We start from the raw sequence: 72089 nt of genomic DNA, 5'->3' as shown, positions 1-72089 counted from the left end.
AGGAAAATGACCCTTAAACAAACCCCATTGTGTGTGTGTGCTGAAAACAAGGCAGGGTGTTCATGTAGTTACACACAGGACCTTGAGTGGTTTCAGCAGTTCAGCACATATTCTTAATTTTAACACAAGTACTCACCAACCAGAACATGTTTATTGTATTTACCTTGAACTGTCAGATTGACAGCCCTGAACGTGACACATATCCCATTGATCTCCACTATACACGTGTAATCCCGAGTGTCCTCCAGTCTGAGCGCAGAGATTAGCAGAGAGGCGTTTCCAGAGGAGACTTCATCAGACAGCTTCACTCGGCCGCTCCACTGCACAGGGATGGGTGCTGAGGGGGTCTTTGACTTGTAGATTAATAGACTAGATTCTCCCTTATCTGGATATGTATGCCATGTGACTGCTACATCCTGCCCAGGGGTGGGGGTGTAAGAACAGGGCAGCACTGCTCTCCCCCCAGCTGAGGCAGAGACAGCAACACGGTCTAGTGGAGGGCAAGCTACAGGAATGAGAGAGAAGAGACAATAAACTCAATGGAATAAACACCTACATTCTTCTGTTGGTGATATTTCGATTGTTTCCTCGTATTTTTGACGTTGCAGATCTTTCAAAGACAACGCTATCGCTGAAAAGTTTCTGCTGCTTCCAGGTTCCCAATTATTTTGTGTTTGTTTGTTTATTTAACCAGGAGATTTACCCATTGAGACCGAGGCCTCATTTACAAGCGGGTCCTGGAAAACAATAAAGGACAAATACAACACAAGCAACCCAATAAAAACATGTGGTTCAGACTCAGTCAGCAGCATTGTGACAGGGCAGCGGGAGCGGCTGGGGGACCCAGAAATTGGGGAGGCATAAAATATTAGCAGCGGGTCCGACTGTTTCACTCCTGTTTTTACATTTGAAACGATGCTATTCAATACAAATGCTGCCATTTACATAAACACTTGTGTTTGTTTACTATACGATACAGCAACAAAGCAAAGCGCTAATAAGTGAATATGCAATCGTGAAACCAGACGATAATACCAACACCGTGTAATAATAATAAATAATAAATCAGACACTACTGTGCCTATTATAAAAAATCAAAGGGAACGATTATGATAAAAACATCAGTCTAATTCACTGTCAACCAACAAGCTTACTTCAATAACACCGCGGCATTATCAGACTTTAAATTATGACGGAAACCCAAGTGTTGCACATTTGAAATAAAGCACTTTACACACATGTATGTTTGATCCCCCAGAATACCCGAAATGTTTACATTTAGTGCAGCAATTGTTTCCACAGAGAGGAAGATACTAAATGTCAGCCTTCAGGTGTAATCCGGGGGGTGAAGTCGAGGGCTCTCTCCTGCTTTGCGATGCTTTTTTCTCTTCATAAATCCTTTTCTTTAGTCTTTCCTTCCCTCCGTGGCGTCCTGCCCGGTAGCGTCCGCGATCTCTTCCGGGTGGAAGCTGATCCCAGGTCAGCCTCATTTAGTATTTCCAGCCAATCACACAACGCAGCGCTCGGCACGTCAGTTATTAGGGCAGGGCCAGCGCTGCTCCACGTATGTTATTGGCTGCCCCTCCTGTCTATCTCTCTCTCTTTTTCTATTTTAACCCAGCACTATCTCCGCTTCCTTGTCTGTGTTTGTTTTTTGTTGTTCGTTTCTTTCACTGCAAGCCGTTTCTCTGCTCAGCGCTCTCAAGATGGTATCTGCTATTTTCCTTCCTGCTCAGTCTGCGCCGTTCAAAGCGCAGCGTCATTCTCAGCTTGCTCTGCGTTTCCATCAGAAAGACTGTTCCGTCATCACCGCTGCACTGCAACTCTGTCCCGCCGGCGCCTCACAGACCGTGGTTACCACGGCAACGCCTCAGCGAGTCACTCCTGGGAGTGCTAAGTTGCCATGGCGACCAGGCAGCTTTAACAGGCAATGCGAGTCTGTGCTTCACGACTGCAATCTTCTGGCTCCTGCTGCTGCGCTTTTGCAACATGAGAGCTTCAACTCGCCGAATTGTGACATCTATATACTGCAGGCTCCTCTTCTAGACCTACGTTAACTTACTTATATCATCACTAACTGTTCTAAAGCAAATGTTTTATACATAGACGAGGATTTTAATCGCATTAACCAAATATATGCTACCCTGCTTCACTGAAGCCAATAGTTTCAATTCCAATCGCAACCTCTAGATGGCAGCATATCACCACAGGCTCTACATAATTTAAACTGATTTGCTGATTGCTGCGAATCTTGCACACTCCAAACTTTCTATCACCTCGTCATGAAGGACCTCGTCATGAAGCCATGCTTATCAGCTTTCTGAGATGTTAAGAATCCACCGTCACATTCATTTACAGCTTCCCTGCATCAGGCTTTTCCTGCAACCTTCTTCTTCCCGGATTTGCACTTCCTCATTTGCCCCCAACTTCATTAAGACACTTAATATAACTTTCAAAGTCCATTTCATTCAATTTGAGCTTCCAGGCACATACGGAAACTATGTGCTACGATTATTAACATTTCAGTCAAGCGTCCTCCTACCCCGCAATAGACAATACACTCTTAGACTGCTCCTGATCAAATCAATAGGTTTTGCAGCAGCCTCCGAGCAACGCATTCCTATCCTCTCAGGTTCTGCAGCGGCCTCAGATCTATGCATTCATCTCTGCCCAAAGGCAGCCCCATCGCCGACATCATCCAAAAACGCCTTAACTCTCAAATACCAATTTCCACCGCATTCAGCAGCTCTCTGCTCTCTACAGCAAGCCGCTGCACACTACTCACAGCAGTCCATCGTTTACTCCCTCAGATCTCTGCCCGTTCAGCAGATCTCGCCTCTACTGTTAATATCTCCTCATTACAGCAAATCTCGGCTCCCTCTTCAGATCTGCTTCTATTGCAGCATACAAAAGTGGCTTTAGTTTACTGTTTAAATCTGCAACTGCTCTCCTCTAGAGCTTCCAACGCTTCAGATTTCCTCCAATACCTGGATCTAAAATATATATATATACACGGAGAGCTTGACTTCCTCAGTAATTTAGTCATATGTCCGCTCATCCTCTCAGATACTACAAGCCTTAATACATGGTACGAGACTGGAAATCTGTTCCGCAACCTTGTCCCAGGAGCAGACCCCAACCCTCGTCTCGTACCACCCTTCAGCAAGACAATATTCATCTGAATAACTCTCTCTCCGGCCTCCTTCAATCAGCATGTGGATTCATGGAGAACGCTCTCGCCCCATCTACCTGTTCCTCCTACTCGACTGCCTGGTCTTCATTTACTCACATTTGCGAGCAAAAACAGATCTCTCATACTTCTTTCAACCTACAGCACCTCCTTGCCTTCATCACTCACCTCAGGCTGTCTCTACGTTTAGCCCCCTCCTCTATTTAGATGCTACCTAGCGGGCATTCAGTATCAATTTCGCCTTCAATCTATCTCCTCTCGTCCGTTCTAGAGATGGCGGATCTCTAGAGAGAACGCTCAGAGGTATGGAGAAAAGCCTGCTCCCCTCCTCTCCATCAAGTTAATCAATCTCTACTGACCTTCTCCTTTGTCTCATCACTGCTCTCCCGCAAGGATGCTTCAACCTATTCAACGACATCGTCATGGAAACCCTGTGCCTGACCGCCGCCTTTGGATTTTTCCGCTGTGCAGAATTATCAACTCCATCAACTTCCTGCTTCCCAGCTCTAGGCCTCAAGCGCTCCGATCTCTCTCAAATCCCCGGAAGCCACTTTATCCTCCACATCAGATCTTCAAAAACGGTCCAATTAAACCAAGGATTCAGTATCTTCCGTCGGATCCCTTCTTCATCGACAGCTCCAGATCTATACTTACGAGACACTGGTTCTCATCCCGTTTATGCACCCTCTCGTCACGGATCGGGCTTTCTTCAAACTATTTCTCCCCCCATTCATTCTGGATCGGAGCAGCTGTCTCCGCGGCCAGGGCAGGAATCAATCAACACTTGATTAAGTCTATGGGGCGCTGGATCTCTTCAGCTGTTGAACTTTATATTAGATCATCCTCTGCAGACATCGCCACAGCTCACCAAGCAGTCGTTAGCTTGCCCGGAGTGGGGGCGCCCTCTCCGCCAGGCCCACCAGAGGTTTCCTCCCTGCAGGGGGGGTTTCCTCTCCACAGTGTGGACGGCTTATAGGCATAGGTTGTCTACTAACATCTCTTGTCTTTTCTCTTTTCTTCTAGCTTTTGTCTATGTGTGCGGCTCTGCGATCTCTTTTCTATCCCACGGTGTGGTTCTTGCGGGGAGCCGGGGGTCCTCTTTTGGGGGGAAGTGAGTCTCACTCCCCCGGCTGTCCGGGTCGGCCTCTCGTCTCAACCTCTGCCGCCCGGCTGCTCCTCGCCGGCCTGAGGGGTCCACCGGCCACATCCTATTCTTCTGCTGCTTATGCGCTAAGCCTTCCAGGCCTCAACCTTGCTGTCCCATCTCCTCTCTTCCATTTCAGGTCCAGGACCATTTCAGCCCCCTCATGCAGGAGGCCGTGCCTCCACCTGCCAAGCGGGCCCCGACCCGAGAGAGGGCGGGGTTTCTCTGTTTTCGTCTCTCCTAAACGGACCCGAAACACTTTTTCCTAAGCTTTCATCTTGTCTCATTCTTAATATCTCACTCCCAATTTCGCCTCCTCTCAAGCCCTCGTAGGAAACCAGTGAAATAGAAGCAATGACTGCAGCCCCTGTGCCTTTCCCTGTGTGTATGTAAACCCAAATATTAATAAAGAATTAGAAATAACATGAAATGCAGTTTAACTGTGTGTCAGTATCACAATATTATTGCTGGTAACTGAACAATAACAACAACAGCGTTTCCTTATCTCGATTACTTTCATAACAATCCCATTCGTCCATCTTTCATCCTCGCTAAACTGTCAATCACGCTGCCATGGAAACAGCCTTTGCTCTTGAGCTCCGGAAGTCAGGTTGATTCCATTGACATACAGGCCAATGCAGACAGTGTGTTTTGCCCCATTGTATTCCGCAGGTAGGTTTTCATTCTCTTCAAGCATGAAAATGAAGGTTCTGCTGCCACGCTAGTCACTGGAATGGTTGGCATGAACTTCAGCAGCTTCCACACTTGTGGTGCGGTTTGTGAAAGGTCGTTCTCCGTGATGAATTGCAATAGCGCTCCTGGTGGTTTATGGAAAGCTGCATCCTCGTAGATAGCGTGCAGTTCATTCTTCAACCTTTGTGTGAAACAGCATCTTTGTCTCATCAACAGGGAACCCCTTTGCTTTTGAGAAGTCTTTAGAGAGTCCAAGATCTACAATCCTGAAGTGGAGCTTTTTCATGTCAGCAAACCTCTCTGATAGCTGACAAATGATTCCATCCAGGACTTCAACATGCAGGCGCGGGTGTCTCTCCAAAGTGTTTGGGTCGGTGTCATCATTAAAGCAGCTGAGCCCTTGTTCACAATCATCCTAGCCACGGCGGAGTCTTTCTCGTTTGCGTTCCTCTCCATGGCCTCGGAGCTGTACAGTTTCTTCATAAAATCCCTCAAACTTGGCATCTTCCCCGAGTTCTTTCAGTGCATGTAGGGGACTGTCGAGTCGATCAAACGATTTCCTGAGATCCAGAGACTGGAGAGTTTGGAAGAGTATCTCTGTGTGTCCAAATATTGCACGAAAGACAAGTGTCACGCGAAAAATGGTCCCCCATTGGAAAGTGGTCGCCCCAGACTCATTTTCATAGTGTATGCTATGAAGATTGGGTCCCCCCTCCCCCCCGCACCAATTTTCATTATGAAATACTGTGCCCCCCCCCCATATGAAAAAAGGAACAACGGCAAGTCAGAAACACGCAGCTTCAAAAGATCATAAAATATCCTCCATAACCGAAACTATAATTGAACACAGTATACATTAAAAAAATAGTGTCTGTTTTCTTTGTGAACCAACGTTATCTTTCGCCAGTCAAATCGTAGAGTGTCTGAATAAAGTTTTATAGATACACGAACAGATGTTTTATCTTCTGTTGCTTCTTTAGCAGCCGCAGCTATCCCAGTGTCACAAAGACAGCCAGAGTGGGTTGCGTCAGACCAGAAAGGAATTCAAACACAGAGACGGTGGTTGTGATGAGCTGAGTGCAATGGCTGCACTCAGCGTTTATTAACAAATAAAAGGTTTGAAACGGTACACAAAACAGGACACGGCACTATACGCCAAAGTAAAAAGACAAACAAAAACGCACTAAACACAAACGGTGCACGGAGACAAACAAACACGGTGAGTACACACACTTATCTTTACTTTTACGATCTTTAACTCTCTCTCCTCTCTCTCTCTCTCTCTCTCTCTCTCTCTCTCTCTCTCTCTCTTTCTCTCTCTCTCTCTCCCGTTCTCCTCTTCCGAACACCTAACCCCGAGTGACTAAAAATGTGCCTATTTATACTGTTGTGCTGGGATTCAATTACTAATTAATTATTCACTTGAATCCCAGCACGTGAATTAATTCTGTGCAACCCCGTGCTCACATATTACATTTAACCAGCACGTGAAGTGATTTGTGCCCTCCTCGTGCCTAAATACAAATCTACACTTTTTAAATACACGTGAAACACAGACCCGTTTATATCCCGTGTACCAATCTATACACCAACATTAACACACGCAACATACAACACATAACACACAAAATACACACAGGGGCGGGCACTTTGCCACATATACCCCCCCCTGTGCAAAGCACACATGGCCTCAACGGCCACCTCCCCCCTTAAATACCCAGCAGTCCAGGCCAAAGTCTCGGGCTGGGAAGGGAGGCTTCAGTGGGCCCATGGCTGGAAATGCTGTCAGCTCCCCTGCCGGTAGTGGCACGGCTGACAGCATGCTGGTCCCGTCCTGCAGCGAAAAAGCTGCGGGGGCAGGTGGTCCCCCGACCTCCCCCTTCTTCGTAGCCGGCAGCTCCCTCCTGTGGGGCTCCGGCCACAAGAACTCCTGCAGCGAAACTGCTGCTGGGGAAAGTGGTCTCCAGACCTCGTCCCCCTTCTTCGTGGCCGGCAGCTCCCCTTTCTGGGGCTCCGGCCACCGTACTCCCTGTGGAGGTACGGGCAGCAGAGGCAGCTCCTGCTCCTCTGCTCCGGGCGGTGGTGGAGGCAGAGGCAGCTCCAGCTCCTCTGCTCCTGGTGGTGGTGGAGGCAGAGGCAGCTCCAGCTCCTCTGCTCCTGGCGGTGATGGAGGCAGAGGCAGCTCCAGCTCCTCTGCTCCTGGCGGTGGTGGAGGCAGAGGCAGCTCCAGCTCCTCTGCTCCTGGCGGTGGTGGTGGTGGAGGCAGAGGCAGCTTCAGCTCCTCTGCTCCTGGCGGTGGTGGAGGCAGAGGCAGCTCCTGCTCCTCTGCTCCTAGTGGAGGAAGCGGTGGAGGTGGCGGAGGCAGAGGCAGCTCCTGCTCCTCTGCTCCTTCCGGTGGAGGTGGCGGAGACAGAGGCAGCTTCTGCTGCTCTGTTCCTGCCGGTGGAGGTGGCGGAGGCAGAGGCAGCTCCTCTGCTCCTGGCGGCGCTGGATCCCTCCGCTGTGGCGGCTGGGCTGGTGCGCCCCATGCTGCCTTCAGCAGCATGAATAGAGGCTGCTGGGGGACACCAGCCTCCTGCCCCTCTCCCCCCCAAAAATTTTCAGGGGGTTGGGCCTGTAACTCCTCCCCTTCCGGCTCTTGGGGCTGAACCAGCAGGCATTTTCCCTCTGCTGGTGGCTTGGGTCCCAGAGCTGTGGAAGCCTCGACTTGCCTCCCTTTGGGCTGTGGACGCACCGACTCCTCCCTTTTGGGCTGTGGACGCACCGACTCCTCCCTTTTGGGCTGTGGACGCACCGACTCCTCCCTTTTGGGCTGTGGACGCACCGACTCCCCCCTCTTGGGCTGTGGACGTTCGGGCTCCCCCCACTCAGGCGTAGGACGTTCGGGCTCCTCCCACTCAGGCGTAGGACGTTCGGGCTCCCCCCACTCAGGCGTAGGACGTTCGGGCTCCTCCCACTCAGGCGTAGGACGTTCGGGCTCCCCCCACTCAGGCGTAGGACGTTCGGGCTCCTCCCACTCAGGCGTAGGATGTTCGGGCTCCTTCCACTCAGGCGTAGGACGCTCAGGCTCCTTCCGCTTGGGCTGTGGACGCTCAGGCTCCTCCCATTTGGGCTGTGGACGCTCAGGCTCCTCCCATTTGGGCTGTGGACGCTCAGGCTCCTCCCATTTGGGCTGTGGACGCTCAGGCTCCTCCCATTTGGGCTGTGGACGCTCAGGCTCCTCCCGCTCGGGCTGTGGACGCTCAGGCTCCTCCCGCTTGGGCTGTGGACGCTCAGGCTCCTCCCCATAACTGCGGAAGGGACAGTGGGCGAACAGGTGATCCTGGTCGCAGAGGAGGCACCCCGGCGATGGCTTGTTACATCGCCGTGGATGCCTGGCCCTTAGGCGGCACTCCTCCTCCCTGTCCTTCACCTCTTTATCCGTCTCTGCCTCCCGCTTGGGCTGTGAAGGCAAAACCAGCAGGCATTCACCCTCTGCTGGTGGAGATGGGGACAGCAGGTACTCACCCTCTGCTGGTGGAGATGGGGACAGCAGGTACTCCTCTGCTGGTGGTCCTGCTACCTGGGCTACTGTTCCGTTTATGGTTGCCTCCAGGTAGCTGAGGACAAACTCCACACCTTCCTGCAAGGTGTTTGGGGTGTGTTCCTGCTGATAGGCCTCCCATCTCTCACAGTCCATCATCCACAGGGCCCGGACGACTATGGGCAGAGACTGGGCCTCCAGCCCAGCATTCTCCAGGAACCAGTCCCGCCATTTTGTGGCGTCTTCTGCCATTATATATATATATATATATATATATATATATATATATATATTTTTTTTAAACAAAACCCCTCCTGGTCTGACGCTTGGAGGCGCGGCTATCCCACTTCTGACACCACGTGTCTCAAAGACGGCCAGAGTGGGTTGCGTCAGACCAGAAAGGAATTCAAACACAGAGACGGTGGTTGTGATGAGCTGAGTGCAATGGCTGCACTCAGCGTTTATTAACAAATAAAAGGTTTGAAACGGTACACAAAACAGGACACGGCACTATACGCCAAAGTAAAAAGACAAACAAAAACGCACTAAACACAAACGGTGCACGGAGACAAACAAACACGGTGAGTACACACACTTATCTTTACTTTTACGATCTTTAACTCTCTCTCCTCTCTCTCTCTCTCTCTCTCTCTCTCTCTCTCTCTCTCTCTCTTTCTCTCTCTCTCTCTCCCGTTCTCCTCTTCCGAACACCTAACCCCGAGTGACTAAAAATGTGCCTATTTATACTGTTGTGCTGGGATTCAATTACTAATTAATTATTCACTTGAATCCCAGCACGTGAATTAATTCTGTGCAACCCCGTGCTCACATATTACATTTAACCAGCACGTGAAGTGATTTGTGCCCTCCTCGTGCCTAAATACAAATCTACACTTTTTAAATACACGTGAAACACAGACCCGTTTATATCCCGTGTACCAATCTATACACCAACATTAACACACGCAACATACAACACATAACACACAAAATACACACAGGGGCGGGCACTTTGCCACATATACCCCCCCCTGTGCAAAGCACACATGGCCTCAACGGCCACCTCCCCCCTTAAATACCCAGCAGTCCAGGCCAAAGTCTCGGGCTGGGAAGGGAGGCTTCAGTGGGCCCATGGCTGGAAATGCTGTCAGCTCCCCTGCCGGTAGTGGCACGGCTGACAGCATGCTGGTCCCGTCCTGCAGCGAAAAAGCTGCGGGGGCAGGTGGTCCCCCGACCTCCCCCTTCTTCGTAGCCGGCAGCTCCCTCCTGTGGGGCTCCGGCCACAAGAACTCCTGCAGCGAAACTGCTGCTGGGGAAAGTGGTCTCCAGACCTCGTCCCCCTTCTTCGTGGCCGGCAGCTCCCCTTTCTGGGGCTCCGGCCACCGTACTCCCTGTGGAGGTACGGGCAGCAGAGGCAGCTCCTGCTCCTCTGCTCCGGGCGGTGGTGGAGGCAGAGGCAGCTCCAGCTCCTCTGCTCCTGGTGGTGGTGGAGGCAGAGGCAGCTCCAGCTCCTCTGCTCCTGGCGGTGATGGAGGCAGAGGCAGCTCCAGCTCCTCTGCTCCTGGCGGTGGTGGAGGCAGAGGCAGCTCCAGCTCCTCTGCTCCTGGCGGTGGTGGTGGTGGAGGCAGAGGCAGCTTCAGCTCCTCTGCTCCTGGCGGTGGTGGAGGCAGAGGCAGCTCCTGCTCCTCTGCTCCTAGTGGAGGAAGCGGTGGAGGTGGCGGAGGCAGAGGCAGCTCCTGCTCCTCTGCTCCTTCCGGTGGAGGTGGCGGAGACAGAGGCAGCTTCTGCTGCTCTGTTCCTGCCGGTGGAGGTGGCGGAGGCAGAGGCAGCTCCTCTGCTCCTGGCGGCGCTGGATCCCTCCGCTGTGGCGGCTGGGCTGGTGCGCCCCATGCTGCCTTCAGCAGCATGAATAGAGGCTGCTGGGGGACACCAGCCTCCTGCCCCTCTCCCCCCCAAAAATTTTCAGGGGGTTGGGCCTGTAACTCCTCCCCTTCCGGCTCTTGGGGCTGAACCAGCAGGCATTTTCCCTCTGCTGGTGGCTTGGGTCCCAGAGCTGTGGAAGCCTCGACTTGCCTCCCTTTGGGCTGTGGACGCACCGACTCCTCCCTTTTGGGCTGTGGACGCACCGACTCCTCCCTTTTGGGCTGTGGACGCACCGACTCCTCCCTTTTGGGCTGTGGACGCACCGACTCCCCCCTCTTGGGCTGTGGACGTTCGGGCTCCCCCCACTCAGGCGTAGGACGTTCGGGCTCCTCCCACTCAGGCGTAGGACGTTCGGGCTCCCCCCACTCAGGCGTAGGACGTTCGGGCTCCTCCCACTCAGGCGTAGGACGTTCGGGCTCCCCCCACTCAGGCGTAGGACGTTCGGGCTCCTCCCACTCAGGCGTAGGATGTTCGGGCTCCTTCCACTCAGGCGTAGGACGCTCAGGCTCCTTCCGCTTGGGCTGTGGACGCTCAGGCTCCTCCCATTTGGGCTGTGGACGCTCAGGCTCCTCCCATTTGGGCTGTGGACGCTCAGGCTCCTCCCATTTGGGCTGTGGACGCTCAGGCTCCTCCCATTTGGGCTGTGGACGCTCAGGCTCCTCCCGCTCGGGCTGTGGACGCTCAGGCTCCTCCCGCTTGGGCTGTGGACGCTCAGGCTCCTCCCCATAACTGCGGAAGGGACAGTGGGCGAACAGGTGATCCTGGTCGCAGAGGAGGCACCCCGGCGATGGCTTGTTACATCGCCGTGGATGCCTGGCCCTTAGGCGGCACTCCTCCTCCCTGTCCTTCACCTCTTTATCCGTCTCTGCCTCCCGCTTGGGCTGTGAAGGCAAAACCAGCAGGCATTCACCCTCTGCTGGTGGAGATGGGGACAGCAGGTACTCACCCTCTGCTGGTGGAGATGGGGACAGCAGGTACTCCTCTGCTGGTGGTCCTGCTACCTGGGCTACTGTTCCGTTTATGGTTGCCTCCAGGTAGCTGAGGACAAACTCCACACCTTCCTGCAAGGTGTTTGGGGTGTGTTCCTGCTGATAGGCCTCCCATCTCTCACAGTCCATCATCCACAGGGCCCGGACGACTATGGGCAGAGACTGGGCCTCCAGCCCAGCATTCTCCAGGAACCAGTCCCGCCATTTTGTGGCGTCTTCTGCCATTATATATATATATATATATATATATATATATATATATATATTTTTTTTAAACAAAACCCCTCCTGGTCTGACGCTTGGAGGCGCGGCTATCCCACTTCTGACACCACGTGTCTCAAAGACGGCCAGAGTGGGTTGCGTCAGACCAGAAAGGAATTCAAACACAGAGACGGTGGTTGTGATGAGCTGAGTGCAATGGCTGCACTCAGCGTTTATTAACAAATAAAAGGTTTGAAACGGTACACAAAACAGGACACGGCACTATACGCCAAAGTAAAAAGACAAACAAAAACGCACTAAACACAAACGGTGCACGGAGACAAACAAACACGGTGAGTACACACACTTATCTTTACTTTTACGATCTTTAACTCTCTCTCCTCTCTCTCCTCTCTCTCCTCTCTCTCTCTCTCTCTCTCTCTCTCTCTCTCTCTCTCTCTCTCTCTCTCTCCCGTTCTCCTCTTCCGAACACCTAACCCCGAGTGACTAAAAATGTTCCTATTTATACTGTTGTGCTGGGATTCAATTACTAATTAATTATTCACTTGAATCCCAGCACGTGAATTAATTCTGTGCAACCCCGTGCTCACATATTACATTTAACCAGCACGTGAAGTGATTTGTGCCCTCCTCGTGCCTAAATACAAATCTACACTTTTTAAATACACGTGAAACACAGACCCGTTTATATCCCGTGTACCAATCTATACACCAACATTAACACACGCAACATACAACACATAACACACAAAATACACACAGGGGCGGGCACTTTGCCACACCCAGATATAATAGATTTGGTTACATTGTTTAGCGTCAGGAGTTTAAGCATGATTTAACTGCGCAGCAGATTCCCCAGTTGGATGATGAGCTGATAATATCTCTTTAGCAATGAAGCAGGCACGGTGACGTCACCATAATGATAAACAGTAATGCCGCGGGAGTTTTGTACTAAAGCAGGGTCAGCTGCTGCAGGGAAAACAAAGTTTATTTCTCAAACTGACCATTTTAAGAAATGTGAAAGCAGAACGCACAGAAATACTTGGTACTGTAATTAGGAAGTGTGCTGTAAGATTGCACACAGTTTAAGATTGCACACAGTTACTGGTACACCTGGTGTTGGAAACACTGGTACTTGAGATGAAAAGGTTGAAAACCACTGGTCTAGATGGACCCTGCATAATAACTGAAGGCTGTGTACAAAACATCTTAGAAATGTCTTCATGGAGAAAGAACAACATGAATAAACAGACAGATTTTGTCTTTTGCTGCCAGTATCACATTGTTCTCATATTTCAAACCATAAGTATCTATTTCTGAAACGTCTGCTCCAAAATGATTTGTACCCATAAGGAACATGACATGACAAAGAATACAATCTACATGGAATTGTTAGTTTGCAACTTATAAATTATTGCAGAAGTTAAAACCTTAAAACTTACAAGAGACTAAGTCAAGTAGACAGGCGTTTTGGCTAGTGCCTTCATTACTGTACCTGACTCAGTTGTTCTTTCAATGCTAAAATGTAATTAAATGCTGCCTTTTGCAATTAAAAATCCATTTCACCTGAGAGAAGAGTTTGTTGCAGTTTAAAATATTGTGGAGTCTTCCCTGACATTTCACATATTTTACACTGCTAGATGTACTGTTAGATCCATAATCGTCTTACAAACAACTTGTTAGTGTAAAATGCTGCTCCCTGTATAGTTTGTAATATAACAGTGTTTGTGTTTGTCCAAAGCTGTTAGTGCTCTGTAGGGAAATCCCTAAACAGCAATGTGCCCCCTACTTTAGTAGAGGTTGTGAAGCACTGCTCTGAGAGAATCACTTACCTGCTGTGAGGTCAGCGCTGTTTAAGATCAGTAGCAGTGCCAGAACTTGCTCAGTGCTCAGATCCATTCTCCTCTCCTCTCTCTCTCAGTTTCAGCACAAAGTCCAGCACTCGGGTTAAACTCTATTTGTGTTTGATGCTCTCAGCTCTGTGACCGCACTAAATGCATATTTCCTGTACTGTTTGTTTTATCAGAATGGTCTGACCACCTCCAGTTCTCAGTGTTGTCTGTGGTTTCAGTAAGACACAAACAGCATGGGTTTCAAAATGGATGTAAATGTAAAAATCTACATTTAATCGAAGTCTTTTAATTTGCTTTGGTTTAGTTATGGACTGGATTTAGAAAGTATATTTTCCAAGAAGGATTTCACGTTTTTACTTTTTGACTATCTGGGTCGTTTTCACAAATGTTGTTAGTTATTTAAAGACTTCTTTATTTTTGAAAATCGCTGGATGTTTATTTATTTCCAGATCAATACCATCAACAAACCCTATACAGTCAGCACTCACATATCCCACCCTATAACATTTTGCCTTCAGTGACGGTTAAACGCGTGTGACGCATATCTGATTACTGTATTTCATTTTGTCCCATTCCAACCCTTGTCTGTTTTTCAGGGAATACAATGTCAAAAATTCACAGCTGAAAGGACTGTGTTTTAAAATAAGTGGGCTTCCAGTTAGATGTTCTGTAGGTGGTCTTGTTGGTACAGTACTATATTTTCAACAGGAGTAGTATTTTAATTCAGAGCGATATGATTCTAAAAATATCCTACTTGCCAAAGAGACGACTGTGGACACGTGGACTGTAATACAGTACATACTTTTAAATCCGGTAGGTATTGTACCAGTATGTAAAATGACCTGTTGACGACCCAACAGCAAAATGAAATCAAAATGTCATTGTATTTATCATTGTATTGATCTTGCTCTTATTGTATTACTTGTACTGTAACACTTGAAATGTATTTGCTTACGATTGTAAGTCGCCCTGGATAAGGGCGTCTGCTAAGAAATAAATAATAATAATAATAATGTTACCCATGCACAGAACTGCGGACAACGTAAAAGGAAATGCAATTAGCAAAAAAACTGTTTCCACAATTAAAACCGTATCCAAAGTCAGTATTGAAAGTTGCAGAATATAGTGCTTGATAAGGCCCTAATGTCACGGTTCATTTGCAAATGAAAATGCACAAAAGCAACTAAAGATCACAGCTTAAAAAAATATACCTCATGGTATCTAATGTACAATAAAGACAGACTGATTTGCGAATGTTAAAAAAAAGCATGCTGTGACGGATAATCAAATAAATTGTAATATTGAAGAGATGAGCTTTGTATCAGAAAACTGGTGAAGGAGTCGGAAATCGCGTGTGACGGGTAAGTGCATTCAATTGTTACACACACACACACACACACACACACACACACACACACACACACACAACACACAACACACACACACACACACACACACACACATATACACAACACACACACACACACACATATATATAAATAATGGGAATTGATTTGTCAAGTTTGTTTTAAATACTAATAATTAACACACACAATTAATTGGTGCGTTGGTAATTCATGAAGCTTTTCTTGTGTGCTGTTAAGCATTAAGAGGTGAAGGGGGTGTGATTAACATGAGATATTATATTAGCTGTCTCGGCTCTATCTCCATACAAGGTGTGAAACAAGTTCTTTATCTCAAGCTTCACACATTCTGCAGTACGCCTCAGCCACAGTGTGGTCAGCTTAAGCCTCACGTCATCTGCTTTAAACGTTTAGGACACACGTCATGTGATAATATTAGAATCAACCATCAGTTCTGTGTGAAAGTATATTTAAACTTGAATTCATCAACTTAGTGAAAGTGAGTTTGCAATGAATTGCTATGGAATAAACCCAGCATGATCCCTCTCTGTCTACCTGCCCATATGAAAGCTCAGCAAAGATCAAGAACAGTTTTGTGTGGTAAATGAGAGGCAAAGAGGGATTCAAAAGCATGGTGAAGCACAGTAAACTGCAGCAGTACTGTGCAAATTCCTCACGGTTAAACATTCTCAGTTTTTAATCATCAGCCCTTTAAAAGCTCTCCGTTGCTGTTTCTGACACAGGAAGTCTATCCAGAAGTGTCTGTTTTGTTCAGAGCAGCACAGGGCACAGAGCAATCTGATTCTGAACACTGTTACAAAGGGAGATTAAGCAAAATTGTATCACCCAAAAAATAATGTATGAAATATAACAATAACATATGAAATATAAAACCAATTGCAAGTTGTTCTTTGCTGTTTTCCATCTGGATTTTCACCACTGCTGTACATGACCTGTGTGATCCCACATTCTACTGAGATAGCTGCTAATTATGCCTCAGGATCGGAACCTGTGCTTGTATTTATTTCTGCATACAAACCATGAGCGTCTTATATCAGGTTAGAAGTGGATGAAGTCTCCATAGAAACATCATCAGTCCCTGTTGTGTGTGTGTGTGTGTGTGTTGTGCGGTGTGTGTGTGTGTAGTATATGCTGTGCAGTGTGTGTGTGTGTGCAGTCTGCAGTTGTTTGTGCTGTGCAGGTGTGTGTGTGTCTGCAGTGCAGTGTGTGTCTGCAGTGTGTATGCTGTGCAGTGTGTGTGTGTAGTGTGCAGTGTGTATGCTGTGCAGTGTGTGTGTGTGTAGTGTGTGTGTGTGTGCAGTGTGTGCTGCAGCGTCCTTACGTATTCTGAGCCCTGGCGGTGAGATGAGGTTCAGAGCTCTGTAAGCACATCATGCAACATATTCACACCACGCATGTGTTGCTCTTTTGTATAGTGGTTGCTCTTCTGCATAGCGGCGATAGGGAGCCAGTGCAGAGAGCGGAGCAGCGGTGTAGCGTGGGAGAATCGAGGAAGGGAAAAGACAAGGCGAGCAGCAGAGTTTGGATGAGCTAGAGTGGATGGGAAGCAGAGGCAGGGAGGCCAGCCAGGAGGGAGATGCAGTAATCAAGGCGGGACAGTACCAGGGGCTGGACTAGGAGCTGGGTGAAGTAGTCGGTGAGGAAGGGGAGAATTCTGCGTATGTTGCTGAGGAAGAAGTGACAGGAGCGTGCCAGAGTAGAGATGTGCTGAGAGTAGGAGAGGGAGAGGTCGAGGGTGACACCGAGGTTCTTGGTGGATGAGGAGGGAGAGAGGGGGGTGGATTCAAGAGGAATAGAGATAGAGAGATCAGCAGTGGGGAGGAAGAAAAGGAGATCTGATATGCAGAAGTTGAGGTTGAGATGACACAGACACAGACTTGTCAAAATAAATTGCTATAAAGAACCAGCATTGCAAACAGAATGAAAAAAAGCTACTTACTAATCAGTTTCTGTTTTAGTCAGAGTCAGAACTATTAGGCTGTATTATTTTCACAGTGATCACGGATTTCACGATTTCCCCATATCTGAAAGAATAGTGGACATTTATTTGCACTTAAATTATTAAATGCAGTGAAAAACATGATACAAGGTAAAGGGACAGAACAAAAATGAGACTGAAGCTACTTCCTCTTTGCATTTCTTTTTTAAATGTTAGGTATAAAAAGACAAATCACTAATCTTGCATCAAATAAGCCAGACCTCCTTTTCTGCATCTCATTCATCAGAGCTGTGTAATCCATGCCATTGTTTCCTATTCCTTGTGTTGATTTTGGCAGCTGTCCTCTGCTTGGCACTCACATGCTCCAGTGCCTGCAGCCCAGCATGATCACCTTTGCATTGGCACAGCACTCAGACTTCACACACCCAGCAGCAAGGAGCACCAACATGTAGTGGAGTGTGGCAGAGTGGCATCCATCTGGAAACCCGCTTATCCAGCCGGGATGAAACTTGGGAACATTCTGGACAAAGCATCTTTTTAATGTGCAGCTGCAAAGCCAGCAACTTAAAGCAAATGTCAATAATTCAAATGAAAAGACGTGTTGTATTGGACTTCAAGAACACCGGCGAGTCTAAACCTTTAGAACAAACAGAAGCAACACAGAATCGGAAATGAAACAACATGAATGACAGGGATAAGAAAAAAGAATGACCTTTTATAAACCCCAATTTCACCTTTAACAGAAATGCATGTTTAACGTGTATCATTCATTGCTCATTTAAATGTATATGCCTTCTTATTGCTTTATCACTTCTTACCTGTCTTGCACATGTATTCACTGTGTCGGGTTCAGTGTGCAGTATTGACAGAAACACATAGTTAAGCAAACATACATTTTGATTTTCAAACATGACGTCTGGTACTATACCAGGTTAAGTACATGTCAGTAATTAGGGAAGCAGGTGATTGGTTACTGACAGGAAAGAAGCCAGTGAAGGGGTGGAGACAATTTTACCCTCCAGGTGAAATGATTCAGGAAGTACAAGACCATCTGAAAGCATGCCTTGTAAACAGAGATTTCTTTAACTTCTTGTAGTACCAGATAGCATGTTTTAAATGAAAATCCACGAGTGCTACAACATGTTCTTACAAAACTGCACATTGAATACCTATCAAGTGAATTGGGCTGCATGGCGGTGAATCTGTATGGGACTAACACTTTAATGAAACTTACCCAAATACCTGTAACGGGAAGTAGAGCTGCTGTTTTTAAAGCTCTGATTAACAATATAATGCAAGTTATATTATAAATAATGTAGGCTAGGTTATCCACATGTCCAAAAGCGCATTGCTGTTCAAAAAACCCATATAGCATCCACATAGCGTATAGTCTCCATATTATCTTTAAATGTACACTTCAGAATTGAAGAAATACACATTTAAATATATTGTAGCAATACTTTAACAAGGATTACAGAATTGCACAATGTAACTCTCTCAAAACAATACAAACCAATACACTGAAGTAAAAACATTCAAATGAACACAGTTGTAAAGTGCATGCAATCACAATAAATACACATTATATTAAGTGACAGAATATATTTATAACAACCCAAAAAACTCCATACCTAAAAATATAAGCAGACCGCCGATTATAGTTACAAAGATAAAACCCCATGCAATTTAACCAAGCTTTACGTTCTATACAGAAACACCTACTAATATTAAACAAAGATATGACGGAGGACATCTTGAAGCAACACTTCCCAGTAGTGTTGCCCTGTGTCCCTGATTTCCTGGATCGTCCTGGTTTGGAGGAAGGTGTCGTGGGAATTCAATAGGACTTCCCAGGACACTAAACGCCAGCACCATAAACTGAGCACAAGTTAGATACATCAGGATACAATATTACTGCAACACACACACAATATGAACTGGTTGTCATGTCAACACTAGAATAATAATAGAACCCAGATTCGAATCACCTGCTCAAGAGTGTTTCCTGCACTGGCTCTTATAGCCAAGAGGGACAAAAAACAAAAGGTCCAAACTGACTGCTGTTTAATGACACGCCTTTCTGTCATCAAGGCAATTCAGTGTCACGCTTCCTGTTCTACATCCATACCAGTTATGTACAAAACAAATCCTATACTGTGCAATTTCCTCTTCTAACTTGTTCTTCCTCATTTTATTTATAGCTAATATTAAACACAAATACTGCTACATTGTGAAAGAGAAATAAAACAAACTGTCAGTATTACACAACTGGTACCAAACTGAACACGGAGTCCTTGAATGGAGCCTGCAGGTTAATGATTTGTTTTGTAATATTAACAGTTCAACAAAAAATAGAGCAAATTGTATTGTGTTGTAAAGCCCCTGATGCATGAGGCCAGTGTGTTTGTGGTGAGCACTGTGCTGTTACCCTGAAAGCTCCCGTGGTCAGTTTGCAGTTTCCCCATGCCTGCGTCCTCCCTTTCCCATAGCTTGCTATAGCAGCTCCTTCTGCATACACTCACAAGTGTATAAAGGGTGAAATGCACATGCATTATTATTATTATTATTATTATTATTATTATTATTATTATTATTATTATTATTATTATTGGTAAGCAAGTCTGAGAGGTTTTGTTACTCTAGTGTTTTTGTTTGAGTTATGAGTGGCACATGTTCTTACACTGACAACAAATAAAACCAGAGACCAGGTGAAAAGTGCTGTTCAATATAAATGACAAGAAGGTCAGTCCATGGATGCTTAGGACTGACTGAAAGATAAAAGCTAAATCATGAGAGTCTGGAGAGCCGTGGGAGTCTTTTAGAACTGCGATTGCCATAAACAAGACAACTAACTTTTCTCATGAGAAAAAGGCAGTTAGTTTGCTACAACAGTGACTGGAAAAGTGTGAATTCAGGTGGTCAGTACGCTATGCAGGTGTGTAAAAATACACACATAGACCATTCTGGTAAAACTAACAGTACAGGAAATATTCATTTAGTGCGGTCACAGAGCTGAGAGCATCAAACACAAATAGAGTTTAACCCGAGTGCTGGACTTTGTGCTGAAACTGAGAGAGAGAGGAGAGGAGAATGGCTCTGAGCACTGAGCAAGCTCTGGCACTGCTACTGATCTTAAACAGCGCTCACCTCACAGCAGGTAAGTGATTCTCTCAGAACAGTGCTTCACAACCTCTACTAAAGTAGGGGGCACATTGCTGTTTAGGGATTTCCCTACAGAGCACTAACAGCTTTGGACAAACACAAACAAACATTTTTGTACCACAAACTATACACCCATACAGAAAGATCTTATATTTTAGATATATTAAAAGCAATGTATGTTACACTAATATGGCTCTTATTTTTCTGTTTGGTGTTTATGTGTATACATATATGTTCATATATATTATATGCGGATTGGTTATAAAATGGACCTGATTTTATAGTATTTTCAATATAAGGATTTAAGTGTTAGTATATGTAACATACATTGCTCTCCATATATGTGTCTTTATACTTTAAATATGTTTTTATAATCTAAATCTGTTTTTATACTTTAAATATATATTTTCTTATAATTGAAATGTGTGTGTGTGTTTCTATACTTTAAATATATGTGTTTTTATACTCTACATGTTTTTTATAATGCAAATATACCCCTTCATTTGGTAAATGTTTTATACAAATGACCCCATATGTTCATATATTATCCAATTAAGAGAAATGTGTAAATTCAGATTAGAATATACACATGATTTATATAACACATGGATACATACATGTATATACTTACACACTGTAACCAGAAAATAAAATACAGCACTTTACATATAAATAAATAAATTCCTAGGATTTGACAGAAAAGACAACACAAGATGTATAAACAGGAGTTAATAAAGACTGCAGTAAACACTTTGAAAATATGGCCCTGTGTCTAACTGATAGAAAATCTAATATTTATTCCAGGGTTGCTTCTTTTATATTGAGTAGGTACGTTTCGGATGTACAGAATGGTATCAGATTATTTTGTTGGCCGCTTATTAAGTTTAACAAATGAAGTCGACAGGATGTGCTTGATTTGTGTCTGACTTTCACCTGCTTTAACAACTTTGCTTAGAAAGCATTGTAAGCAAAGCATGTTACAGTGAGGCGGTCTTGAAATGGAAATGCTATAAATGCTGCACTTTAAACACACATTGTTAGAGTGTCACAGATACGTTTATTAGAATAAATTACGATGGGCTTTGGTTTTTGAATTGGGGTAAAACGTTAAGAAGATATGAAAAGTGTTGACAGTCACAATAGAATCATATGATTCTTCTGCTGCTGGGGGCTTAAGGGGACCCCAACACCTCTGCCTTTTTACTGTCTCCCCATTTTTATGGACCACCAGCTGCCACTGATGTACATCAATATATTGATATGTGATGAATTTTAAATGGTTACATTGCATATATTTACAATATATTGAAAATATGTGTTCTTTCCATAAGGGCAAGTAAAGCAGAAACTTTTCATCGCTAGCGTTGTCTTTGAAAGATCTGCAACGTAAAAGATACGAGGAAACAACCGAAATATCATCAACAGAAGAATGTAGGTGTTTATTCCATTGAGTTTATTGTCTCTTCCCTCTTATTCCTGTAGCTTGCCCTCCACTAGACCATGTTGATGTCTCTGGCTCAGCTGGGGGGAGAGCAGTGCTGCCCTGTTCTTACACCCCCACCCCTGGGCAGGATGTAGCAGTCACATGGCATATATATCAAGATCATGGAGAATCTGATCTATTAATCACCTCAAAGACCCCCTCAGCACCCATCCCTGCGCAGAGGAGCGGCCGAGTGAAGCTGTCTGATGAAGTCTCCTCTGGAAACGCCTCTCTGCTAATCTCTGAACTCAGACTGGAGGACACTCAGGATTACACGTGTATAGTGGACATCAGTGGGATATGTGTCACTCACAGGGCTGTTAAACTGACAGTTCAAGGTAAATATAATAAACATGTTCTGGTTGGTGAGTACTTGTGTTAAAATTAAGAATATGTGCTGAACTGCTGAAACCACTCAAGGTCCTGTGTGTGACTACATGAACACCCTGCCTTGTTTTCAGCACAAACAGACAATGGGGTTTGTTTAAGGGTCATTTTCCTGCTGGTCAGTTACGTTACAGCTCTCTTATTTTGTTTTTTTCTTGCTGAACAAAATGTTCTTCTGCTCCACTGACATTTGGACCTCTGCTAGGCAGATTTCAGCTGCAGTCCTTACTGACAACTTACTGACTGCTTGGGTTTAGATTTTTGATTTCTTTTCATTGGTTGTTTTGTGTAATGTATTCACTGTGGATTAACACACAGGGGTTTCTGGTAGAATCATAACATGCAGTATAATTTCAAATAACATCCACACATTCCTAACAAAAGCAAACTAGAATACAGAACCTGAGAAGGGCTGCCAACACCAAACCCTTGTGTTTACCATTGAAGCTGTGTGTTCAAAGTCCCTTCATTATCCCATATTGTAAAGCTCACAGATCTTCTGAGTCAATCAGTTTCTAAGCACAGCGAGTTCAGTCATTATCCCAGATGTAAATTAAGCTAATTTAACTTTTAAAACCTAAATGTCTAAAGCATTGGTTCGCAAAGTGTGGCCCGCGGTCCAAATGCGGTCCGCGATTGCACTGTCTGAGCCCGTCGTCAAATATTTCTTAAAGTTTTCTATATTTTCTTGGAATGAAAAGACCCGGGCCATTACAAGATAATGTTCTGCTCAATATCGGTACAAGCTGCTACGGCAGCTTTAAGAACATGAAAACAAGACCCACGTGCAGCCAGGGGGAGAGGGGATTCGGAGACTGCTGTCCCGAATGAAACAAGACCCAAGTGCAGCCAGGGGGGAGGGGATTCGGAGACTGCTGTCCCGAATGAAACAAGACCCACGTGCAGCCAGGGGGGAGGGGATTCGGAGACTGCTGTCCCGAATGAAACAAGACCCACGTGCAGCCAGGGGGGAGGGGATTCGGAGACTGCTGTCCCGAATGAAACAAGACCCACGTGCAGCCAGGGGGGAGGGGATTCGGAGACTGCTGTCCCGAATGAAACAAGACCCACGTGCAGCCAGGGGGGAGGGGATTCGGAGGCTGCTGTCCCGAATGAATCAAGACCCACGTGCAGCCAGGGGGGAGGGGATTCGGAGACTGCTGTCCCGAATGAAACAAGACCCACGTGCAGCCAGGGGGGAGGGGATTCGGAGACTGCTGTCCTGAATGAAACAAGACCCACGTGCAGCCAGGGGGGAGGGGATTCGGAGACTGCTGTCCTGAATGAAACAAGACCCACATGCAGCCAGGGGGGAGGGGATTCGGAGACTGCTGTCCCGAATGAAACAAGACCCACGTGCAGCCAGGGGGGAGGGGATTCGGAGACTGCTGTCCCGAATGAAACAAGACCCAAGTGCAGCCAGGGGGGAGGGGATTCGGAGACTGCTGTCCCGAATGAAACAAGACCCACGTGCAGCCAGGGGGGAGGGGATTCGGAGACTGCTGTCCCGAATGAAACAAGACCCACGTGTAGCCAGGGGGGAGGGGATTTGGAGACTGCTGTCCCGAATGAAACAAGACCCACGTGCAGCCAGGGGGGAGGGGATTCGGAGACTGCTGTCCCGAATGAAACAAGACCCACGTGCAGCCAGGGGGAGGGGATTCGGAGACTGCTGTCCCGAATGAAACAAGACCCACGTGCAGCCAGGGGGGAGGGGATTTCGAATGATCGTCGAAAAGAGTCAGCTGCATAAATTCCACTCAAGCAGAAACTAGGTAAGTCCCTTGAAATCTAATAATACTAATTAGTCGCGGGTTTCATTAACATACTGTAATGAACCTCAGTTCCCGCATCACACAGGGTGAGGCAATCCACACACAGACGTGAACCCGGGAGCTCCCGCACTAAAGCATAGCGCCGATACCGCTGTACAAAAGAGCCGGCTGCTGTGCTTTAGAGCGAGAGGTCCCGGCTTTGCTCCCCCTCTCCGCCTGTGTGTGGACTGCCTCGCCCGGTGTGAGGCGCCTGCCTGCGGGAACTGAGGTTCGCTACAATCCACACTATAATAATCACGTTAAGCCCTAAAATAACCTGCTTAATAATGTGAGACGCGATTAACGTGGCTTAATGTGCTGAAATACAAAAGCTTACAAACTTTGCAGAGATCAAGCTTAACACTTCATAATACTATCCTAAAATAAACACTGTGTAATTAAACTGCGCGGATAAAAACAGTGCGAGTCGTGTTAATTGTGATATACAATGTTGTGGATTTATTTATTTGGGCGCTGGTTTGTAATAAATTCAGATGACTGGAAAAAAAACAACAACACCGGTATTTTATCATTAATTTGAAAACGTTTGCATGCGTTTTTTTTTTATTATTTAAATAAGAAATCCCGATAGATGTCACTAAATCGCGGTAAACATAAATTGTCGTGTGAAATTTTAATCACTTTAACTAAATCAAGGATTGTTTGAATGCTGTTTGAATTCATCATCGTGAAAAAAAAAACATGATCTCACTGTCATGGTATAAAGGGTGGTATTAACGCAAATTAATTATTCATGAGGGCGGGTCAAACACCACAGAACAAAGTGCCATGAGGACGTTGGTGAATTACAGCAGGAGCAAGGAGTGAAGTTTGAGGAGTGATAATAACACACCTCCAGTCTTCACTCCAGTTTTACCACTGGGACGTGAATTGGGCCCTTTGTCTTTGGCGGTGGTCAATTGTGTAGAAGGTACTGGCTGCTGTGTCAGATATTAAGGCATCATTTGTATGTAAATTGAATTGTGCTTACAGGACCTCCAAAGAGAGACTCAACTACTGCAACAACCCAGAAAACCAGCCCATGCCCAACCCAGCAGGGGAATGCAGCAGCACAGAGGAGATCGTACTGCATGAAACCGCTTTGATAACTGGATTCTAATTGGATTGCATGTACCTGTATTTAGTGAGTGTTGTGAGTTAAGCGGAAGTTCAATTATTCCTGTGTGTTGCTGCTGCTGGTTCCCTATGCCAGTATAGTCCATTGTGAAAGAGTATTGCTGTTACTGTAACCCGCTGCATCCTGCCTGTGCCTGCATCTCTTCATTTCTATATCATTTTAATAAGAGCGCTTTAGCATTTTGATATATTTTAGGCTCTATCCATCACTGATAGCTATTAGTTTATTTTTTGTATAACTTAGTTGGTGCTGTTTGCTATAGATATCTGTTAATAACAGTTTTATATTAGTGACGTGAAGACAGGTTTATATTACTGATTGAAAAGTACATTTGTTAATTATTTGCTTAGTATAACTTAGTTATTCCTGATTACTATTAAATGTTAATTGCACAGTACAATATGTTATTGCTTTTCCTTTTTTGCTTATGAATAATAAAATATTTAGCTGTGTCCTGTGTCTTGGCATTTCTCTGTACAATCCTCAGCCTCATTAGAGAGCCTGTGTGCTACAGAAGGTATGAAATTCCTTTTTTTAGGCTTCCAGCACCTACATAATGTGGGGTGTCAGACTATATTCCTGTTCACGGTGGAGCTGTTCTGTGGCCTCTCTGTCTAAGGAGGCCCTACAGGGCTGATAAGTTCACATCGTGAAGAAATTCAGCCACTACTGTTGTCTTTTTCCTGTGGTTACAGTCCCTATTGCATATCTAATGACAGTTTATTAACATGGAACTGGACTTCAACTAAAAGCACTGCTGCCCCCTAGTGGATATTATCAAGAGCAATACAGCAGTATAATCGGACACAGTTTGCTGTTAATGAAGTTTCACAACATTCGACTCGGATTAAACATCAGAGCTGAAGAAGCAGCAATATGTATATTGGAATTCCCTTAAATTTATATAGAGGGCAATGGCTAAGTAGTTATATTAACAGATAAAGGAAATATTTCAAAATGTGTGTGTGTGTTGCAGTTAATTTCTTAATATTGCGGGATCATTCTGAGGAAAGTGATGAGTTTATGCATTGAAGCGCTGTAGAGTGTGTCAGTAGATACTCGTGGAGCCTCAGATGTGCCCATAGCCTGTATGTGGGGCACAGCCCCTTTAAATAACTCAGAGGAGAAGGCATTGTGAATGATTCCCGCTGTCTCATACTGGAGATGTCCTGGATGGCTTTTGGTTAGGAGATGCAGCAAACGTCTAAATCACAAAGCAGAAGAGACGGGCTGATCTGCATTCGTGGTTTCGAGCGTTTAACCTCATCTCTCATCTCACCGGCAGGAGACAGAATCCATCCCGGGAGCGGATCACACAACACTGCCCGTTACAGCAGCAGTGTGAAGGGTTTACAGCCCCAGCGCTGGGAGGATGGCTGGCACCGAGGAGCTCGTTCTGTGGAACCTGTCTAGGGTCCTAGTGCCGACTAGAGCTAATTATTACATAGAGAGGTTTAGAAAAACATTTTACACAACACGTGTATTTTTATGTTATTTTATCGTGTAGGATCATTTGTGCCAAAATTAAAAATAAATAAATAAATAAATAAATAAATAAATAAATAAATAAATACAATTCTAAATAAATAATTAAATAAACAAATAAATAAAAAAACGAAATAAATACATAAATAAGTAAAAACATGAAATATATTTAATAATGTATCTATTTATTTATTTATTTATTTCTTTATTTATTTCGTTTTTTATTTCGTTTTTTTATTTCTTTATTTATTTCGTCTTTTCATTTTGGTACAATCTTTTCGAGCTCCCGTCAATCATGCTCGATGGTCGGGACAGTAAGTGACTCGGTGATCTCCTATCTTTCCCTGGTAGTAGCGCGGAGCAGTGATGGGCAGGTCGATTCCTTTTAGTGTCTCCATTCATTTGATTCAGTTCAGTTTGGTGAATCGATTCATTTCGTTCATTTGATTCACTGATTCAATGACAGAAAACCAATCAATGTAGACCGCATGAAGATTATTTACGTAGGTTTATTTGAACCGGAAAGAACGAGTCGTTCATGAACTGCACATCACAAAAGCGAGGGAGAATCTATATTTGGTTGACTGGGTTCATAAACATTAAATATAGTTTGACAAAAAAATAATATTATCTATTTACAATCCTAGAGATAACATAACAGTTTGAACCATTAGCATTGTTTAGCCATCAGTATCAATCTAATCTAATTTAATTTAATTTAATTTAATCTTTTAAAAAAAATAGTCATTTGCATTTCTTATGTGTTTTTTTCTATACATTTGGAGTCACTCATTGTTTTTTTACAACAACAAAGAAGAGAGGCTCGAGCGAGTGGTATTTGTGGAACTAATCCGTGGTATTTATTCAGCACAGAGCAAAACGCTGTTTATCCAATTCCTCTTCTATCCAGTAAACCTTTAGGGATTAGTCATGTGATCAATCACACGTTGAAGCACACCCATAACCGCAACATGTACATTTTATATAAACAAAGTTTAAACGTGTATATGTTTAGTATTTACCACAGAAAAATAACATTTAGAACATGTATATTTAATAATGTAAAATACAATAGACGTGTAAGAACGTCATCCGTTAGAATGTGCAATATCCTCCTAAAAGGTCGTGGTATCGTAGCTGATACTACGTTTCACCTTGTGGACTAAAGAGAATCGCCGTCATAATTAAATTATAAAATATTTAACCGTAGTTGTAAATCGTCATGTAATCTTTGTAATCACAAGTTATATAATTAAGCCTTGGGTACAATAACGTTACAATACCAGTAGATGTTTGTATTTATTTATTTTGGAAATTAGGTGTATATCTCAATTATTATTATTATTATTATTATTATTATTATTATTATTATTATTATTAAGTTATTTGGCTGACTTTACTCAAGATGACTTAGAAGTATTAATCATAATTTGTGCAACTACAACTAGTAGTGATTCATTTTATTATTTATTTGTTTGGCAGACTTACGCACATAGTAAACGAAGAAGAACTGTACAAAAAATAATAATTCTGGTGCACAAACTTGTAATCTGAGTTTCTGACAGCGTGAAGCAGCACTCTAGAAAGTACACACCGTCTGGATCAGAGATATATAGCTCTGGTCTGGAGGATGTAACTGACGTCATTTTGGCTCACACAGAGTTCTTATCATGCACTAAGTAAGCGGGAATTTGGATCCAACATGGCACATACGGTCTTCAGTTTCATAACACTCAACGAGTTGAGAGATAACCCGGTTTGCTTGTTACAACGAACAAATCAGCCAAACTCGAGAGGTAAGGAATCACTTCATGAGTTTTGATAGGCTGGTAACTCGACTCCTGTGCGCCACGCAGCTTGTTCATGGGGTGAATCAAAAGAACCGATTCAATGGGGGCTCTGATCCGATTCCCATCGTTCACCTGAGTGAGTCATTCAAAAAGAAGGATTCATTCGCGAACTGCACATCACTAGTGCAGAGAGGACTCCCTGAGTAAAAATATCTTGGGACGTCCAGATTTTCCCGTCCCAGTCTGGCTACCGCTGCGGACTCTTCTGCTATACTGTCGTCACTGGTACTGCGTAGAATTTGATGGCGAATTATCTGCAAGTTAGTTCTGGCACCTTCATCAATATTTTCATCAGTACATGCCAATATCTGCCCTATTCTTTCCAACAGCCAATCTACTCGACACAAAATAAAGTCGTCATTGTCACATTCAACTTGAATTAAAAGCTCCCTAATCTTTCCCAGGATAAGACTCCTATAAGTCATGTTGCACACATTTGTAACGTATGGAATATTCACTGCATTGAAACTGCAGCCCTGCCTGCACGCCTCTCCGCACTACTACACCAGGCAGAGTTAGGAGAGCACCGAGTCACTTACTGACCCGCCCATCGAGCATGATTGACGGGAGCTCGAAAAGATTGTGCCAAAATGAAAAGACGAAATAAATACAGAAATAAAAAACGAAATGAATAAATAAATATATAAGTACATGAATAAATACAAAACGAAATAAATACGTAAATAAATAACGAAATAAATAAATAAATAGATAAATTATTAAATATATTTCACTTTTTACTTATTTATGTATTTATTTCGTTATTTATTTATTTATTAATTTTGGCACAAATTATCCTCCATAGATGTATGGTAGGGGCGCAGCGAAATAAAATATTTTAGTATCCCTTAAATATCACTAAAGGTCTATGCACACCGGACGCGAACGACGCGAGCGAGCAAATAAAAAATAATGAAAGCTATTGATTTAAATGGAGCGATGCACAGCGCAGCCGTAGCGAGCGGCGCGAACGAAGCGAGCGAATTTAGAAATCAATGTGTTTTATTTCTATTCGCGACACCAGCTATTGGCGTCGCAATGCACCAATCAGAAATCAGATCAAAGGGAGCGGCTGTCAGACTGTCACTGTCTCGATCACGCAGAGATTACCACAGAAATAAAAAAATGACATCAATGAGAATGTAATTATTAAAGACGAAAAATATAATGCTCTTTATGATGCCAGTGTCAGTGGTTATAAAGACAATAAAAAGAAGGACGCCATATGAGAAGAAATAGCCGAACATTTGAAAATTCATGGCATGTCTATCTCTCTTTATTTCACCTCAATTTCAAAGTGACGGGGAGCGCCACACACTGGTTTCGGATTTCTGTAAAATTACGCTTCTTTTTAATAATATTGACCAATAATAATAATAATCACATTCACGCAATAACTGAGAAGATTTTATTCAAACTGAAAATCAATAAAAGTATATTATATTAAACTAATGTCTTCAGTATTTCCAAATAAATATATGCAGATGTATTCTTTTTGAATGCTTTACATGTTAATCCAGATCACATATAAACAGTCTCTGTTGCATTTCCTTTTTGTAGTGTGTTGTGTCCCCAGACTCTCCTTCATTGTTTTATTTATTTGATTTCGTCTCACAAAAGGAGACAGTATTTTCTTTTCATGGCGCTGCAGTCTCGTCTTTTTTATGAGCTCGCGCTGTATTCGAGTCGTTCGCTTGGCTCGCGCGCTGCAGACTTTATTCGACTCGAATTCGATCGCTCGCGTCGTTCACTTCCGGTGTGCATAGCCCTTAAATATCAATACATATCTTAGGAGCCCTGAGCAGAGAATCGTCTTTTAATAAATGTGTGCACCTGCTATCTACAGCCTCGATCTGGTGAATAATACAAGGATACAGCACAGTGAAGCAATACTCATAGTGTTATAGTTCTAAAGTCTTTGAAACAGTACTAGAAATGGGAAAGGCTACATTTACGTTACCACTGAAATCGTAACTGTTGCAAAAACAGACTTAAACGTCCTGGAAAACCTGGGTTAACGTAGTGCTTGTTTTTAAACAAGGCATTCCCGCAGCTTGCTCAGCCATTCAGCCCCCTTTGGCTTAAATAAAAACCATGTACTTTTTCTTTATAGAAGAACAGCAACGTAACCCCAGTTCAAAGCAGCGATGTCGATGTTTATTAATATTCCACATGGTCTGATGAGATAAGCATTAAAGGTACATCACAGCTGCCACAAGGATGAGAGATGAGTTTGAATGTGGAAGTATTGCTTTACTCCCCAATCCAGCAGACCGGTCAAGTTTTACACACAGCAGCCTGTCTCAGAGCAGGTGCAAAAGGATGTGAGGCTCGGGACCTGAATTCAACTGCTTACCTAACCTCCCCCCTATTCCCTCCCTGCTACACGCGCATGCATTCAAGGGCTTGCAGTCATGAAGCAGAGCCCCTGGGGCCTCTTTCATGACGCATCTCTGTGCTGGTGAGCGATCTCCTGCTGTAAAGGCTCTCGTTAACAATGTGGATGAACACTGCAATGAGGAGGACTGGCTTCTCTTCTTTGAGGCTGGGATCACACCACCTGCAGGAGCTCAGCTTGGGACTGGTGTGGACTATTAGCAGTGGCAGTGAAATGGTTCAGATCGAATTAAGAATGTCAGGTGGTTGCTTGTTAGTGGCTAGCTGTGTTTATTGTTCTCATCAGAGTTGGTATGATTCATTGAAGCGCTGCAGTAAATCAATGTTAGTCAAGTCCTTGGTTCATCTTGTTGTTGAAGCTCTCTTGTATCCCTGGTGGCTGGGTGAGACGTGTCCTATCAGTGGATCCGGACAGTAGCGTACTCCGTATTGTCCACAGCACTGACCCCTGACCGCACTGGGGCTCCTCCCGGCTGTGTCGTGTGATCGATTACAGCGTAGGTAAGCAAGTCTGAGCTCTGTGTGGAAGACAAATTGATAAGGTCCCATCATGCTCATTAATAAGAGAGCACATTAATAAGACAGCATCATACAGCCAGTTCAACACAGCTTGAATAGAGAGATGCGCACTACTATTGACCGGCCACAAGGGGGACTGGTTTCCATGGCCAATCCATTATTTTGCATTTAAAGTATGATGTCACCTGTATTGCTGATAATGTTGTAGTGTAAGTATTGTCCACCAGGGGAGGCTCTGCCTCACATTTCCAGTGATCCGTTGAACAGCTTCACTTTTATTAAGTTAGTTAACATTGTGAAATGGGCGTGTTCAATTAAAAGGATTTGTTTTTATTTCTCCAAACAGTAATTCCAAGCTAATAAAAAGCTTTTCTTTAATATCTGCCATTCATTAAATACCACAATAAAGCAATATGTTGGTTTGTATATCCCATTATTTTCTCATATTTGTATTACATTCAAAGACACAACCTGCACAAACAGGTTTCCTCAGTACAGTTTCAATACATACATCAGAAACAGAAAACATTATCTATGTACCAGAAAACTGTTCAGAAATATTGTAACCCCTCCTCTCAAGCTTCCCATCTTTAGGACTGTATTCCAGCAAGTTAAGAGAGTGCCCCCTGGTACAATCACAGCTTCCTGTGCTTTCCACATGCATTTCCAGAGCTTAGCCATGTTTCAGGATGCTTCACCATGTTATTCCTGTTATTTACTATGCTTGCTTGTATTTTACTGTCCCATGCTTTCACAGTGTTTTACTACACTGTGCTGTGCACAGACCCTGCTATACCACAGTACATTCTAGAAGGGTCCCTGTGGTTTAACATTCCCAAACGTTCTCATGTTTTTCTCTGCTATTTACATGGCAAACATCTCAAAACCATTGCATTCTATAGCAAGTCCTACTCCCTACAGTAAACAGGAAGACTGTCCATGAAAGCGTGTCATGTACCTACCGCATCTCCAGCATTCTGGTTATTCCCATTAGCATTCGCTGAAAATGGAAAGGAAAACAAAACAAGAGTCAATAATCTTTACAAACAGAGGGAGGTGTTGTGGAAATAGAGTCCAGTTAGGCAAGGGCCAAGAAACCAAGGGCAGGGTTTGAACTGCTTTAAACTGCCCCCTACAGGTGAGACTGTGCCTTTACAAGCAGGGTGGAGGAGGTGTTGTCTCAATAGAGTCCCGTTAGACCGGAGCTGGGAGATCCAGGGCAGGGTTTAAACAGCTCCCATTGTAGGTTGTGGTAAAACAAATGAAAAGCTTAATCTGTTACCTGCTCTCCTTTTGTACTTTAAAATGACAAAGACTGCAACACCTATGATGCCGATGACAGCAGAGACGGCTACTGCAGAGAGGATAGCGGGAGCTGTCATTGTAGTTCCTGAAGTAGTTAAATCTCTCTTTGGACCTTCTGCAGAGAGGATAGCGGCAGCGCTCTGCTGGGAAGGATGTGCTGCTGATGGTCTAGTTGTCGGGGTTGCTGATGGTCTAGTTGTCTGGGTTGCTGATGGTCTAGTTGTTGGGGTTGCTGATGGTCTAGTTGTCGGGGTTGCTGATGCTCTAGTTGTCGGGGTTGTGGTCGTTGTTGTTCTTGAAGTAGTTGAATCTCTCTTTGGAGGTCCTGTAAGCACAATTTAATTCACATACAAATGATGCCTTAATATCTGACACAGCAGCCAGCACCATATGGGCAATTGACTACCGCCAAAGACAAACTGTACCTGTATATTAAAACAGGGAGTGGGTGAAACCGGACCAGGACAAACCTGGCCGGACAGGACACTAAAACAATGAGAAGCGTCTTGAAAACTACACCACATTATTACTACGTCACTAATTCAAGCACACACTCTGAGCTGTGTGGGTTACATCATTTGCTGAAGGGTATCAGCACTGATATTAAGACAGAAATGGTACCAACGCCAACAAAAACATTCTGTGAATCAGACCCAAAGTCAGTTATCTACAGGTAATGGCCGTTGCAAAGGGTACTAATGCTGTTCTAGACATTGTGTGCATTTAAATGTGTTTTAAGCTGTTTGAAGTGTTTGTCGCTGTTTAAAAGTGAGTTTCAGGATTCTACAGCCCCAGTCGCTTTAGACGTTTAGCTTTTAAAGGTCCCATTAGCTTAATTTACATCTGGGATAATGACTGAACTCGCTGTGCTTTGAAACCGATTGACTGAGAAGATCTGTGAGCTTTACAATATGGGATAATGTAGGGACTTTGAACACACAGCTTCAATGATAAACACAAGGGTTTGGTGTTGGCAGCCCTTCTCAGGTTCTGTATTCTAGTTTGCTTTTGTTATGAATGTGTGGATGTTATTTCAAATTATACTGCATGTTATGATTCTACCAGAAACCCCCTGTGTGTTAATCCACAGTGAATACATTACACAAAACAACCAATCAAAAGAAATCAAAAATCTAAACCCAAGCAGTCAGTAAGTTGTCAGTAAGGACTGCAGCTGAAATCTGCCTAGCAGAGGTCCAAATGCCAGTGGAGCAGAAGAACATTTTGTTCAGCAAGAAAAAAACAAAACAAGAGAGCTGTAACGTAACTGACCAGCAGGAAAATGACCCTTAAACAAACCCCATTGTCTGTGTGTGCTGAAAACAAGGAAGGGTGTTCATGTAGTCACACACAGGACCTTGAGTGGTTTCAGCAGTTCAGCATATATTCTTCATTTTAACACAAGTACTCACCAACCAGAACATGTTTATTATATTTACCTTGAACTGTCAGTTTAACATTCCTGTAAGTGACACATATCCCATTGATCTGCACTGTACACGTGTAATCCCGAGTGTCCTGCAGTCTGAGCTCAGAGATTAGCAAAGAGGCGTTTCCAGAGGAGACTTCATCAGACAGCTTCACTCGGCCGCTCCACTGCGCAGGGATGTGTGCTGAGGGGGTCTTTGAGTTGATTAATAGAACAGCTTTTCCCTGATCTGGATATGCATGCCATGTGACCTCTACATCCTGCCCAGGGGTGGGGGTGTAAGAACAGGGCAGCACTGCTCTCCCCTCAGCTGAGCCAGAGACATCAACATGGTCTTGAGGGCAATTTGCTATAAGAGAGAGGAGAGACAATAAACTCAATGGAATAAACACCTACATTCTTCTGTTGATGATATTTCAGTTGTTTCCTTGTATTTTTGACGTTGCAGATCTTTCAAAGACAACGCTGTCGATGTTTCTGCTGCTTCCTGGTTCCCAATTATTTTGTGTTTGTTTGTTTATTTAACCAGGAGATTTACCCATTGAGACCGAGGCCTCATTTATAAGGTGGTCCTGGAAAACAATAAAGGACAAATACAACACAAGCAACACAATAAAAACATGTGGTTCAGACTCAGTCAGCAACGTTGTGACAGGGCAGCATTACTGGCAGGACTCGTTACTCCCTGCCAACCCAATCCCCCCCCCCCCCCCCCCCCCAATCCACGCACACGCGCACTCAGGTAAGACGGGACCAAGCCTTTAAACACCTTCAATATAAAACAGGACCAATGAAAAAGCCTCCGATTTGCAAGTGAGAGCCAGCCTAGTTTTATACACACATGACAATGATGTGTCAGGAGGGGGCAGTCTAGAGCACATCTGCAGCAAGAATTGTACAACACATCAAGTTTATGCAGAGACTGTTTACAAGCAAACTGTCAATATAATCACCATCATCAAAACAGGAGGAATAGTGGCAGTCACTAACTTTCACCTACTAGACTGAGAGAAAGCCTTCTTGTTCCTGAAGAGAAAGACGATGTTAGGTCCTAATTTTAATACCAATATATTAATATGGTAATAAAAACAAAGGTGCTCATCAATCCATATGCCTAGATATTTCTAAAAGGAATCTTTCTCTAGTAATTCTCCATGTAATGTAGCAATAACCCAAGTCAGATCTTCCTCCTGTTACAGCAAACAGCATTGTTTTAGTCTTAGATACATTGAGTACTAATCTATGTTGAAAAAGTCTATGCTGTACAATATTAAATGCAGCCTGCAGCTCCCTCTGTACTGCCTGTGCAGAGTGTCCTGACGCATACAAAAGAGGATCATCAGCATATAGATGTATAGTAGTGTTACCCACATCACATCCCTAACCACTTCCTGTGTGCTTCTCTAAAAGGTCTTGTTATTATTATTATTATTATTATTATTATTATTATTATTATTATTATTATTATTATTATTATTATTATTATTATTATTATATTTAGTTTATAAAAAAAAATTCACTTCATAAAACTTTAAATCAAATTGTTCAATTATTCAATATGGATATGCTGAATAACTGTGGGTGCTTTTTGCATTAATAGTCATATTGATGAATACATGCTGTTTATGATCCATACGTTTTCGCTTATGAGTTGTATTGAATACATTTGTACTATGGGCTGTTTTGAGAAGCAGACGTGTGTTTTTATAGAAACATTTTCATACTAACTTCTGTACTTGATAACATGCATTCAAAAATCCAATTAATGCCTATGATTTAACATGTTTGTGTGACTAATTTGAAGCTGCCAGTATGTTTCAATATTAACTAAATCAAGTTATTAATCAAATTGATTAACCTTGTTGCATAATTGATTTATTAAAGTGTTTGGATATACTGTTAATTGATCGATTACTGTCTTGTTCTCAGTCATTAATAACGTTAGAATAATCTAGAACAATGAAATAGAATTCCTTATTTTCTTTAAACAATATGTGGCGTAGTCGGAGCTGCATCTCTATATCTGGGTTACAAAGCCGTCACAGTTCACTTGCAATAGTTACTGAGTGATCAATGCAATGCATGCCACCCACATGGGAAAGAATGCAGTCCTGGGAGCCGCCTGTTACTGTTACTTCTGCAATATTTGCTGGCTCATCGGTTGCAGGATATTACTAAAACTGACTTAAAATGAAGAAATATGACATTGCTGTGGATACATTTCTAGTGTTATTTTCAGTATTGGAACAATAAGCCCAGTTTGGCTAGTGTGCTTTAAATCTTAATACAAACCCCTTCCTGCTAATATGTTGCTATATATGAACCTTTTATACTGGGGACAAAAATCCTTATGAGACTATCTAGATGGACCCTGCATAATAACTGAAGGCTCTGTACAAAACATCTTAGAAATGTCTTCATGAAGAAAGAACAACATGAATAAACAGACAGATTTTGTCTTTTGCTGTCAGTATCACATTGCTCTCATATTTCAAACCTGAAGTATCTATTTCTGAAACGTCTGCTCCAAAATGATTTGTACCCATAAGGAACATGACATGACAAAGAATACAATCTACATACTGTTATAAATATCTCTGATTGCTGCATTAGAATTGTTACAGTTTACAATTATAGAAGTTAAAACCTACAAGAGCCTAAGTCAAGTAGACAGGCATTTTGGCTAGTGCCTTCATTACTGTACCTGACTCGTTTGTTCTTTCAATGCTAAAATGTAATTAAATGCTGCCTTTTGCAATTACAAGTCCATTTTACCTAAGAGAAGAGTTTGTTGCAGTTTAAAATATTGTGGAGTACTGTTAGATCCATAATCGTCTTACAAACAACATGTTAGTGTAAAATGCTGTTCCCTGTGTAGTTTGTAATATAACAGTGTTTGTGTTTGTCCAAAGCTGTTAGTGCTCTGTAGGGAAATCCCTAAACAGCAATGTGCCCCCTACTTTAGTAGAGGTTGTGAAGCACTGCTCTAAGGGAATCACTTACCTGCTGTGAGGTGAGCGCTGTTTAAGATCAGTAGCAGTGCCAGAGCTTGCTCAGTGCTCAGAGCCATTCTCCTCTCCTCTCTCTCTCTCAGTTTCAGCACAAAGTCCAGCACTAGGGTTAAACTCTATTTGTGTTTGATGCTCTCAGCTCTAAATGAATATTTCCTGTACTGTTAGTTTTACCAGAATAATCTGTGTCTATTTTTACACACCTGGACAGCAGGTTTCCAGTCACTGCTGTAGCTAACTGCCTTTTTCAACAGTTGGTTGTCTCGCTTATGCTTTTGGTTTTGGTTCCTTCTGCTTCCCTGCAAATGTATATTGGGTTAATCACAGCAACATTTCCTTCATGTAGCAATCGCAGTTCTAAAAGACTCCCACGGCTCTCCTGACTCTCATGATTTAGCTATTATCTTTCAGTTAGTTCTAAGCATCCATGGACTGACCTTCTTGCCATTTATATTGAACTGCACTTTTCACCTGGTCTCTGTTTTATTTGTTGTCAGTGTAAGAACATGTGCCACTCATAACTCAAACAAAAACACTGGAGTAACAAAACCTCTCAGACTTGCTTACCAATAATAATAATAATAATAATAATAATAATAATAATAATAATAATAATGCATGTGCATTTCACCCTTTATACTCTCGTGAGTGTATGCAGAAGGAGCTGCTATAGCAAGCTATGGGAAAGGGAGGACGCACGCATGGGGAAACTGCAAACTGACCACGGGAGCTTTCAGGGTAACAGCACAGTGCTCACCACAAACACACTGGCCTCATGCATCAGGGGCTTTACAACACAATACAATTTGCTCTATTTCTTGTTGAACTGTTAATATTACAAAACAAATCATTAACCTGCAGGCTCCATTCAAGGACTCCGTGTTCAGTTTGGTACCAGTTGTGTAATACTGACAGTTTGTTTTATTTCTCTTTCACAATGTAGCAGTATTTGTGTGTAATATTAGCTATAAATAAAATGAGGATGAACAAGTTAGAAGAGGAATTTGCACAGTATAGGATTTGTTTTGTACATAACTGGTATGGATGTAGAACAGGAAGCGTGACACTGAATTGCCTTGATGACAGAAAGGCGTGTCATTAAACGGCAGTCAGTTTGGACCTTTTGTTTTTTGTCCCTCTTGGCTATAAGAGCCAGTGCAGGAAACACTCTTGAGCAGGTGATTCGAATCTGGGTTCTATTATTATTCTAGGGTTGACATGACAACCAGTTCATGTAAGTGCAATAAGAACCCCTCAGAATGATTGCCAGCATCATAAAAAGGAGAAGTTAAAAAACAAAAAAAATTGAACCTCTTAGTGGTACAAGGTATAGGTGCATATTTAGCTTACAAAGTAATATTGTGGGAAGAAGGTTTTAAGGGGTGTGGAGAATGTATACTAAGTGGACTGTCAGCAAGCCTTCCTGTAAAGTACAAACGCAGACATTTGTAACGTAGGCAAGGCCAGCCAGTGTCTTTATAGTGTGTATCACCTACAAACAAAAGAAAAAAATCATAGTGGCAGTGTGGTCCAGTGGTTAAAGGCTTATAACCAGCAGGCCACCGGTTCAAATCCCACCCCTGCCACTGACCGACTCGCTGTGTGTGACCCTGAACGAGTCACTTAACCTCCTTGTGCTCCATCCTGCGAATGAGATGTTAAATCAATGTCCAATTGTAAGTGACTCTGCATGCACAGTTCACGGCCTACCTCTGTAAAGCGCTTTGTGATGGTGGTCCACTGTGAAAGGCGCTATATAAGATATTATTATTATTATAGTGGCAGATCACTAGATGGCGCTAGCTCCTTAAATCAATCCCCTAAGCGGGTTTAGATGTACCTGTGGGGACAAAGTGAATAAACTAAACAATAAAACCACTCCAAATGGTTGCAAATATCATAAAAGGCTGCCACTTACTCTCTAAAGGTACCAAAGAAAGAAGATGCCACTTCTTATAGTTTTGTAATAATATTTACATTTTTTCAAATTTAATGCTCCTGAAAAGTGTCTGTGTATTCTATTGTATGAGAAGGCCTTGCTGACAGTCCATTTAGTTTAGTTTGTGTTAAGTTGCTCTTTAAAAAAACACTTATTCTGAGCAGAGGGGTTTGATCGCTGTGGTACAAAAACAAAAAAAATAACACGTTTTTAATAAGTACCAAATGTAAAGAACAACCCTTGGATTCCGCAATAGTTCAGTAGAAGACTTTATTTAGAAAACCTAAAGAAAAAATATATATTTTAATGTAGATCCTTCTACTGATCTGGCGATTGTTGTAGGTTTAACTACAGCACGCACGTACGAACGCACGCAACCACGCACGCACACGCACGATCGGGAGGCGTTCCTGTGAGTTACATGTATAAACAGGTGCTTCATCGCTCCAGGACCACACTCTTCAGTTCATTCTGTAATTAACTGTGTTCTTTAAAAGCAGAAAAAGTCACGTTTATGTTACAAAATGAAAAAAAAACACACACTGAGAGCGCTGAAGAGAACTTCGAATATATAACACGGCAGTTCCGTTCCAGTTTTGTAAAATGAACAATTTGTTTCCCCCACAAAAAATAGGAATTAATTAAAGACAGGAGTCAACGCTTTGAAAATATGGTGTTTTAGAGAGTCTGGGTCACATTAATCAAACCAAAATGAAATGTGAATTATTCTTCGTGAAAGGATAACGTGTTAATGTTAGAAAACTATTAACACACAATGTAACACTTTCAGTTTTGAAATGATGTTTCAAACTCGTGTGTTACTAGTTTGATAACATAAATAGTTTACTTCCACATGAAAAAAATTGCGTTTGGTCATCCAAGTTGACAAAATGCGGCTGCTGCTTATACTGACAGGGTTAGTGTTGATCAAATCGACCACCCAATGCGTTCATCCAATTACAATGACTGTAATGCACTTTAAATCTCTGATGTATTTCACTGCTGATACGCAAACAAATGTGGAAGAATGAATCAATCAGAATGTAAACACATCTTTGTGTGAAGGTTAACTGTTTAAGAACATACTTTAGATGCTCCAAAAAAATAAAATAATAATAATAATAATAATATATAATTTAAAAGGCCTCACGTTTAAAAATGAAAGACCTCTTTCTAAAATAGAATTGTAATAAAACAAGTAAAAAAATAGCATACCCTGTATCTTTACAAAAAAATAATTGTATATTTTGTGCATAGTTACAAACACATCAGTACAACGCTGCAAATTTGAACACAGTCCTTTGTGTATTTAGTTCCTTGGTTCGTCTTTCACATGTTTAAAAAAAAACATTCAAATGGTATCTTCTTGTGCCTCCAATTTTGTTAGTGTGCTTTCTCTCTCTCTCTCTCTCTCTCTCTCTCTCTCTCTCTCTCTCTCTCTCTCTCTCTCTCCTTTACTTAGTTGAGAAATAATAAAAGATATTCTGAGACTTTTAAGACTTTTTTTTGAGTCTCCAAACAGGGCCCTTGTTATATCGGCTCACAGTATGATTTTATTTAGTTCCTTAACCTGATACATCACAGGAAAGGAGTACAGATCTGGCTTTCAGGGCAAGTTCGACTGGCTGTTGTGTCACCGTATAGAAAAACCGTTTTCAAACACTCTAAAGGCTCCAACAAGAAAATAAAACCCTCTTTAAATACAAATATATAATTAACTTTTTTTTTTTACAGTTCATTTTTTAAATGCACCATAAGACGTTTATAACCCTCTGTAAGAAAAAAAAAAAAAAAAAGTCTCCCCTTGTGAAATTCTTCATAGATGGCCCGTCTCTTAATATTGGTTACGAGTGCTTGTTCTGGGCTCATCCAAATGCAATATTAAACAGCCTCTCCTTATTTTTAAACAGTGTCTTAATAAACAGCTCCGGTAATATGTAGCACATTGCTGTAATATCCTCCGTTTCCACCCTACAGTCTCTGCTTTGCAGCATACAGCACCACTAGCGAGCGCTCCGGTATGTCGCCAGTCCAGTAGCCACTGCAGCGGGGATTCAACGGGGGGAGCTGGGGGCCGTGTAACGGTGTACCTGGTTACATTAAACCATTGTCTCGCCTTGTTTGCTGTTGGTTAGTCTGGTATAAAACTTGCGCCACGACTGCAAGGTCTTGCCGGACCAGATCCAAAACCCCGAGGTGATGCCCACAATGAGAGTCATCAGGTATTTAATCATATACACGGTGAAATCCGGGCTCATCCGTGGGGTGTACTGACTCGGGCACGGGATGGCCAGGCTCTTGCAGTTCCGGTTGATCCAGCTTTTCTCCCAGTTTTCCCGAAAAGCCTGCTCGTAGAAGTAACATGCGATGACGATGGTGGCCGGCACTGTGTACAGGACGCTGAACACCCCGATTCGCACCATTAGCCTTTCCAGCTTCTCGGTCTTGGTACCGTCGTGCTTCATGATCGTCCGGATTCGGAACAGGGAGACAAACCCAGCCAGCAGGAACGAGGTCCCCATGAACAAGTAGACGAAAAGCGGCGCCAGGACGAAACCCCGCAGCGGGTCGAGGGTGTTGAGCCCCACAAAGCACACGCCGCTCAGCATGTCTCCGTCTATCTGGCCCAGGGCGAGGATGGTGATAGTCTTGACAGCTGGTACAGCCCAGGCAGCTAGATGGAAGTACTGAGAGTTGGATTCAATCGCTTCGTGTCCCCATTTCATCCCTGCTGCCAGGAACCAGGTAAGCGAAAGAATGACCCACCAAATGGAGCTGGCCATGCTGAAAAAGTACAGCATCATGAAGAGGATGGTGCAGCCCTCCTTTTTCGTGCCCTGGACCACTGTTTTAAAGCTGCTCGCTGAAAAGCGCTCATTGCACACAACCTTGTCATCCAGGATGAACCCGGCGATGTATGCGATAGAGACCATGGTGTAGCAGCCCGACAGGAAGATAATTGGCCTCTCTGGGTATCGGAACCTCTGCATGTCGACCAGGTAAGTGGTTACGGTGAATAAAGTGGACGCGCAACACAGGGAGGACCAGATGAGAATCCAAATGCGGGCGAAGTTGATTTCTTCCTGGCTGAAAAACATGTAGCCGTTGCTTCTGGATGGCTCACAGGGCGCCGCACAGTCCTTCTCCCCCATAAACTTGTAGTTCAAGTAGGGGGGTACCTGTAACACAGTGGGGCAATGAAAAGGGTGATCCGGAGTGGCGAATTTGTTTATCGGTGACCCGGCGGTGATCATTGCGGGGTTGCGATTGGGCGGGGCTGGAGGGGTACTGGGCCCGCTGCCCTCAGATTGATTCTGCCCCACGCAGATCTGCTCCGCTCCGTGAACGGGGAAATTCTCGCACCGCAGTCTTTCAGGCCACTGGAAGCCGAATTTGTTCATCAGGGCCTCGCATCCTTGCTTGGCCCGCTCGCAGATCGACCTGCACGGGGGGATCGCCTGCTCCAGCACCGTGCAAACCGGGGCGTACATGGAACAGAGGAAAAACTTGAGCTCGGGCGAGCACTGCACTTTGACGAGCGGGTAAAACTGGTGCACTTCCAAGCCAGCGTCCTCCTGGTTGGTGTGTCCGACCAGGTTCGGCATGATGGTCTGATTATAAGCGATATCCGTGCATAACGGTATCGAAATTGGCTGGCAAAAACCGTGATCCGGGACCGACATCCCCCGGTCCCCGAACTTCGCGGAGACAGGAATCAAGTGCCGGAGCAGCGTCACACAAGCAAATCCCAACAGACTTCTTTGCAAAGTCATTTCTCCTAAACTTTTTTTTTAAAAATTATTTTATTTTAATACATATGTTCTATAGAATCGATAAAAAATAAGGTAAAACGCACCGTTTTAATCCAAGCACATGTGGCAACAGTTGTATAGTTTTCTTACAGTGACAAAAAAAGTCAGATCGATGGCAGCTGTTAACGCACTCCTTGTAGTCCGATTGCTTTCCTTCAAGAGATTGCATGACTTTTTCCTTTGTGCAACTCACACCATCCAAATTAGACCGTTTCAAGCTCCCCAGCGCCGCTGCAGTCCCATCGAGCTGAGGGAACGGGGTGTCTTAAAACAGACTTCCCTCCCCAAAGCCCCTTCGCAAAAATTTTTCCCAGCCAATCCAATGAGGCAGCGGGACCAGCCCCGGGCAGGATCGGTCAACCACAGCGTAATGAGATCAGTTACCAGATGCGAAAACTTTTCGTGCTTTTAAAGAGACAGGGCAGCAGCGTTCACTCCTCCGCGCAGGAATCACAGACGCGCATTCACCCCCTTTGTAAACACACTCGCTGCTAGAGATACAGCGTTCAGTGCTCAAAGAAACACTCCTCGTTGTCTTCTCAATGCCCAGCTTCTATTCACTGCTTTATCCACATGCATACAGATATGAAACATTTGAAAAAATATTTTCCGACTTTCACCTGAATAAGAGACCTTCTACACAATAAATCTTTGTTTAGTTAGTCCAATAAAAAAAAAAAAGTTATATACAATTATATACAATGTTTTGCTCAGGGCACCAAAGTAAAACAGGTTTTGTTGTTAGTTTTAGAACATCCCATGTTCTCGAAATGCAAAAATACCCGTTTTCAAATTCATCGCTGATTTGATCTCAACGGCAAATACATGGAAATCATTTTAATGGTGTGCCATATTGTATTCCTGTACTACCATAGCAGATGGATTGGCTGGGGAAACGGTGTCATACTTCTAAAAATACTCAGTGTCAAACTAAATCTAATTTTCTTGTTTTGTTTTTTGTGCTATAACCGAGTTTGAAAATATAATGTATTAGGCTGTTTGACTCTTGTAGGCATAATCAGGTTTCATAGGGAAAAGAGATATACAGCTTTGGGAATGCGAGGAAAGTGTGACAGCATTCTAACCCACAGTTTGTAAGACTAGTTAAGCGGTACCTTTATTTTTAGATGTACAAAAATATTGAGGGACAACATTTTAAACGGGCGACACACAAGACTTGAAACCAGTTTTATAATTTTTTTATATATATACAAACAACCTTATCACCGTCCCCGTTTTATTTATTTTATTTTTTTATTTAAAAAGACTCCGATTAGCGCTAACCTTGAACTACCTGACCCAGCAAAAGCACCGCACTGAAGACATTAGTAAAATAACACACAGAGATTCTGGTCTGATTGAAGCTTGACCATTGGAGGGAAGTGAGAGTAGCAGAAACGTTTAATTCTCTAGCTCTGTATTTAACATAGTGTATTGAAAAATATATGCTTTGCTTGACTGACATTTTTGTTGCTCAACTTTTTCTTGCGTGCTTGTAAATAAGCTTAAAAATGTGGCAGACAATAGTAGGATTTTATAGCTTGGTAGGTAAAATACAGTGTTGAAATATGATACGATTTGGTTCAGCGTTATAAAGGTGTTCAATTACAGTAAGTGGTGTTTGTGAGTGCTGGAATGCTGGTAATAATACAGCTGTTACCACCATTAATTAAATAATATAATTATAATGTATTAATATAATTATATAGTAACAGCTGAATTTATTACAATCAGTGAAAATGGAATTGCGTGTCGGTACAGGAAACAGGTGTACTGTACCGCATAATCATTAAATTAAAATATATATATATATATTTTTTAAACTTCAATTGCTTTATGTATTCTTTACTTTATTGAAGCATGAAGCTGGTGAGCTGAAACTACAATAAAACGCGTAGACTTCACCAAAAAAGAAATGTAAACAGGGCAGCAGTGTGGAGTAGTGGTTAGGGCTCTGGACTCTTGACCGGAGGGTCATGGGTTTAATCCCAGGTGGAGGGACACTGCTGCTGTACCCTTGAGCAAGGTACTTTACCTAGATTGCTCCAGTAAAAACCCAACTGTATAAATGGATAATTGTATGTAAAAAATAATGTGATATCTTGTAACAATTGTAAGTCGCCCTGGATAAGGGCGTCTGCTAAGAAATTAATAATAATAATAATAATAATAATAATAATAATAATAATAATAATAATAATAATAATAATAATAATATCATGCATATGCAGATTATGTAATTAGTAATATATTATGTGTGCATTATTAAAAAGCAAAAAGACATTCATTTTTTTCATTTGATTCTGCCATTTCTCATCTCAAAACAAATACAAACGGAAGAGATTTCGTGCAAATAAAGCGTGTGTTTCTATTAAAACATGAAACCGCTTTGTGGTTTGGAACTCGGTTTCAGGAGACGAGGTTTCAGGCCACTGCACGGCACACCAGGGGAGACTTGGGGTTTGATACAGCAACCTCAAACTAGGTCTCCCGGTCTCCTGGAGCCAGGTTACAAGCCACTGTTCCTGAAAAAGTGACTTCGTGTTCACAGAGCTTTAGAAGCTAGCTAGATCGCAGTGATCCAAGTAGGGCACCAGGGTGATTAATCGATTAATGAATGTGTAATAATGAGGCTCTCAAAATAAAAGCCATGAAGATCATAATGGATTAATAGCTTCACCGTAGCATCTCTATCGAATAAATTCAATACAAGTGTCACAGATAATGACTTTCAAATTGAAGCACCTGGCACTTGTAGCTACAGCAATTGTGGATTATGGATAATGAATTGCAGTCATCCCCCAAGACACACTTCGTTCATAGACAGGTGTATCTATTCATTATTTTAAACCTGACAGCTCAAAAAAATGCATCAACTGCTGTTTAGTCACTTCCTGTGCTGAAGGTTGGCTGTTTGTATAGATATGCCTGCTTTCAGAATCTCTGATAATCTTGGCAAGTATGTTTAATGAGATTCTAATGGCTGTAGACCATTAGAGTGGAATTGACCTACAGCACACGAAGTCGCAGAAAAACATTATAGCTTAGTATTCATAATATTACTGTAGAATCTCACTGATAATGTTACTTAACATGCTAAGCCTGAATACATTTTCAAAAACAAAACACAAAAGCTGTTTGTTTTGGGGTTGTGAATTCCGTTTCAAATTGCTTGTCAGACGCTAATTAAACATTTCCTGCATGCTTGATTAATTGCTGGATACTCATTATCACGTCATTAAATACTCATTCACATTTTTAGCTATATCTCATTAGAATCAAAGCCCCCAATTACACCTTAAAGGGGAGGATTGTGTTCACAGCCCGGGGCTAATCCTGACCCTTTTGTTTCAAATGACTGGCTTTTCACATTTCAGCTTGCTCAAGCTAGTCAAGAAGACAATAGTTTCTCATAATGCCTTCATCAGTGTAATTAGGGGAAGCTGACAGATTTCATTTTGTGTGTGTTTTCTTTTTTGTTTTTTTAATTTAAAACGTTTTCTGTAATAATGCAGTAAACAATAAAGTATACATAGAAATGTTTGCCCTTTAACCTCTACCTGTATTACTACATATGTGTGCCACTTCTTAATTATTATTATTATTATTATTTATTTCTTAGCAGACGCCCTTATCCAGGGCAACTTACAGTCGTAAACAAAAATACATTTCAAGAATCACAGTACAAGTATTAATACAATTAAGAGCAAGATAAATACAACGACTGGTTCTAGCAAGTACAAGTATGACAAAATACGATTCAATAATGGAGCAGATAACAGTGTCAGTGATAGTTACATCAGGATATGATTAAATACAAAATACTACAGATTAAATAACACCTGACAGATTACAGTACACTAAAGTACAGGATTAAATGCTGTAAAATAGGGGGCAGATAAGAGCAAGTAAAGCGCATTTAAGGAAGAGTGATAAGTGTCCAGGGGGAAAAAAAGAGGAGTTCTACAGGTGCTGTCTGAAGAGGTGAGTCTTGAGGAGGCGCTGGAAGGTGGTCAGGGACTGGGCAGTCCTGACATCTGTAGGAAGGTCATTCCACCCCTGCGGGGCGAGGGTGGAGAAGGAGCGTAGAGGAGGTAGAGCCAGTCTTCTAGTGCAGGCGGAGCGGAGAGGTCGAGTGGGGGTGTAGGGAGAGATGATGGTCTGGAGGTAGCTGGGTGCAGTCTGGTCAAGGTATCTGTAGGCTAGTACAAGAGTCTTGAACTGGATGCATTATGATGCGTATGACAAAATGCTGTTCATGAGTGTGTGTTTTTTTAATGTGCACAGTTATTGGATTATCCAATAATCATCTGCAGTGAGTGCTTTGCTAACTGTGTGTTTGATAATTGTGTCATATACTAGTGAAGCTGTTCTCTGTGGAAGTAGGACTGAGGAAGGTTACATGAGTGATTGCAGTAGTACTGACATACTTTATCCCATTCATCTGTCAATACATGTACAGCTGTGGCCAAAAGTTTTGCATCACCTAGAATTTTAGGATTAAGACATAATTAAAAAAAACAACTATATGAACATCATTTAGATCTTTTATTTAACATCATGTAATCAAAGACACTACAAAGTGATATCGCAAAAGTCTAATAGTAGTGCAGAATTTCATGTTCTGATTTTGTAATGTCAAATTTTTCAATATGGAAAATACAAAAGCAGTGTGTAATTCAATTCAATAGGTTAACATAACATTATTCAGCAGGTTTCTTTTGACTTTATGAAGCATGTGTTCATCTGTCCATTCCTTTTGGAAGACAATTGGGAGTGTGGTTACTTTTCCATTCCGATGGAAAACTTTTAGAAAAGAAAAAAAAAATGCAGTGGAGCGAAATCCGAGTAAATCCAGCCCTTTGTGTGCACTGATCCAGGGGGTTCATTATGGGTCCACGGTTTCAAAATGCTGCAGGAGAAACTGGAGCCGAAGTCTGTCTTCAATCAGCAAGCCTCCCTTCCGCCCCCCTCCTCTCTCCCAGGTTAGGGTGCTCCTCCCCAGGCCTTTGGAAAGCAGTCTGGCTGCCCAAGTCAAAGAGGCCCCACTCTACCAACTCAGCAAGGTAACTGAAACCACTGAGCCTTTCTTGTCTGGGAGAGGGTGTGTGTGGGAGTGAGTGAGTGAGTGAGTGAGTGTGTGTGGCGGGGGGGGGGGGGGGGGGGGTTTGTGTGTGTGTTTCAGTGTGTGTGTGTGTGTGCGTGTGTGTCTGTGTTTCGCAGGGTGAGTGTGTTTGTGTGTGTCGGTGTGGGTGGGTGAGTGTGTGTGCAGTGTGTGTGTGAGTCTGTGTGTGTGTGTGTGTGTGTGTGTGTGAGTCTGTGTGTGTGTGTGTGTGGCGGGGGAGGGAGTTTGTGTGTGTGTTTCAGTGTGTGTGTGTGCGTGTGTGTCTGTGTGTCTCAGGGTGAGTGTGTGCAGTGTGTGTCTGTGTGGGTGAGTGAGTGTGTGTGCAGTGTGTGTGTGAGTCTGTGTGTGTGTGTGTGTGTGTGTGTGTGTGTGTGTGGAGGGAGGGGGAGAGCCAGAAATTCGATACTCCTGTAAGACTCCTTTGACTCACAGTAATGAAAGGATGTTTTTCTCTGATATTTGCCAGTGATACAAAGAACTATTTCCCCTTGTTCTTTTCTTCTTTCATTTTTGAATTGCACTGTAGTGTCTTGAGTCATCAGGACCCCCTCAGCTAGCACACAGGAATGAGGCTCCATTCCCAAGGACGGATTGTGAAACTCACGGGTTCAGCTACCTTTTGTTCCAATATGAAAACGATATCTTTCTACATTTCCTGAATATCTAATATCCTATGATGTGCGTTCTGTTTTTATTGATGTTTCTCATCCTTATTTAACTCATGTCCCTGTTGTTCCAGAGGGGTCGCTTCTGAAAAGACTCCCAAAACTTTCCGTAGCGAGGTCGATTTTAGAAAATAAACAACTGTTATTTATCGCCCCTCTGCAACTGTGAGTTGGTTCATGGAAAATCTCTAAAACACTGTTAAGAATCACAGTTATGCACCCGACTCCCTTTAGAAATCCAGCGATCATAAAAAAAAAACAACAGTATTAACAAAAACAGTAAAATAGCATTGAAGCTCTATAAGCATTAGGTTTGCTGTAATTATAAAGGGCGTGCAGTTTGACAGGTAGACTCTGCGTAGAGTTACAGCAGTACAACACCATTGCTGTTTAACACCCTACTGTTACACTGCACCTAAACTACAGCCCAGCCACATTCCACTGTATCTTGTACCAGTTTAATGCACTTTCACTGAAGTCTAACTGAATGCATAGCGTAATTATGACTTCTTCTCTGTACTGGGCTGAGTTTCAACTATGTACAGAGTGTAGGATACAAGGCTGGTTGATATTGTGTTCACCATGGAGTGTGACTGACATGATCAGGGCATACGACTGCCCATTACTTGACCCTAAACATACAATATGAACATAAGAGAATGGGTACAGTAGGGTATTTTAGAAGACAGAAAACCAACTGTAGCTGCTCCTCTGTATTTTCACCTAGGGTCACATTGCTTAGAGATGCAACCCAAAACCAGCATTTTTTCCCATGGAATTGACCTTTTTTCGTGTCTGTGGTAAGTGTATTTAGAGTAATTACAGTATTTTTGCAGATTTAGCCTGCTTTTCTCATGGTTACCCTGGTTTGCCATGTTTATTAATATGCTTTACCATACCGTGATGTTCTTTACAATGGCTGCCTGTGATTTACCATGCTTTCATGATGCTTTATTAATATTTGTTGTGCTATTACTATGGGATATGTTTTTAAGGGTGCACTGTATTGTGTCACAGTTGTCTGTGTGTGTGTCTCTGTGTGTGTGTCTGACTGTGTGTGTGTGTGTCTCTGTGTGTCTGACTGTGTGTGTGCGTTTGTGTGTGTCTGACTGTGTGTGTGTGTGTGTATATGTGTGTGTGTCTGACTGTGTGTGTGTGTATATGTGTGTGTGTCTGACTGTGTGTGTGTGTGTGTGTGTGTGTGCGAATGACTGTGTGTGTGTGTGTGTCTGACTCTGTGTGTGTGTGTGTGTGAATGACTGTGTGTGTGTCTCTGTCTGTGTGTGTGTCTCTGTGTGTGTGTGTGTGTGTGAATGACTGTGTGTGTGTGTGTGTGTGTGTGTGTCTCTGTCTGTGTGTGTCTCTGTCTGTGTGTGTGTGTGTGAGTGTGTGTGGGGGAAGCTGTCTGACTTCCAGTCATAGCCAAACCCTAAAAGACCTCCCTGTAAGAATGTAAACACCAGCAGAGAGTGTCTGTCTCTGTGAATACCCATCCAGGAATCCTGTTGCCATTATAAACACAGTGAATAAGAACCATTTTTTACACTGTTTGCAAAAACATAAAGACAAGTAGAGTCAAGCTCTCTTCTGCCAGTGATGCAAACACTGTAATGCTATGTGACTAGGGAAGCAATTCAGATTTGTGCTGTAGAGCATTATGAGTCTTAAAAAATCAAACCTACAGCAGCTTACTAAAGTTTGCAAGCTGCAAGAACCATTACGATGTTTATATTTTAATACAAGACCAACGTTTAGAAAGAGACAAAGACGGGTGAGAAATATTAATCTCAACCAGAACCCGGTTGATCTAACCCAGGGTAGGAAGAAGGGAGCAACATGCTGATCGGAAACGCTGTTTGATTTATCTGAGTTAAAGGGCAGGAAGGGATTAAGTAGCAGAACGCAGAAACTTTTAATACGTTTCTTTGTATTTGAATCTTAAAGTGAAGAACTAAAGCTTGGTCATCCACAAGTAATTCTCACACCTGTGCTGAAGAATGCCCTTTTCAAAAGTGATCATTGTTGCATAAGCGGGAGATATAGGTAACAATCTAACAGTGACACACAGACAGAGCGCCAGACTCAATTCTATAGAAGGTCAAGTTTCATCACAACTGGTTAAGTGCTTCTCTAGATGTCTGTCTGGGGATTTTATATTAAAAGATATCAAAGCCATCTAGGATAACAATACTCCCTGTTAAAAGTTTGTTTCTTATGGGACAGCCCCTGTAGCCCCAGACAGACAGACAGCCTCCACACACCCAGTGTCTGAAACACTCAAAAACTTGTTCTAAAGAATGCCCTTAGCAAGTTTCACCATGACTGGACACGCAGTCTGGATTTGAACAGGGCTGTTTCTTAAACCGTAGAGGCGACACAGAGAAAAGGGGGGGCGTCCTTCACCAGGTCCCAATCATGCTGAGCTGGGGTGTTCTACTGGGGGTGCAGTGGGACGAGGGGTGTGGGGGGGTTACACTGCCTGCTTCTCCAGTCTCTTTACCCCTTCAGTTCCGGAACCCAGTACCCAAGTGTGCTGCTTCTAACTCAACACAGGTCCAGGCACAGAACAGGCCTTGTCATTCCTGGAGTGTAATTGACATTATGATGGAGTCCATTCCTGGTGAGATGCCCACTGTTTGTTTTTGAAGGTAGTCACTAGTTTTACAGCCAGGGTGGGGCCCCATGCGTTTAGTGTTAGAGTCAATGCACATGTAAGTAAACTCTCTGTTTTAGGAAGTGCTGCCTTACTCTCTTAGTTCGACTCGCTAGACCGCAGTGCTGCCTTCACAGTCATTCAGCCCTAACCTCTAGGCCGCACTGCTTCCGTTAATGCCTTTGAGCTCTAACCACTCAGTCATATTGCTTCCTTTGCAGGGTTTCACCTCTAACAACCAAGCCACACAGCTTCCCTCACAGTCCTTCAGCTCTAATATCTTCTTTTACAGTTGCAGCTCTAACCACTAGTCCCTCAGCTCCAGCCTGGGCTGTCTCCAGCAATGCCTGTCCAGGTTAAGCTGACTAAACAGAGCCCCAGTGACTGAATCAGTCTCCTTTTGTGGGAGAGTGAATGCAGATTTCATGCCTCTGCTCTGGGGCATTGCAGTGAGCCCCTTCGTGCAGAGTGAAGCCAGCGCCCCCGTGGGCTCAGTGATTTGGGACTGAAAGGCTCTGGCATGTAGCAGTCTGCCCCAGCTGGCAGGACGGCTGCGTCAGGCTGTCTGGGCAGCGGGAGTTCAGGACACCGCTGGGGCCTGTGACAGTCCTGGGAAACAGCTTTATTAGCAACCCCCCCTCCTGTAACAGAGACTTGGCAAGACAGCAACAGAGGCAAAACACAGAGAGACAGAGAGGGGGAATGGAACACAGAGAGACAGAGAGGGGGAGTGGAACACAGAGACAGAGAGGGGGAATGAGAGACAGAGAGGGTGAATGGAACACAGAGAGACAGAGAGGGGGGATGAGAGAGAGACAGAGAGGGAATGAGAGACAGAGAGGGGGAATGAGAGACAGAGAGGGGGAATGAGAGAGAGACAGAGGGGGAATGAGAGAGAGACAGAGGGGGAATGAGAGACAGAGAGGGGGAGTGGAACACAGAGACAGAGAGGGGGAATGAGAGACAGGGGGAATGAGAGACAGAGAGGGGGAATGAGAGACAGAGAGGGGGAGTGGAACACAGAGAGATATAGGGGGAATGAGAGAGAGACAGAGGGGGAATGAGAGACAGAGAGGGTGAATGAGAGACAGAGAGATAAAGGGGGAATGAGAGAGAGACAGGGGGGATGAGAGACAGAGAGGGGGAATGGAACACAGAGAGATAGAGGGGGAATGAGAGAGAGACAGAGGGGGAATGAGAGACAGAGAGGGGGAATGAGAGACAGAGAGGGGGAATGGAACACAGAGAGACAGAGGGGGAATGAGGGACAGAGAGGGGGAATGAGAGACAGAGAGGGGGAGTGGAACACAGAGACAGAGAGGGTGAATGAGAGACAGAGAGGGGGAATGGAACACAGAGACAGAGAGATAGAGGGGGAATGAGAGAGAGACAGAGGGGGAATGAGAGACAGAGAGGGGGAATGAGAGAGAGACAGGGGGAATGAGAGACAGAGAGGGGGAATGAGAGACAGAGAGATAGAGACAGAGAGAGTCGCCCACAGAGCAGGGGCTGCAGCAGAGCCTGTCAGTGCTAGAGCAGTACTGTCAGACCTGGGCCCTGGCAGTAAACATGAACAAAACTAAAATCATGATATTTCAGAAAAAACCCAGATATCAGGAAAGTAGATACATCTTTACACTACACAACACCACAATAGAACACTGCATGCACTACACCTACCTGGGCCTAAACATCAGCGCATCAGGTAGCTTTAACCCGGCAGTGAATGCACTGAGAGAGAAGGCCCGCAGGGCTTTCTATTCCATAAAGAAAAAGCTTTATATAAAACTCCCCATTAGAATTTGGCTCAACATTTTTGAAAGTGTTATCAAACCCATTGCCCTCTATGGCAGTGAAGTGTGGGGTCCGCTCACAGAGCAGGATTACACTAAATGGGATAAACACCCAATAGAAGCCCTGCACACAGAGTTCTGCAAAAACATCCTGCAAATATAGAGAAAAACACCAAACAACGCGTGCAGGGCAGAACTAGGTCAATATCCATTATTGATCTCAATACAAAAAAGAGCAATTAAATTTTGGTTTCATCTAAAACAAAGCAACCCAAACTCCTACCACAGTAAAGCCCTGCAGTACCAAGAACTGAGCCAAAAGAAGAGTCCCCTCAGCCAGCTGGTCCTGAAGCTCACTGCACTAACACACACTAACACCAAACAGCCTCAGGACAGCACTGCTCCAACACAGACAATTCGAGTAAACCAAATTATAACACAACACAAACAAAACTACCTCACCTATTGGGACACACACACAAAAACACAAAGCAAATTAGAGTGCTATCGGGCCCTAAAAAGACACTACACCCTGGCTGAATACCTGAGCAGGGTGAAAGACAACAAGCAGAGGCAGATCCTAACCAAATACAGGCTCAGTGAGCACAGCCTGGCCATAGAAACAGGCCGACACAGGCAGACCTGGCTGCCCAAAGAGGACCGGCTGTGTCATCACTGTCAACTCCAACAAGTAGAGACAGAGATGCACTTTCTACTGCAGTGTACAAAATACACAGAAATAAGGGAAACTTTCTTCCCACAAATAAAAAATCTCTGCAAAACATTCCCAGACCTGCCAGACCCTCAAAAACTCCCAATCCTACTCGGAGAGGAGTCCAGCTGTGTCCAACTGGCAGCCCAGTACACAGCTGCCTGTCACAGCCTGAGGGACAGACAGTGAGCACTCTACATTAGTTCAAGTCTTGTTATATTTCATTGTTGTTATTGTTAACTTATTAATAACGTGGTTATTATTTATATTTGTTTACCATTATTATTATTATTATTATTATTCTCATCAGTGTTATTGTCTATTTAATGTTCAGATGATGTACTGTGTGTACATTGCTTTGGCAATACTGTGAATAATGGTCATGCCAATAAAGCACCTTTGAATTTGAATTGAATTGAATTGATAGAGGGGGAATGAGAGAGAGACAGAGGGGTGAGTGGAACACAGAGATATATAGTGGGAATGAGAGAGAGACAGAGGGGGAATGAGAGACAGAGAGGGTGAATGAGAGACAGGGAGATAAAGGGGGAATGAGAGAGAGACAGAGGGGGAATGAGAGACAGAGGGGGGAGTGGAACACAGAGACAGAGAGGGGGAATGATAGACAGAGAGGGGGAATGAGAGACAGAGAGGAGGAATGAGAGACAGAGAGGGGGAATGAGAGACAGGGAGATAAAGGGGGAATGAGAGAGAGACAGAGGGGGAATGAGAGACAGAGGGGGGAGTGGAACACAGAGACAGAGAGGGGGAATGATAGACAGAGAGGGGGAATGAGAGACAGAGAGGAGGAATGAGAGACAGAGAGGGGGAATGAGAGACAGAGAGGAGGAATGAGAGACAGAGGGGGGAGTGGAACACAGAGACAGAGAGGGGGAATGAGAGACAGAGAGGGGAATGAGAGACAGAGAGGGGGAGTGGAACACAGAGACAGAGAGGGGGAATGAGAGACAGAGAGGGGAATGAGAGACAGAGAGGGGGAATGAGAGACAGAGAGGGGAATGAGAGACAGAGAGGGGAATGAGAGACAGAGAGGGGGAATGAGAGACAGAGAGGGGAATGAGAGACAGAGAGGGGGAATGAGAGAGAGACAGGGGGAATGAGAGACAGAGGGGGAATGAGAGACAGAGAGGGGGAATGAGAGACAGAGGGGGGAGTGGAACACAGAGACAGAGAGGGGGAATGATAGACAGAGAGGGGGAGTGGAACACAGTCAGTCATTCAACTACAACCGCAGATCAATTGGAGCTGTAAACTTCAACTCGAAATGATCTTAACATTTGCAAATGTATTCTACGCCTTTCATCTTGATTTTGGCACTAACATCTAGGGAAATAAACACAACAGACTTAAGAGCAAGATAAAATACAATGACTCCAATGATTGCCATTGCTCAAGTATTTCTGTTTTGTTTTTTTTACCCAGAACGGTATTTTGAAGTGTTTTGAAAAGCCCAGCCACTTATTGAAGCCGCCAGGACTTTGAATTCCTCTTGCATTTCCTCATTCCGGCTGGTGAATTTCCATAGCTGCCAGTCTGACACTCGTTGAGGGGTGGTCATGGAAACCCACTACCCGGGCTGGGCTTTTCAAAGCACTGTCCCAGGTTATATATATAAAAAAAAAAACTCATTGGAAGCAACTTGCACTTTAACCCTAATATTTCAAACAGTTTCAATACTGTATTTCCTTATCAGAACAAGGAATAATGCTTCCCGGTGCTTACCTGGGTTGCTTGAAGTTAGGTCGCAAATAAAGTTGTGTTATTATCTATTTGCTATCTACAAAACCTACTAAGTATCTTTTTTGTGCTATTTATTTATTTTAGAACGTAGTGCTTCATTTTCAAGAACATGCGTTTGGTATTTGTTTGAAATTGTTTTGTGATTAAACTTTCCCTCGTTTCGTTGCATGTGTGCATGTTGAGAAGCTACTTGACCATTGCCCAACACAAAGTTAACCTGTGTTCTTATCTGTAACTATTTTTCAATAGGCGTAATGCCTGAAGTGCCATGATCACCACTAGAACCAAACTTCTATCTATCTTCTGTAAGCAGGGGTCCCGAGAATGCTGACCCATTTCAAGGGGTAGCTTTTTCTATACCTCTTACACTTGTTTGGGTTGCACAATTTTGTGTAGAGATATGGGATTCCAGTTTATTAGAAAGCCAGCTTTGTCGAGGTCCTAGCTTTGATACATTCACTAAAGGGTGAGCTGTATGCTGAAAATCATAGGACACAGTAGGCTATGTGAATCAGATCTAAGTTTGTAAATAGTTACTGATTCATCTAACCAGAAGTCAATGGAAACATACTCTTAATTTAATATCCATGGCTTGTAAAAATGATTTCAATACTAGCATGTAGGCTTCTTATGTTTGATATCTCAATTTTTACCTATATATAAACAAGCGATATGTGGAAAAAATAGTTTTTTTTTCTTCACAATGAACTTCTCAACAAAGTTTGCAGACGGCAGTGTTGTAAATATATATACCATACACATGATATGTTGTGCATGTTGAGAAGCTACTTGACCACTGCCCGACCATTGCCAGGGCTTAGATCATTAAAATAGACCCCCATTTGTTCCTCAAAAGGATCCCTGCTTGCTTGTTTAACCCCAGTATCACATTCTGGAAGACAGCTAGTTACTTCACATATGATTTTGATTCCATTGGGGACAATGGCCCTTAATTTTCAATCTCTGTATATATTTACTTTATGTATTTATTTTACAAGAAATTACCTGGGTTTCTCAATAGTTTTGATTCTGCTGAGATCTCAAACTCAGAAAGATAAGGCTGTATCTGTTTTAACACTTTTTGTAACCCAGCAGATAACGGTTTTGATGATGTAATATTTGAACTGGCTGAGGTGTGTGTGTGTGATATGCTGTTGGCATTTTACATCTTCTTTATGGAAGCACTTACTACTATTTCCTGGTTTAATAAAGATCAAATAAATAAGTAAAAATGATCTTGAATTTAGGCCAGGTTTTTGCTTTTCTTTATCAAACCACCCCAGAATCCCAAGGGTTCAAACATTTTGAAAGCCCTGCCTCTTTGTAGGAAACCCATCCCATTAAGAATCACCAAAGGCTGCTTTAAATGGTGGGCTGGCTGTGATAAGAATGCCTTCTGATCAATGGAATTGATTGCCATTGAAATGCATGAAACCTTTTCTGTTTTTAATGGACCATCTCTTAAGACATCAAACAGTCTGGTCAAACATGGAGAGTGCTTTACAATGCAAGCAAAACACAAGACCAAAATACGGATTGGAGTGGACAGCATTGACATTCAGCAGTTGTGTGTGATCCTGACAGGCATTGTGTGTAAAGCTGTAAGAAAATCGTGATTTATTTATTTATTTTTATCAAGGAGTTGTGTCCACTGTGTATTAAAGTTGCTGTTTCGGCGCGGTCATAAATATAAATAGTTTGTATATATTCCTGCTTTCAAGATGGATTTTCGTTCATAAACAGCAATAAGAAAAAAAACCATACAACCAGATAACCAGAACATAAGTTCTTAAGACTCCCTGTTTATCACCACATTTGAAATAAAACATTTTACGCTGTGTTTCATTACAAGTGAAGCGTTTCAGCTAGCAATAATGACACATAACATATAGTACTGGCATAACAGTAAAAGCTCTCTCACAAAAACAGCCAGTATTTGCAAAGCAGCAATAAACCTTCGATCACAAAATTTAACAGTAAGTAAATAAGTCATAGTCTTCTTTCCTGTTGCTAACCATAGCAACGGGAAAGAAGATCACCGATTGGCTAGAGAGGATGACCAGGCCTACCAATCCCCCAATAGCAAAAGACAATGTGAGAGTGACGTTTCCTTTTCTGTTTCAGTTTATTTTTCAGCATTATTTTGCAACAAAATTACATCTAAATAATAGAAACATTGTAGTCACATTAAATTTGCGGCAACTATAAAACGTTGTGGTGTGTGTTAAAAGTTGCGGTTTCCGCAACAAGTTCACAGCGTGCGATTTTCTTACAGCCTTAATCATGTGGTTTTTATAACTTGCGTCTGTCACCCAGGTCAACCCTGCTTTATCTGTACCCGACCCGCATGACACCCGGTCCTGACCCGGGTAGGCAGGGCCGCCGAGAGCCGTCATGGGCCCCGGGGAAGGATTGACATGTCCCGCTGCCGCTCCCGCAACTTTAGGGTTATTTTAAAGTTTTTAAAAGTCTTTAAAAAATACACAAAATTGCTATGCCTTTTTTAAAATATGAAATGCGAAAGTTCAAATCATTGTGTGAAAGGAAGTGTTTGACAGCGCCTGGATACACAAGGCGCAAGGAATTGAATGTCACAGGAAGTCTCCAGTGTCCCTCGAGTGAGCCATTCTAAATCAAGTTTAAGGTTCACAGGTCTAATTCCAAGTCCAAGCTGATAGAGAAATGACATTGCACTGTGTGGCCTGCAGACTTTTAGGATGGTTAAATTAGACTTAGTCCAGCTTGTTTGGATTAAGAACTGGGAGATATGGATCAAGAATCTTCATTCCTCCACCTCATTATTACAGCACAGAAGCGACTCAATGCTAACCGTGAGATCAATCAATGGAGTCAATACTGTACTGCTTAATAAGAGGCTGTTTGTTGCAAGAAGAATTTACTTTAGATAAAGAGATGTGAGAGAGAGGGGGAGAGAGAGAAAGGGAGAGGGAGAGTGAAGGAGAGACAGGGAGAGAGAGGGAGAGTGAAGGAGAGAGAGAGACAGAGGGAGAGAGAGGGAGAGTGAAGGAGATGGAGAGACAGAGTGAGAGAGAGAGGGAGAGTGAAGGAGAGAGAGACAGAGGGAGAGAGAGGGAGAGTGAAGGAGAGACAGGGAGAGAGAGGGAGAATGAAGGAGGGAGAGAGACAGAGAGAGAGATAGGGAGAGTGAAGGAGATGGAGAGACAGAGTGAGAGAGAGGGAGAGTGAAGGAGAGAGACAGAGGGAGAGAGAGGGAGGGAGAGTGAAGGAGAGAGACAGAGGGAGAGAGAGGGAGGGAGAGTGAAGGAGAGAGAGGGAGAGTGAAGGAGAGAGAGAGACAGAGGGAGAGAGAGAGAGGGGGAGTGAAGGAGAGAGTGAGACAGAGGGAGAGAGAAAGAGGGAGAGTGAAGGAGAGCGAAGGAGAGCGACAGAGGGAGAGAGAGGGAGAGTGAAGGAGAGAGAGACAGACAGCGAGAGAGAGAGGGAGGGGGAGTGAAGGAGAGAGAGAGCGGGAGAGTGAAGGAGAGAGAGAGACAGACAGCGAGAGAGAGAGGGAGGGGGAGTGATGCCCCATACAGAGAGGATGCAGGATGACTTGTTCACACACTCCATGCTCGGGAGGCTCATTGACCTGCAGAGGGCAGGGATTACTGAAGTCACTGTGAAAGGGGGCTTAGGACCCCCTGCTGGAGAGAGGGGCCAGAGAAGGCAGGGAGGCTGGGAAAGGGGCCAAGCAGGGAGCGAGGGACTCCACCCAGCGCAGCCACGTTCCTGGAGAAGAGGCATCCATAAAACCAAAACAAAAACTCTTAGTGGTAGATTTATTCAGACATGTCAAATACAGATTAATAGAATAAAAAGCAGCTTCCATTTATTCTGTTCATCGCCTATCTGTCAATACATTGAAATGTTCATCAATAAAGTCTCGGGTCTGTTAGTGTGCATGTCCATTGAGACTTTTGGGGGGGGCTCTTGCACCTCTTAAAAATGTTCCATTTGTGACACAAGCAGAAATCAGACCACGTAACTGACAGCACAGTAATCGATTCAGTGTCAGGAAACTACAGCAATTACTTTTTGTACTTGTAACAGGGCGAGGAGCCCTGTACGTGTAATTGTTGATGTATTTTTAGAACGGGGTCGCCCCCTCTGCCCCTACATTATTTTGTATTGTTGTATTATGATTTATTATTTATTTAAATGACGGCGAAAGCCGTGTGTTTTGGTGTATGATTTATTTATTATATTTTATGACGACGTGATATGGTTGATTTATAAATGACGGCGATGCCGTGTTTTTATTTAAAACGTGTTCTGGCAGAGGCGAGATTGGTGCTCGTCCTCTGCCAGGAATAATTAAAAAACCTCATGCAGAAGGTGCCATCTCCGGAATTAATTAGACGATTTGTTGCTAATCGGGAGATGGTCACCTGTATATAAACCTGCAGCTCTCTACTCTCAGCGTGGAGCGTGGAGCCAGCCTGGTATGTGGTTGTGAGTTTGTGTTGGTTAGAGATGTAGTTTGCGCAGATATGTATTTTGCTCTGAGAGCACAGTGTTTTCTGTTTAAACGTTTCATTTATTTTTGTTATTTAAAAATAAAACGGCGCAAGCACCTTTGCACTGTATTTGCAGACCCGAATGTTCCTGCATTCTGGTCTGACGTCACCACTTAGCCACCCTGCCACAGAGCTGTAGCACTGAAAAATATGAAAACGGATTTTCAAAACCGTGTTGAGCAGAGAGTTATTTGTATTTTGAAGTGGGGGATGCATCACTGTTATGTTACACAAGGAGTTATAACTTCGTTTATTCTTGTCTCTTGTTTCGGAAGCACACTGACTGCAGTTGCTTTTTAAATGTTTACATCAAATTTTAAATATTTTCAAAAATATGTCTTGGTATTATCAGTTTTGAGAGTGAAGGAATCCCGTATGTGGTGATTAGGGTATATTGAGACACAGCCCGCTAGTTGCTACCCGACGCTTTCTAAAGAGATGGTTTGAGGGTCAGAAAGCAGAGAACACATCTTTAAAATGGAGCCAGCGTGCTGCTGGTTTGCAGAGGTGTGAAAGCATTGCAGTTTGTTTGGGAGCAGTGGCACTGGTCTCAGGTCTCTTCACACTCGCTGCAGCAGCAGGAATCCTGCCAGAGCTCATTTGGCTGTTTTCTCAGCCCTGGCTGTGACCTCTTAGACCAGAGTTACAAAATCCTTACCTCGCTGCAAGCCACCACATCCACATATTGTTTTAAAGATGTACTCATTGATTACATGAAGAAAACAAAATACAGGACTCAATTATAAGAATGTGCAAGGCTAAGATATATATAAAGAATACTAAAATGTGCTAAATACATAACAAAATAAGCATATACTGTGTTACTTCTGAGTGACACATAACCAGTTATTGCAATTTAACACACCTTCAAAAGTAAATTTTTGTTGACACAGGGTGAGTCTCATTGGTGTCGGTCAACAATAGACTGAGATGGAAGTAAAAACGCTAGAAGTAAAATAAAAATAAATAAAAATGGGACCATAGACCTGCGAAGTAATAATACAGAGACTGATAGTTTTGATAATATTTCAGAATATTTAAAGAAAGCTATTTTTTGAGCAAGCCTAGATGATTAGTATCCGGATATGATCAGATACAAGTTTTTATGAAAGCACAGGTGAGTTTCATTGCAATGATAGACAGGCCCTTTAAAAGTACAAGTCAGTGTTGATTTAATTTAGTGTCTGGAAGCTGAGCTGTACTGAGATTTGAAAAGTACTTTCAAATTATAAAAAGCATTATGATGTGGGTTTATCACAGGATATACTGGTTCTGTACTCAGCATATCTTAGGATATACCAGCTTGGAATCCCTATAAAGTGGGGCAGCCCATTCCACTGTAATTGGTATATATTCTGAAATTACATTACTGAATAATGATATTAAAATATGGGTAATAATGAAAATACATATTTAACTTTAAAAAAAAAAAAAAAAAAAAAAAAAAACATGTTGTGCAGCAACTATGAGACCACATAGCCAGGGGTGTACAAGGTAATAGGCGTGTTATTAGTGTAAGATTCTTACTTTAATTGTAGGTTAGCCCTGTTTACATGGATTTAGTTGCTTAGCAACACGCCTAACTCTGTTTCCAGCCTGAACTACACAATGCAAAGTTGAGTTCTGTCCAGTTTCTTATTAAACAGATGGGTTTCTATATTTATAGAAATACAAAAACAAAACAAAAAATCCATGGCTTTAAATCTACTTGGCAGTAAAAGTTCCTTTACTGTTTTTACAAAAAAGTTTTGCAATATTTAAAAAAATACATATTTTAATATGCAGGTTCATGTTTTCAATGTATTTTAGTTTATTAAATACTTTGTACAATGTATTAATTTTCTCCAAATATGATATATTCTATGTTGCCATGGTAATAGAATATTTTATTGTAAGAATATATATTACTGCATATTATGCATGTTCATACCTATGTGCAAAAATGCATTCCTGTAAAATACAGCTTCCTGTATCACAGGGATTTCCTATTGGGAGCTTCTATAAACAAACCACAGTCAAATTCTAGCTCCTGTTGAAAGCACAGGACTAAAGATAAATGGTTAAAGAAACAAGCTTGTAACCAGGAGGTCCCCGGTTCAAATCCCACCTCAGCCACTGACTCATTGTGTGACCCATAGCAAGTCACTTAACCTCCTTGTGCTCCGTCTTTCGGGTGAGACGTAATTGTAAGTGACTCTGCAGCTGACGCATAGTTCACACACCCTAGTCTCTGCAAGTCGCCTTGGATAAAGGCGTCTGCTAAATAAACAATTTGAACAAATCACATGTGAGATACAGCTGGTGCTCTGCTTGTGTGCACAGTGTTTTAAAACTGCTCTCAATTTCTAAAAACATGCTCTTAATGTTCTAGAATGCCATTTACATTTAACACACACGCACTCCTGTCCAGAAAACAAAATCTTACAAAGATAATTATTCATCGATATCTTGCATGGGATTTAACCGTTACAATATATATATATATATATATATATATATATATATATATATATATATATATATATATATATATATTAGCTGTTAATTGCAGTATTGCCTGATAAATAAATCAAGCTGTATTATCTGCCAGTGGGACAAGATAATTATTATTTCATAATATTTTAACAGTGTAATTAAAGCAATTGAAATGGATGGTCTGTGAATAGGCCCCATTGTTGAAGTCTCTGCATAGAAATGTACAGTTTGGCAAACCTACAGGCAACTAAGGGGTCTTTGTACCGGTTTCGACACGTTTACTAAAATATATTCTTAGGGGTATAATTTAGGCAACTCCGGTGTGTCATTAGAACTGTGTTACTAATTCCTATCACAGAAAGGATTACAGTATGCATTTATTTATAAACTTCCAGTATTCCCCGACAGTGTAATATATTCCAGCTTCTTGTGTCCCACAGGCAGCTGGAAACATGGCAATTGTAATAACAGAAATTAGGGGGAATAAATGCGCAGTTTTCAGGTATCTTTGTTAGACCTTGTAAATACTGCAGTGCTGAAAGATTAAAATGAACTAGATGGTAACTTTACAAGTAAAGTTGCGGGGCTTGCTTTATTGGGAAAGTGGTCAAAGTAGCTGATTTGTGTCAAAAGTCATGTTGTTTACTGATTGTGCTTAGAATGCGCTATAATTTGAAATTTCTCAAAGTTCCATGACAGTTAATTCAACAGCGGGAAGCAGCCTCCTGAAAGAAGTTGATGCGGTTACTAAAACAGCTGGACCTCTTGATTGGTAGACGCCATTCCTGTTTTGATTTCATATTTGAATAGCTGAGAAGTAGAGGAAGATTTCATTTGCTCTAAGTATTTGTCTAACTTGTTGGGAAAGTGGTCAAAACGGCTGTTATTTCTAAAAGTTCACAGAAAACTCAGTTGATGTGGTTACTAAAACAGCTGTACCTCTTGATTGGTAAAAGTTATTTCTGTTTTGATTTCAGATTTGAATAGCAGAGAAGTTGAGGAAGATTCCATATACTCTAACTTTTTGTCCCCACTGATTAAAAAAAATGATTCTGGAGAACATCAGTGTTGTATCACTGTAGTAAAGTTTAACAAACCTGGCAGTGCTACCAGCAGTTGGAGAAAACTGTACTGTGCTGGAGGCCTGGGCTTAGTGCCTAGACAAGGAAACCTCAGCCACTGCCTGCACACTGCCTCCTTGTTCCAGCAGTCTCCGGGACAGATTAGATCAGTCGTGTAAAACATTTCCGAGCTGTAAACACCAGCCAACTCCAGCCCAGTCACAAGAGCTCCGCACAGAGGAGAAACGGAGCCTCTTTTCAGAAGTGCAGGAGAGAGGGGGAGGAGAGCTCTAATCTCTACTCAGGAAATGCCTACATCTGGAGGAAAGGGGGAGAGGCAGGCATGAAGGGAAAAAGAAGAGGCTTTGTTAACCTTTAAGATGGCTTACTATGTACATGTGTACAGTGCTATTAACCTCTACACCCACTGGATGTTTGTTTTGCTTCCAGATATAGGGAGGCATTTACGAAATGGTGCATTTAGCATTCTAGAATCCACTGTCTGAAAAAGAAATGTGCTAAGGAAATAGAGGTCAGAAGTTCAAGTGGAAGGAACCTGGAAGGAAAAAAGATTAACCTGCAATACATACCATACACACACACACACACACACACTCAATCCTGGCCAAACAGAGGAAGACTCTAACAGCCCACTGTGTGTATCTCTTGGAGCATTGTTTGAGTTGATGCAGGTGTGTCCTGTCCAGTAATGAAAGTTTCTGGGAGCGTTTTGATCGACACGCTGAGCAGTGCAGCCACTGTGCTGAGGGACTAAACACTGCCATGTCCCCGTGTGAAGTCAGTGACATCTTTCTGCTTTCTCATGATTGTTGCTGAATAGTTGCACACAACTCACAGCTTATAAATGTCTACTGGATCTCATGACAGGTCACTGCTGATTAGATTTTCTTTTTTCAGATACATTATGTATTTTTTTGGCCATTTAGTTGACATAGTCTACAAACATACAAGAAGAGGGAGACACAAGGAGAGAAACCAGAAGCGGATATCCATTCTGTAAGGTACCCTGGTATCAGCTCAGGTAGCTCCAAGCCCACATGCTAGCTAAATGAATTGCATGCACTTCAAAATCCAGGCGGTTGAATTACACTGAAGTAACTACAGTTTTGTTACATGCATGTCCAACATTGGAAAAAATAACTTGTATGGAGTTCCATCTGCACAATCAAGGAATTGGGTGCTGAATGCATGTAGGACATATTAGTTAATGGTAACTACGTGTAGGTCACTTGGAAGTATCGTATCTAAAACACATTTTTGAGCTTGACTTTACATTTTCTAATTTATTTTTAATTTCTGCGCAATCAGCTATTCAACAGTTAATTGGTAGGAAAATAGGTTGTGCGGACAAGCACTTTTACAATGGGTGTTTTGGTGCTAACCTGTCTGACATACAGCAGTGTGCACATGTATTACAACACCCCATTGCTTCTGTTGTTTCAATTTGCTGTGCATATGAAATCAAACCACTGTAACGGAAAATCTTGGAAAATTGTCAAAATAGGCAAATTAATGATTGTCTAATTTAATAGGCCACTCATGCAATTCATTTAAAATAGTAAGAGAAAAGGAACACAGAGCCACAAAAGGTCAAATGCATGAGACTTTCTAGAAGTTGTTTAAGATGCCTAATTGAAGCACAAAGCGGTCTAACATTTTCACACAAGTGCCTGTTGTTTCTATATCACTGATTACTGACTCAAAATTGAAATTCTCACCCTTATGCTGGTAAGTATATAAAAGGATATACATGACAGATCTTGACGTGTTTTAATACATTTTGCACCTTACTGTATATACATACAGTACATACATACATACATACATACACACATACATACATACAAAATGAAGACAAATAGAACAGCTTTTTGACTATAAGGAAGCCCTGTAAAAGTGTCAGGTTTTATTGTGCTCCACCCTCGTTCTGTCTGCCCGCTCTATGGCTCGATTTGGACACGTGACAAGTTTGGAAAGTGTTTAAGGCCTCTTAAACCTGCCAGTCCTGCTGAGTGAGTAATGGCCTGTTTCTTCAGCTCCAAGCTACTAACTGTCAGTAATATCGGTCAGATTCATATCACACTCATACATTTCAAAAAAGAGTCAGCCTTACGAGTGCTTTTACAAACAGAGCTCTGGCATGTTATTATCTTGGTGCAGGCTCTTAAAGAGACAGGGTGCATACACCAACACGACCTACTCAGAACAAGCACGTACTGGGACTTTACGAGTCATTCGCTTTAAGGTGTTTGAAGTTGTTGGGTATTAATTAAAATCACTCAATGCGGAAGTTAATTGTCATTGATTGCCATTTAATTGTAAAGGGGAGAAAAGCTTTTTGTTGTAGTGAAATGAACACATTCATTAATTGGCTTGTTTAGTTTGGCAGACAACTAAAAACTTCTTAAAGGGAATTACAGATAGTCTGCGTATCTGCACGCCACTACAACTTACAAATGCATGCAACGATCAACAATCAGGATTAAGAAGGCTTTGTATTGTCACATAGCTAGCTGAAAAATGAGAGGAAAAAAATGTGATAGTTGACAATATGCCCTTCATAGAAATGTCACCTGGCTATAAAACTGGATTGATGGGAACAATGGGATAATACTACAGGTGATATTCTGGGGGTGTAAGTGTTTGTTATACTGGACAAGCTTCTAGAATAAAATAACCTCTGTGTTATGGCCATCTTCAAATCTCAACTCACATATGCATATATATATGAGGAAGCTGTCAGCCACAGGATTAACCTGCCTGTGTGACTGCCCCCCCCCCTCACCTGTGGGGCTCGTCCCGGTGTGACTGATCCCCCCTCTCACCTGTGGGGCTCGTCCCTGTGTGACTGACCCCCCCTCTCACCTGTGGGATATTTTTGGATCACCTCAGAGTGAGACAACCTTAAAAGCAAACTACTTCTGCGTAAAAATTCTGTTTAACAGACAGACTTTTCTACAGAGTATATAGAAACATCTTCATTTTTACTTTTAGTGACATGCTTGAGAATTGTGATTGATTTCAATTCCCTTTTGCTAGAAATCAATAAACATCTCCCACATTTGTTACCGCTGGAATCAGCAATGAGGGCTTGCTTTCCCTGCAATCAATTTCTTTTTCTTTGATAAATCTATTAAGTATTTAGTGAGTGGAAAATAAAGCCTTTTCCTTATCTGCTGAACAGGTAGCATATGAATGTTATTGAGGGAGAGCTGGGATGGTTTGTGATCTTCACTTTGCTTTTAACATGTGCCTGTGGGGGTATTGCAGTCATCTTTTAGAAGGGGCTGGTACATTTTCGTATGGTGCCATGCTTTGTTTATTTCACTGTGCTTTATTACATTTTACTATACTTTCAAAATGGGAAGTCAACTTTTAAAAAGTGGTTAATTATCCTCTCTGTGCTTTACTGCACTGTGCTGTGCTTTTACAATGGCGCACCAAGGCAGTAAACATGTGTAAATACTTCACATTTTATTTAAAGTGGAGGTTACAATCCTCTAAGTCAGTGGACGTTGAGTGAAATCCAACATAACCACAAAAAGACTATAATGCCTTGCAAAACGACCTAGTAAACAGCAGGATAGTCTCCTCGCATAGGAACACCTCCTAAAAGAACACATCAGCTTAGGGAACACCCTTGTGGTGAAACAGGGGGGTTAAGAGGCAGGAGGTTCTGAAGAAGATTGTGTGCGATTCTCTTGGGACAGAGTCTTTCTGCTGCAGCGCTTTCCCTGATCAAACAGGGCCAATCAGGGGTTAATTTGGGGTTTGTTTTTTCAGAAGAGGGAGGTGAGCATGGCTGGAGAATTGGCTCCAGGATTAATAGACCAGAACTGGGCGTCCGAGACTGCAGAGTTTCCCTTTCAAAGCAAATCGCAGAGAGCTGGGACTTCCAAGCACTGCACACATTTGAAAGCAATTAAATACAAGCAGCAGCCACAGGAAGGTAAAGCCAAAGGATAGAGACTAACAATTACTTTATTATTTGTTTATTTAGCAGAAGCCTTTATCCAAGGTGACTTACAGAGACTGGGGTGTGTGAACTATGCATCAGCTGCAGAGTCACTTACAACTACGTCTCACCTGAAAGACGGAGCACAAGGTGGTTAAGTGACTTGTTCACACAATGAGTCAGTGGCTGAGCCGGGATTTGAACCGGGGACCTGCTGGTTACAAGCCCCTTTCTTTAACCACTGGACCACACAGCCTCCTACTATAATAAGTACCTCTGTGACATAGTAATTGATAAGCGTATGAGAAAATTTTGAGATTGGTGAAAAATCAAGGTAGTTATTGTGTTCACCATGTAGTGTGACACACAGATGCGATCAGCTCCTGAGGATCCCCATTTTTTGAATGACGCCCCTTAAAACACGATTATATTTAGTTAAAAGATCTATAGCTTGCCTTTCAGCTATTTCATATCCTGACAACTAGCCCCATTGTTTTTAAACTTTAAAGAGTTAACTTTACTTTTTTCTTTTTCTCTTTGTCCTGATGTACTTGGTTTATTATTGTGTTATATTAAATGTATCTTCTCTCCTTTCTCTGTATCTCCTGAAAAACGCGGCCTGTTTTGTTTTTCTCCGGCTTTACTACATTTCAATCCCACCTGTCCATTGACTGAAATCCTGAAATTACGTACCGACTCTCATTCGCATCATTAACATACAGGTTTCTCGTTTAAATACTGAATAGTTATTCCTCCACCTTTATGTAAATTGCACCCATTCCACCTGTCGGAAAACAGCAGAAAAGGGTTTCATTTTATGATGGAAACAGCGTTCGTGATAAGAGTCGGGTTCAAACAGACGGACTGTCGGAAGACACTTTTCATATTCAGGGACAATGTGTCGGATGTCAAAGCAGATATGAGAACGGCAGTGATGAAGCCAATTTTCTTGAAAACATTAAATGTAGACCGGACATTTCCATCAAAGGATTTTAAAAATCTGGAATTGATCTGATGCGATCAGAAACCCAGAGGCGCTGTAAACTGCGCCTGCTACTGTAGTAGGACTGTTCTTTATTATGTTAATAATCTTTGTGTTTTTAAAACAGGCGGAACCATTTTAGACGGAAAATACTCAATCCGACCACATCAACCCTTTTGTTTATTGTTTTTCCCGAGGGGATATGTTAATTAGGTACCCACTTAATTTGCATAACATTCCTGATTCTGTCGGAATTGGCGTTTTTTCCTTCCTGGCCATTTTTAATTTTTGCTCGGAACACGAAAAACAGTCGGAAAGTTAAAACACCGCCACAAAAGCCCTCCCCGACGGTCCGAAAAGCTTTGATATTCAGGGCCATTCATTCATTCTCTTGTCCAGCGTTTCTTTAACCTGTTCTGCATTCCAGTCTGCCAGAGGACAGGATCGCTGGAAGTATTATTGGCGATCCAATCAAAACCGCCAATAAATCCAAAATGATTCTCCACCAAAAATTACGGTAATTAAACAGGGGTTCCTGAACACCAAAAAAATAAGTAAGGTGAGAGAACAATTTTTACTGAATAAAGAGATTTGAATACATTCATACAAGTATAAAGTTTTTCTTTATCAGATGCACATATATTATTATTATTAGTTTATTTATTTAGCAGACGCCTTTATCCAAGGCGACTTACAGAGACTAGGGTGTGTGAACCATGCATCAGCTGCAGAGTCACTTACAACTACATCTCACCCGAAAGACGGAGCACAAGGAGGTTCAGTGACTTGCTCAGGGTCACACAATGAGTCAGTGGCTGAGGTGGGATTTGAACCGGAGACTTTCTGGTTACAAGCCCTTTTCTTTAAAGACACACACACACACACACACACACACACACACACACACACACACGATATGCGCTCCTATATAACTCGGTTATGAAAATTAGATCTAAGTAGTCAGTCATGTCGTCGTTGGGGTGTATGTTACCTGTAAACGTATAATTTAAAGAGTAGGCCGTTTCAAATAACGCTTTATAATGTTTAGCATCATTAGAATTATTTAACTATTGCGTTTGTTTTTTTAGCTGCTCTTGTTTGTGGTGCTGACTGTAATTCCTAAGAGACAGCGCCATCTAGTGAACGGCATCCTGCTGTGATCGTGGCCGATTATTCAAACCTTTAGGAGACTTTGTGTGGGTTTAAACTACCGAGTACATTCCAGATATGGTCTTGAACAAGGTGACTTGAATCAGGGTCTAACAATGCAGATGTTCAACATTAATCACTGGCTGTTCTGTCGTTGCATAAACGCGAACACAGACAACAAGCCACTCGCATTGCTTCCTGCCGTGGGCGGAACTGCGTTACCACTAAAACATTCCTTCCAGGAAACACTATCTCAAACTCTTGTGTTGATTCCATTTAAAGTACGTTCAAATGTTCCTACTAATTTATAAAGAACACATGTAGCCACTCTTAGTGCTCTACTGTTAAACATTGTACTCATTTCAGTTGTTATCTAATGTCAAGTTTCTCATTATTTTAACTTCTACCCCTTGCTTAACCATTAAAATACGACCTATAAATGTTACAATTATATACTTCACTGAGGAAAGTTCTGAAACCCAGGACTGGGTACAGGACTAGTGTGAGTTTCTAACCCTGGATTTGTATTTCTTAACGTTGTTTCTTAGATGAACAGAGTGGTTTGGGTGTCAGATGGTCAATTATACACATACGCTGAGTTTTTAAATAAATATCTAATCCAATTTTCACCAAAAGAATATGCCATTGCATTTGATGCAATTCCAGGTGGTATCTTGACTTTATTAAATTGCAACATGAATATTGTTACAGTGTCTTTGGCCAACTATGAAAATGTAATAGTGAATGGGATTTCTGTTTTAGATAAGAAGTGTAATAACTGTTTTATTAGAGACCTTTGTAACAGAAAGGTAATACCAGAAGCCGTAGCTCACTGGTCTTGATATAATGTTAAATGGAATAATGTGTGGAATATCCCTTATAAATATGTATTAACAAACAAGACTAAAGAAGTATCATACAACATTGTTCATAAGTATTACCCCTCTAACAGTCTTATAGCTAAGCATATTCCAGATATAGAGGACAGTTGTGTTTTTTGTTTAACTGAAAAGGAATCTACTGAACATTTTTTTTATTAAGTGTGCATATTCTGCACTGGCATACAAATCTTCTTGAGTTAAAAAAAAAAATAGGGAAGAAAATAAAAATAGAAGGTGGTGAAATACTTTTTATTATAATGATTCTAGTGTGAATAAAGAGGAATTACAATATATAAAGAACCTTTTTGATCATTTTAGGAAAATTTCATATTCATAAAATTAACTTTATTATCTCATAATCTGGAAAAAAGAACACTTTAATGGGTATAAAAAAGCAATAAAAACTGTATCCTTATTAAAACATTTCATAATTTGATTTAAGTGAGGCAACCCTCACTTTTTAAATACTGTTCATTTTTCTAAGTTGTCTTAAGGAAGAAACTTCTGCTTGTTTTTGTTTTGCATGGTGGACATCTGTCACTTTGGTTTGTGTGAAGATAGGGCTGCCATTGGTCAATTCAGAGGGCGATGGGAGGAGCTACACAGTTGTACATCGCTGGATTGCCAGGGGAAGCATTAATCTGCTTCTGTCTCAAGTAACACAACAGCGCCCTCTGTTGTTCATGTATTAAATAGAGAATAATGCATCAGGTGTAGTGTGTTATATGAAGCCCTATGGTGGGCATTACATTCTCATGTATCACACACTACCCCATGCAGTATTTTTTATAATTTCTGGTGAGAAATTTTGTTTTTTTGTTTGTGTGTGCTAACATTTCTGTGTACCTTTTTTTTTTTGTCAGAAGTGCATTACAAAGCATCTTCGTCTGTGGATGGGAGATTTTTCAGGTGGCTGATTTATAGATGTTTACGGTGACTCCCTTATAGAAAATGCAGTTCGTCCCAAAGACTGAATGGAGAGATCCTGTTGCCGAGGTAGTTTTCATGTAGGAAGCGTGGGTTTGTCTTGGATTTACTTGATTTTCACTGGGTGAGGAAGGCTCTGGCTGGTTTTCTTTGTGTTGCTGTTTGAGGTCGTGCTGGGGTGACGCTCTGTGGGCACTGCATGAGTGACAAGTAATTACTTTATACCAACCATATAAAACTAAATCATAAATACTTAATTCGATGTCAATGGAACGAAACAACGAATGATTTGCAATAAATACACCAGGCGTTTATTTTTTTATTTTATTTTTTTAAATTATAATTGTGTTATTATATAGCCTGCTTGTATTGTAACGGCTTCAGAGTTGCTACGGCTCCAGTGAATTAAAAATAAAAAAGTCCCACTAACCGTATGCACGACACGCTTCTCAATAATGTACTTCAGCAATCTGAATGAAACACAACACTGAAAACACGTGTCACACTGACAGCGGCTGTGGAGTTCTGACAGAACATGCAGGAGCGAAAAGGCAGGCGAAGACAGCCAGGGCAGAAATAAATCAAATTAAAGTCTGTGTTGTACTACTGTCTGGTTTGAATATCAGTGAATGAATGCTATTACATACAACTACTACTGGTAATAATAGTATAAATACGCTTAATAATAATAATAATAATAATAATAATAATAATAATAATAATAATAATAATAATAATAATAATCTGCTTTTATTTTTATTATGTAAAATATTAAAAAATATGGACGCGACTTTAAAAG

The 72089-nt window shown here is 42.5% G+C and overlaps 3 protein-coding genes and 2 long non-coding RNA genes across 7 annotated transcripts in view; 1 reads left to right on the top strand and 4 right to left on the bottom strand.

Moving 5' to 3' along the window:
- LOC117964758 (uncharacterized) overlaps positions 1-5369 on the bottom strand; it is a 9906-nt gene extending 4537 nt beyond the window's left edge. Inside the window, exons 1-2 of one of the 3 annotated variants that reach the window (XR_009310094.1) lie at positions 1239-1490; positions 164-505 (exon numbers count right to left, since the gene is read on the bottom strand). Coding sequence is in view for 1 of the 3 variants with exons in the window: in XM_059006791.1 (XP_058862774.1) it covers positions 164-505; positions 4849-4873 (367 nt within the window). In the remaining 2 variants the exon portion in view is untranslated. Of the gene's footprint in view, positions 1-163; positions 506-1238; positions 1491-4848 lie in introns of those variants that run through there. The other 2 variants (XR_009310093.1, XM_059006791.1) reach the window with 2 other exon arrangements.
- Positions 5370-16945: 11576 nt separating this feature from the next.
- On the bottom strand, positions 16946-19330 carry LOC117964768 (uncharacterized). Its single transcript, XR_004661209.2, has 2 exons — positions 18850-19330; positions 16946-17498 (listed from the first exon to the last, which is right to left on the bottom strand). It is a non-coding gene; the product is annotated as an uncharacterized LOC117964768 (long non-coding RNA).
- A 4255-nt stretch (positions 19331-23585) lies between these two features.
- Positions 23586-25297, top strand: LOC131704986 (uncharacterized). Its single transcript, XR_009310105.1, has 2 exons — positions 23586-23668; positions 24701-25297. It is a non-coding gene; the product is annotated as an uncharacterized LOC131704986 (long non-coding RNA).
- A 4180-nt stretch (positions 25298-29477) lies between these two features.
- LOC131696858 (mucin-2-like) lies at positions 29478-37129 on the bottom strand. Its single transcript, XM_059006785.1, has 5 exons — positions 36834-37129; positions 33841-34179; positions 32379-32726; positions 32059-32096; positions 29478-31095 (listed from the first exon to the last, which is right to left on the bottom strand). Exons 1-5 carry the CDS (start codon positions 36898-36900, stop codon positions 30976-30978), a joined length of 912 nt encoding a protein of 303 aa, XP_058862768.1. The 5' UTR covers positions 36901-37129; the 3' UTR covers positions 29478-30975.
- Positions 37130-40062: 2933 nt separating this feature from the next.
- Positions 40063-42914, bottom strand: LOC117433330 (frizzled-2-like). The gene has a single exon (XM_034055475.3). It carries the CDS (start codon positions 42551-42553, stop codon positions 40880-40882), a length of 1674 nt encoding a protein of 557 aa, XP_033911366.3. The 5' UTR covers positions 42554-42914; the 3' UTR covers positions 40063-40879.
- Positions 42915-72089: the final 29175 nt, after the last annotated feature.

The sequence above is a fragment of the Acipenser ruthenus genome, chromosome 33 (assembly GCF_902713425.1).
Source record: "Acipenser ruthenus chromosome 33, fAciRut3.2 maternal haplotype, whole genome shotgun sequence".
NCBI lineage: Eukaryota > Metazoa > Chordata > Actinopteri > Acipenseriformes > Acipenseridae > Acipenser > Acipenser ruthenus.
The sequence above is the reverse complement of the archived record's forward strand: the minus strand, read 5'-3'. Positions and strand labels throughout refer to the sequence as shown.

Bases quoted from the DNA above. Each gene is read 5' to 3' on its own strand.
- LOC131696858 (XM_059006785.1), bottom strand. From the start codon at position 36,900: ATGGCTCTGAGCACTGAGCAAGCTCTGGCACTGCTACTGATCTTAAAC. The intron at 34,180-36,833 runs GTAAGTGATTCC...TCTCTCTTATAG, and splicing joins CAGCGCTCACCTCACAGCAG to CAAATTGCCCTCAAGACCAT. The intron at 31,096-32,058 runs GTAGGTACATGA...TCTTCCACACAG, and splicing joins ACCAGAATGCTGGAGATGCG to AGCTCAGACTTGCTTACCTA.
- LOC117433330 (XM_034055475.3), bottom strand. From the start codon at position 42,553: ATGACTTTGCAAAGAAGTCTGTTGGGATTTGCTTGTGTGACGCTGCTC.